The sequence below is a fragment of the Nymphaea colorata genome, chromosome 7 (genome assembly GCF_008831285.2).
Source record: "Nymphaea colorata isolate Beijing-Zhang1983 chromosome 7, ASM883128v2, whole genome shotgun sequence".
In the NCBI taxonomy this organism is placed as follows: Eukaryota; Viridiplantae; Streptophyta; class Magnoliopsida; order Nymphaeales; family Nymphaeaceae; genus Nymphaea; species Nymphaea colorata.
Window position 1 is genome coordinate 24956417 of NC_045144.1, and position 72089 is coordinate 25028505.

The following is a 72089-nucleotide window of genomic DNA, read 5'->3' on the forward strand; positions in this document are numbered from 1 at the left end:
GAGTTCATCCAAATAAGAAAGCAAGATCAACCGTCACCTTTGATTAATGATCCAATTGAGGAAATTAACATTGGCACGAAAGAGAATCCAAAGATTTTGCAAATCAAAACAAGTCTCTCAGCAGAAAAAAGAAAAGAGTTGAAAGACTTCCTCAAAGAGCATCAAGTAGCCTTTGCATGGACTTATGAGGATATGCCAGGACTCAATACAAAATTAGTAAAGCATCGACTACCATTGAAACCAAAATGCAAGCCAATCAAACAAAAATTGACGAAACTAGACCCACGTCTTAAATGACAGGTTAAGGAAGGTCTAAAAGACCTACTAAAGGTAGTCTTCATCCGAACAATTGACTATCATGAATGGTTAGCAAACATTGTGGTCCTAGTTGTTTGAATCACCAATCATCATGAATCACATGACTGGTTTTGCCAAAGTGGTCGATAGAATGCGTATTGACAACTAGATGAAAGACTTTCATGGTTGGTCGACTTATGTTTCTTAAATTTTTTCATTGGTACTAGTTGGGAAGCTGAAAGTCTTACCCTTCCCCATCCCCAATTGCACGTGATTGCTTTCGGTGGTTTGGGATCAGCGTCGAGGCCTGCGCATCGGGCTGGCGCGGCCCGACTCCCGAAAATCGAGTTCAGGCCCGAGTCGAAACCCCACATCCAAGCTAGTGCCCAGTTTGGTTAAAACAAAATGAAAATTAATATAAAATAAAAAATTTTAAATATAAAAATATATTTTTAATAATAAAATATATATCATTATTAAATACAAATTATATTAAAAAATCAATTGGGCCCGATGCACAAGCTTAGTCCTGTTGTGCTTTTCATTGGTACTAGAGATTAAGGCGGAATTTGGTTGACATCCTTCTCTAACCCATTTTTGTAAAAACTAGCTTTTAAGAAAACCAAGTTTTTTAATAAGTTTTAGAAACTTTGTTTTTATGTTTGGTGACACATCCAAAACTTGATTTTGAATAGCTTATGGGGGGATCAGGATTCTCACACTCTTTTACAAACCCAGGTTTTCTTAAAAGTGTGTTTTCTTCAAACCAGTTTTGATGTTCTTTATAGTCCCTTTACCCATTTCAATCTCCACAGCCATCAAATGAGTCTTCTATAACGAAAACAGTTCCAACTTAATTATTCGGGTGTGAGATATTAAGTTTGGAGCACACATCGGACCTATCAAGTTATCATCTCATGGAGATGCAACATGGATGGTCAATGGATCGTGGATAACTCATCAGTGACCCATTTTGAAGACAGAATCTGCAGAAAGAAAAAAAAAAGAAAAAAAGAAAACAGGCCATATGCATGAGTGCCACGAAGGCAAAACGTCAAGAACATGGGGAATGGGGACTAAAATATGGGCTGCTTGCAGCCCGTATATATCGCGTGTCCCATTTTTCCAGGAATGCCATGGCGGAACGTTCTGTCCTCGCTTATTCTCTCCAAGATAGCAGATAGTAGCTCCCAGCTCCGTGGGACCGTGGGTACCATTAGTACGCAACAAAAATAAGAGAAGTAAATGTCAAAATTATATTAAATTTTGTAGAAAATGTGATATTGATAAATAAAATTTATATACGTCGATATGAGATGAAAAAAAAAGTTATTTGTTTGTTCTCAGCTTAGCTCGGTAAAAAGTTTGGCCTCTCTAAATCCTTTAATTTGGATATTTTTAAAAATTCTTTATCATGTATACTTATATTGGATCTATTATGAGCCTGACATTTAGAGAGCAATTTAATTCATTTGGAAACTTTTAATTTTTTTTGAAGCGGTGAAAAATTTTCCTTTAGGTAATTGGCGTTTAGAATTGTTTACAATAAAATAGAAGTTGGCATTAGCAATTTAGATGCTTAACAAATCTTAGATTTCAAACTTTTCCGGTTTTCATTTCCGCTACCTTTTTTTTCCATATAGCTTTATTTCCTTTAACGTTTTTCAGGTCATTTCTAGTAATTATGTGTAATTTGTCGTTATTTCTGGTTATTTCATACTTCCTATATAATTAAATTTACACCCGTAGACGGTAGACAATTTATTTCCACTCACATTTGGGTTTGCGTAACTGTTAAACATTTGCAATGAAGAAACATTGAGTTAATAATGCATATGAACTTGGCGACATAAAAATTTTTCATTAGAGAGGACAAACAAAGTTTAACAAGGGCTACAATTACTTTTAAGATTTTATATAACCTAAATGATTTTTTTTGTTAAATTACATGTATTTTTTTTTTTAAACTGTAGGGACATCATGGCAACCTGAATATGACCTAGCAAACCATATGATGGGAGTATCCAATGGCACATGCTCATGTAGGCTTTGCAGATTTACATATAATCCTTCATTGTATTTATTAGTAATTCATTTATTTATATATTGTGCCCCTCAACTATTAACTTTTTAAAGGTTCTGTGCTTCAATCAGAAATTTCGACCACCACCTTAGATGTAGTAGGGTTCGACTAAGCCTTCTTCCGAGAAGATGCTTGAAGGGAGGCAAGCAACTGGCATATCCTTTCGACCCAACTTCTTCTCAACTGTGAGAAGCGCCGACACCAACACTGTAGACACTGAGGAAAGACATTGGGCGTACTGTTCATAAACCAAACTCCAACTTAGATTCACATTACAAATTACAATGAGAGAAGAGACAAAATGATTGTGAAGAGAAGTCGCAGAGAAATAGGAATGGAAAGGAATGCAAAACGAAATAAACAAACAACAACAAAAGGAGGCATCTTAAAGAGGCAATACAGTATAACGTAAACTAAGTATGCAAGTTGAAACTGAAAAAGAGAGAGAGAGGTGGCACAATGTAGCACCACATTTTAATGCCAATAACATTCAAGGGGAGCAGTGCTTCGTAAACATCACCGCAGCAAGCACTAAGCGTAGCCACACATGCCATATAGGCAGTAGGACCCCTTACGGCACTTGTTCCCGCATCTCCCGCAGTTCTTTCTGTCGAACGCCAGATTCACGCACCTCCCCTTGCAGCACGTCTTCGTGAACCTGCACCTCCTCCCACATTTGCCGCAGTTGAGGCGATCGGTCTTCCGATCCACGCACTTCTTGTGGCAGCAGTCAGGGCCAGGGCTTCCCTTCAGTTTGCAGATCTTCCGTTTTTTGTCGCACCTTTGCGGCTTCCAGGATCTGGCCAGGTACCGGCGCAGTCCGAGCGACGGCAGGTCGCCAGAGTAAGGCTCCTCCTCGGCGGTGGGGTCCTCACTGCCGCCAACTACACCTTCCTCTGGTTCCTCGTGTTCTTCGTTGCGGCTGGGAGTGTCGTGGATGCGACCACCAAAATGAGAGCCCCGATGACTGCTGCTGTTAGGAGTAACCGTGGTGCGGCCATGGTGGTGGCGGCGGAGGCGGAGGTGGTGGTGGTCGTACGGCTATGATGGAGCAAGAGGTGATTGAGAGGGGAAAGAAATGAGATGATGTTGGTTTTATAGAGAATTAGCCATACTGCTTGGGCTCTTAGTTGCCGGCATGACTGGGCTTGAGTTTGCCAGTCAGGCTTAGCTCATAGCGACTTGGTCTATGCAAGATAATTAATGATTGTTATAATGAAATAGACCGAGTCTAAATCGTCATGCGTATCACACACTGAGTCCAACATTCACAATCAATGGAATGTGAAGTCACGTATGATTAGTTGTAAAACAACGTATTAGTTTCAGTAAGTCATTATATAAAACCTATTATTCAGCCTTCATGTTTACCAAACGTACTGGATTAATCACATTAATTAACACAAATTCATTTAAAATATAAATGTAAATGACAATTAAAAAATATTAGTAACGTAGAATGGATTTAATTAAAAATTTTTGTATTAAACCATTGTATTTGCAAATCCAGTAGCGTGTTCTAATATTTCTTTTAACAGAGAACCTATCAATTGAAACCATTGTATGTGGGCACTATAACTTTGTGTCCTAAGTGGTGGAGCATGGCATCATGTTTAAGAATGCATCAGTGACCGCTATGATCCTTATTTCTAGGCATTGGTTGTTAACTTCACCAATAAAGAACCACTACTGAAACAGCCTGTTTAACCATGGGCTTACTACAAGTAATATTGAGAGGAAGGTGGTTACAAGATAATTTTATTCCATAAAAATTACGAGCACACCCCCAAAAGCCTAGTGAATTATGTTTTGCCACAAAAACACAAAAACAGATTATGTCTACATTCTAGGGAGAGAGAGAGAGAGAACAAAGTTACTGGAGAAAATTTACTCTACCTCTTCGTGTGGACATAATAATAAGTCAAGGTTTGTCCACACACAGAGCAAGGAAAAAAGAAAAAGGCATGGAATAAATCACAATTGATTCTTTCAATTAACATTGAACTTTTATTCTTTCTAGTAATTAAATCAATATTGGATGAGAGATGGCGTATCGCTGTTAAATTTTTACTGCCTAAATTTGAAGTTCATTGGACCTGACCAATATATTTGAACTGAAGTTACAAAAACAAAGAACAAAAATTAATGCCAGCAAATGTGAGGGCCATTTACAGAAAAACTTTTAGAAAAAAAAAAAGCAAAGGAGGTTTTTCAGAAGTATGTGACACAAGGTTGGGCATCAAAGCGGAAATTTTCTAAATATATTTGTGTATTTTCTGGATCTAATATATAAGGAAACCATGCACCTTGCCTGAGTCCAGAGTAGAGGCATAGGCAGTTGTGAACACAATGTGGGCAGTAGCCCAAACAAACAAAAAAAAAAGTTTATTTTCTTATTGATAGATTAGGGTAATTTTTTTTTGGATATATTGACGCTCTTTAAAGTTTAAATTTTTTAACTTATGTCTCGTAGCCTGATTTTTTTAGCTCTGTCCCTGTTCGAAAGACTTAGTTGCTACTTGCTAGAGCCCAGAGTTACATAACTATGGCAAGTTAGCTACTCAATCCGGTTACCTTGAGTTCCGTTTATTATTGCATATACATTTATGCTTTGACCTAACATTCTTGCCGTTAATATATGTGTAATATATATATATATATATAAAGCGGGAGAGTAATTGGTATGTTCCAGAATACAAACCAGACTACTTAAATACAATGGTTATGGTGCACTTTGTGTGGTCTAACCTGGCTTTCACGATTTCAAGATTGAACGACCCTTCTAACATTGATATGTTGATGGTTGAGAAATCTCCATCTTTCATAACAACAAACTATAACATGTTTGGTATTAAATTAGTTTTTATATACACATTAGGATGTTTTTATTTTGTTTAAAATATTTTTGGCAAAACAATTGAATGATCTGGTTTTTTTTCTGACCTAACGGTCTGGGATGGTGTGTGTGTGTGTCTATATATATATATATGTGAGAACTCTATATGTTTGACAAGTCATAATTTGTGAAATGTATGTAATATTTAATGATTATGCACAATTTTCTTTAAGAAAATTTCACTCAAAATCCCAACATTTTGATCATAATCCAGGCCTTCCGGGCAATGCCCAGCTTAACTTTGGTGGCGACTGTTTATGAGTTTCAACCTGGCCCCGGCCTCCGCCCCTGGTTGGGGCATACCAGACTCAAGTTTTATTGGGCTCGAAGGTCAAACTTCGACTTAGACTTGGCTCTGCTTGGCTCGGCCTACCTACTTCCGAGCTAGTTATAGGACTGACTGTAATTTGTGGGCTCTACAGTATTTGATGGAACCCCACTACACAATTTTGTATTGATTGAAGGGACGCATAAAGAATATGCTTGGTCTGATTGCTGTAATTTCTCCCACTATCTTTTACACTCTCTATCAGTCTTTAATATATATACTCCTTCCACTCACCCAACTATTCTCGATCATAGGTTATATTCAAATTAAAGTCAATTATGAAAAAAATACTTAATGATCAGCATGTATGAGTGATAAGACTTAATCGAAAGCATATAATGCCCTGATGGTGTAGTCGAATAAGAAAATTGGGATCAAGTCACTACTTGTTTGAATCACCCATCATCACGAAACACATGATTGGTTTTGCCAGAGTGGTCGATAGAATGCGTTGACAACTAGATGAAAGACTTTAATGTTTGGTTTGCTTATGTTTTCTAAACTTTTTCATCGGTACTAGTTGGGATGCTGAAACTCTTACCCTTCCCCATCCCCAATAGCACATGATTGCTTTTGGTGGCTTGGGATCGGCGTCGAGGCCTGGGCATCGGGTTGGCCAGGCCCGACACCCGAAACTTGAGTTCAAGCCCGGCTTGAAACTCCACATCCGAGCATGTGCCCAGCTTGGTTACAACAAAAAAAAATATTAATGTAAAACCAAAATTTTTAAATATAAAATATTTTTTTAGTAATAAAATATGTATCATTATTAAATAAAATTAATATTAAAAAATAAATTGGACCCGATGCCCAGGCTTAGTCTTGTTGTGCTTTTCATTGGAACTAGAGATTAAGGGGGTATTTGGATGACATCCATCTCTAACCCAATTTTGTAAAAACTAGCTTTTATAAAAACCAAGTTTTTTATTAAGTTTTAGAACTTGGCTTTTATGTTTTGGAGACATCCAAAACTTGATTTTGAATAGCTTATTGGGGATCAGGCTTGTCACTTTCTCTTACAAAGCCAGGTTTTCTTAAAATCGGGTTTTCTTCAAACTAGTTTTGTTGGCACCCAAACACTCCAAAAACGTGGTTTTGGAGGGCAAAACTATGTTTTGTTTTGCATTCAAAACCTGGCTTTCAAGTGTCACCCAAGCATCCCCTTAAGCTTTTTGAAAAAAAAAAAAACGTTCTTCATAGTCTTTTTACTTTTTCAATTTCCCCAGCCATCAAACATATTTTGTATAACGAAAAGAGTTCCAACTTATTTATTCAGGTGTGAGGTATCTACGTTTGGAGTACACATCGGACCTATCAAGTTGTCGTCTTGTGGAGAAACCACACGGATGGTCAATGGATCGTGGATAACTCATCAGTTACCCATTTTAAAGACTGGATCTGCGAAAAAAAGGGAAAAGAAAAAAGAAAACGGGCTGTACCGATGAGTGCAACTAGGGCAAAACGATAAGAACATGGGGAATGGGGACGCAAACATGGGCTGCTTGCAGGCCATATACATTGCATGTCCTGTTTTCCCAGGAACGCCAAGCCGGAACGCTCTGTCCTCCCTTATTCTCTCCAACATGGCAGATAAGAACTCCGAGCTCCATGGGTACCACTTGTATGCAACAAAAAATAAAAGAAATAAATGTCAATATTATATTAAATTTTGTAGAAAATGTGGTATTGATAATTAAAATTAATATATGCCAATATAAGATGAAAAAAAAAAACTATTATTTGTTTGTCATCAACTTAGCTCGGTAAAAAGTTTGCGGCTCCCTAAATCCTTTAATTTGGATACTTTTTTTTTTTATTCTTTATGATGTATACGTATATTGGATCTATTATGAGGACCGTTTGATGAATGAAACTCGAGTAAAGGAGAAGTTCCCTCATTCCTGGTTATAGGGATGTCAACGGATCAGATGTAAATTGGATATCCTTTTTTTCGGATATTCACATATTCAGATTTGAAGATATGAATAAAAATACTCATATCAGAATCCAAATCCAAAATCTGATTTCAGGATCCGTATCCGCTTTTTCTGATATTCACATATTCGTAGTCGAAGATGAACAAAGGAAAGTCATATCCAAATTCACAATCTGAATCTGATTTTTATATTCGTACTTGAATGCAAAGCCGAATTTTGAACCGAATGTGGCCAATTTTCAAAATGTAACAGATGTGAATATAGAACATTTATTTAAAACTAAATCCTTTAAATCTGAGTATGGTCATGTATATTGAAACTAGAATGTCCTCGGATGTCATTTCCTAAATCCGAACCAGTGGTTCCCTGAGTAAAACGTGGAAAAAAAAAACGTCAGTTTGAAAATCAATGAGAATACTTGAAAATTATCTGTTAAAAAATAAAAACAGCATTGATTTTAAAAATATTATCAAAATATTCAAAGCAGTAAGTAGTTAAAACAAACATTTTTACTGTTCTACAATCGGCCGTCAAACTGGTTCGGCTGAAGCCAATTCAGGCGCTGATTCTGAACACTGTACCGCTTAGTGTATAAATATACGTAGTGACTTCCCCAAGATACATGTTTTCAAGGCAAGGTGAGTTTTATAAGGAACCAAAATTTTCCCAGTAGAAGATATGGCGTCTGTGAGCATATATGGTCATGAACAACGTATGTTCTGCGTGCACAATCCCGAGGAGAAAATTTTCAAGCATTCTTTTATTGAAAAATAATTATTGAAACAGGTCAAGTGACTACTTATAAAGACAAATGAATAGGTATAGGATTTTTTCATCACTATTCATCACTAAAGCATTCTCCTTCCAACATAGGATTTTTTCTGTCTATTTTTTTTATATTATTGTATGCAAGTAACATAATAATATATTCACCTTATTTGAGATTTAGTTCTTTTGATGCAGGTTAGATATAGTTTCTGCCGATTTGTCTTGCGTGTCCTCTTATGTAGAGTGAAACAATCACGATCTTGTGATCCACTTTTATAAAAATCTAAGAATAGAATAAGAAACAAAGAAAATATCTTCTAATATATAGTTCAGAAATTGTGGATAACCAAGCTTTTGGATCTTCTTAAATTCATAAACATTTTATAAGGTCTTTTATGTCGATTCCATAGAGACAACCTAAAGATCATGACATCTGTGAGGCCAAGCAATTAGCACGTTAATGGCTTAGGGTTGGAAATGACTAAAATAACCTTGTTAGGCATATGGCTTTGACCACCGAAAGAGAAACAATGATTAATAAAATTGAAAATAAGGGTGGGCAATGGGCTGGGAACTGAAAAGGTAATTGGGTACCCGGTTCTAATGGGCCAGGCTTGGGCTGTGGCTATTGGACACTTGACCAGCCTAATTAAAAAATTCACCATACTGGGTTGACCCGAATTGGGTTTAGGAGGCCGACCTGGCCGGATACATATATACATATATACTATTGTAACTTCTCGCCCGGCCTTTCTGTCTTCTTCCTTTCTCAGTGGCTTCATCCTGTGGCAGAGCGCCAGAAAATTTATTAGGTGGCCTTTCTATTCCGAGACTTTTTTCCTCTATAAATGGAGAGACGCTACCGCCCACTCTTACTTGCAACAGCACCATAGACCACCTGATCATCAATCTTTCCTCTTCTCCTCCTGTGATGGAATCTAGAGTGACCATGAATTCCTTGGTTCTTCTTCTCCTGATGCTACTCTTCAGTCATGGTACTGAGATCTCCTATTATTTTTTGTTATCTCACATTATTTGTTCCCCTTGTTTCTACTGTCCTAATCTCGAGTCCTGCCTATAGTTTTATGTGAATATATTTTTCTTTCTTGTTCGCTTCAATCTTCACAAATAACTTCTCATTTTGTTTTCGTGTTCTGACATTTTTTCAGGATCATTCGTGATGGTGGTAAACGGGCAGGTACTTTTCTACAATCTCAAATAAATGAATGCTGAGATTTTTCTTCCTTACCGTTGCTTCTTTCAACAGAATTACTTGATTACAATGCTACATGTATATTAGTTCTTCTACCCTTAAATTGGCATTTCTATTTTTTCTGCTCTATTTTTTCTTGAAATTACAAATTCCATAGGCTGGTTTCTTTTTCCAATAGATCAATACTACTTTATGTATATACCTTCCAATTTAACGTTTCGACTTGTTATTGAAAGAAATGATTGGTGCCCAAAAGTGTTTGAGATTCATGATTAAGTGAACTGGCTTAAAACTTCTAAGTGTCCATCTGTACCATACTCAATTGGATTCTGACCTGATCATCTCTAATGTATTTTGCTGTTACGGATTTGATCCATCTCTTGCACTCAGATCATTTGGTAAATAAGGTTTATAACTAATTAAGGGGAGTGTTTGATGAGCAGAATAGTTTTCGTCATGAAGAAACTCGCTATTCATATTGCCGGTTAGTTTAAACGGAAAAAGAAAATGCGTCCAAAGCCACTTAAAGATAATACACTTGAAAAGGAAAAATATAACACAGCTTGGTTGTGAACACAACCACACCTGGTGCATAGCGAGGCCTTCTACTGAAGAACCTATGCTTCAGAACAACATTGATTTCGCGTGCTCCAATGGCGTCAACTGCAGCGTGCTGGCTTCAGGGCAGGCCTGCTCTCTCCCAAACACCAAAATCAACCATGCCTCTGTTGTCATGAACCTCTACTAGAGTGCCAATGGTAGGCAACCCTACACTTGTAGCTTTGCCAATTATGGCCTCGTCACCACTGTCCACCCAAGTAAGCCTTCTCTCTCTCTCTCTCTCTCTCTCTCTCTCTCTCTCTCTAAAGTGAGCAGACCAACTTGAAATGTCAGGCATGTTAGCATTTGAAGTACCAAATATTTTTGCAATAAGTGAATTCCATGTAATTATTGGGCTAGTGTATTGTAGGCCCATGTTTTCAGGTTGTCGGTGTAAGGATCATTTGGTGAGCCGGCATATGTGAATGAAGAATTTTAGACATTATGGCTATCTTAATGTAAATATCCGATTAAGTGATTGCGTTTTGGGATATCACGTCATTTAATATGGTATGGGGTATTTTATAATATATAGATACCTGCATGCAATTATGAATTCTTTGATGGGTTGAATCTGTAATTGCTCATAATATAAAAGGGTAGTGGTCCTTGGGGTCGTGCAAGGGGTTAAAACATCGCTTTCTAGGGTTGTCTCTTCTTCATCTGAGAAAAACCACACGTGCTCCGCACAGGCCCTGGAAGATCCCACTACGATTTACCCACCAATTGTTCAGATGGATTCAGATACGATTCCGCTACAGTTAAAGTATTGACTCAATGATTTATCATGAATAAGATCCTGTTTTAGGACATATTCTCTGTTTGTGTATGCGTGAGGAAATCTCCCCAACAGTAGAAATTTACTTTAAGCTCCTAATTGACAACTTTTCCATTGAAAGAACACTTCTTATTAGGAAAATCATAAAATTTTATTTCTTTTTTTTTTTTGAATTATAAACAAAAGGTAGGCCTGCAATGGAAATCTCCCTATTCCTTAGGTGGGAGTGAATTAGAAAACCCTTTCCCAGTAGGAGAAATTATCACGAAGAAGCTAATGCAGTTCATGTTTTGTAGGCTATGCCAGTTGTGTCTATCAGTAAATATGCTACAGCAGGAGAGAATGAAGTAGAATCCTCCATCAATAAGGGTTTCATTGTAGTGATGGAGCAGCCGCTGCTGCTATCGGTCCCTCTATTTTTTAGAATTTTGGTTTAGGTCGACATGTGATAGCTTATGATTGGTCAGAGTAACACAAAATGCAGAGAAATAATTTTTTTATTGCTTCTACTTGATGCAGATATTTGAGCAACATTTTTTCTTGCTTTTTTACCGTTGATGTATCAGCATTTCCTTTAATGAAAAATTGCCAGGCAAAGCTTAACCTTACTGATATCAGTAACTGTTCAAGAAACTAAACACCATAAAGAATTTAGAAAAAAAAGTAAGAAGACAAAAAGTAAGGTCGTTCATCCCTGTAGAATATTCCACTCTAGAGGATGACTTCTCAATTCTACATATCAACACTGGAACAACACTAGAAATGAAATGATTCAGATAAACCATTCAAGCCAGATCCTCAAGCAAAATCCTTCTTCATGTCTCTCCTCTCCACCACAATGAACAGTTCTACAAATTTTTTCCACTTCTCATTTGTTAGAGGTCCAGGATACTGTCAGGTCCTTGGGATGAAAATATCCCTACCAACTTTTTAAAACCCACCATACCTAGGAAGATAAAATCAGAAGATTCTTTATATAAAGTCCTCTGCATTAATCTGCAAACTCATCATACTTGACAGGTACATGACAAGCATTTTCAGACCCATTTTTGCAGAATTCAATTTGATGAGTTCTGTTTGGTGCAACAGATCCTTGCTTTTCCACAATTCTCTTGAACAGATTTTTCTGGAGAAGATGCTATTGAATTTGAAGTATCTATCCTTACAAATTAATGTTCATAGAGAACCAGAGCATGTTAATTGCTCAAGGAGAAAGCACCAACAATCATGGTTAAGGGATTGTTTGTCAGCGGAAACACTTTGTGAGTTTTTCATGAATCTGCCTAAAAGTTTGTGGCATATTCATTACACATAACTATTGTTCCGTGAACCTGCTCTAATATTTCGGGTGAAGAATATGTTCACAAAAATGTAAGATTGCTAACTCATGACGGTTGACGACGGTTCCGAGCATTTATTTATAACAAAATAAGGGCATTTTATTTTTTTATGAAAAAGAAAATGTTTGGATCACCTAGTAAAGTGGGTAGGCTCACCAATTAAGTAATATTGTCCATCAAAAGTTACTTGGTTGTTGTTATATATATATAAATATATATATATTAAAATAAACCCATGGCTGTAGGTTTTTCTTTATATTTTGTGATTTTAAAAACTGTTGTAAATAGTGCATTCAGGATGACAGTTCATTGGTCATAACTCTTTACAGATGAAATCCATCATTTGTGATAGTTTTTATCATTGCAAAATATAAAAAAATCATCTAGTATATATATATATATATATATATATAACTTATTTCTTTTTGTCAGATTTTGTGAAGAATAGGTAGTAAATTCAAATTCAGTTTGCGGTTAACTGAATTCAAATATGATTACCATTCAGGTGCACTTAACCAAATTTTAATCCAAGTGTGTAGAAATGTACAACGAGCTCAGATTAAGTCACATATTCCTTGCTCAAGGTTGGGTCGAGCATTACGAGATGTACTCAGCTTGACTCGGTAAAGCTCATGTCACTTGATTCATATTTTGTATGCACAAACAATCTTCTGTATGATCCACACATGTTATAAATTTTGTAATAACAGGCTATCAATTACATAAATTAGCTATTGAAGACGCCATGAACAACAACACTGTAGACACTGAGGCAAGAACATTGGGCATAACGAGCATAAGCCAAACTCCAACTGTAGATACACATTACAAATTACAATGAGAGGGGGACAAAATGATTGTGAAGAGAAGTCACAAAGAAATAAGAATGCAAAGAATGCAAAACAAAATACAAGCAAACAAACAAACAAAAGGAGGCAAAACTAGAGTGGGGAAACTAGTCGCTAGCTGGCCACAGGGATCGACAAATGCGGATGGGGAGAGACCATAACCAAGATACTCTAAGGAAAGTACAATGAAGAATGGCAGGCATCTTAAACGAAGGTCATACAGTGTAACATAAATTAAGTATGCAAGTTGAACTGAAAAAGAGAGAGAGAGGTGGCACAATGTAGCACCAAATTTTAATGCCAATAACATTCTAGGGGAAGACGAGCAGTCTTGTTGTTTTGAGTTTGTAGTTAATAAATGAATAAACGGTTTTTGATGCTTATTTGGAACAAGGAATCGATATTTCTGGATCAAGAAGTTGGTTCTTGCAGCAGTGCTTCGTAAACATCACCGCAGCAAGCACTAAGCGTAGCCACACATGCCATATAGGCAGTAGGACCCCTTACGGCACTTGTTCCCGCATCTCCCGCAGTTCTTTCTGTCGAACGCCAGATTCACGCACCTCCCCTTGCAGCAGGTCTTCGTGAACCTGCACCTCCTCCCACATTTGCCGCAGTTGAGGCGATCGGTCTTCCGATCCACGCACTTCTTGTGGCAGCAGTCAGGGCCAGGGCTTCCCTTCAGTTTGCAGATCTTCCGTTTTTTGTCGCACCTTTGCGGCTTCCAGGATCTGGCCAGGTACCGGCGCAGTCCGAGCGACGGCAGGTCGCCAGAGTAAGGCTCCTCCTCGGCGGTGGGGTCCGCAATGCCGCCAACTACACCTTCCTCCGGTTCCTCGTGTTCTTCGGTTGCGGCTGGGAGTGTCGTGGATGCGACCAGAAAAATGAGAGCCCCGATGACTGCTGCTGTTAGGAGTAACCGTGGTGCGGCCATGGTGGTGGCGGCGGTGGCAGCGGAGGCGGATGTGGTGGTGGTCGTACGGCTATTGATGGAAGCAAGAGGTGGATTGAGAGGGAAAGAAATGAGATGATGTTGGTTTTATAGAGAATTAGCCAGTACTGCTTGGGCTCTTAGTTGCTGGCATGACTGGGCTTGAGTTTGCCAGTAAGGCTTAGCTCATGGCGACTTGGTCTATGCAAGATAATTAATGATTGTTATAATGAAATAGACCGAGTCTAAATCGTCATGCGTAATCACACACTGAGTCCAACATTCACAATCAATGGAATGTGAAGTCACGTATGATTAGTTGTAAAAACAACGTATTAGTTTCAGTAAGTCATTATATAAAACCTACTTATTCAGCCTTCATGTTTACCAAAAGTACTGAATTAATCACAATTAATTCACACAAATTCATTTAAAATATAAATGTAAATAACAACTAAAAAAATATTAGTAACGTGGAATGGAATTTAATTAAAAATTTATGTATTAAACCATTGCATTTGCAAGTCGAGTAACGTGTTCTAACATTGTATGTGGGCACTATAACTTGGTGTCCTAAGTGGTGGAGCTTGGCATCAAGCTTAAGAATGCATCAGTCACCGCTATGATCCTTATTTCTATGCATTGGTTGTTAACTTCACCTATAAAGAACATCTACTGAAACAGCCTGTTTAACCATGGGCTTACTACAAGTAATATTGAGAGGAAGGTGGTTACAAGATATATATATAATATATATAAAGAGCGAGAGAGTAATTGGTATGTCCCAGAATACAAACCAGACTACTTAAAGACAAGGATTATGGTGCACTTTGTGTGGTCTAACCTGGCAGTTACGATTTCAAGATTGAACGACTCTTATAACATTGATATGTTGATGGTGGAGAAATCTCCATGTTTCATAACAACAAACTATAACATGTTTCGTATTAAAATAGTTTTTATATACACATTAGGATGTTTTTATTTTGTTTAAAATATTTTTAGCAAAACAATTGAATGGTCTGGTTTTATCTCTTACCTAATGCTCTGGGATGGTGTGTGTGTGCCTATATATATATATGAGACCGAGAACATTGCGCAGCCATACCTCTATATGTTTGACAAGATATAATTAATAACCTATGTTCTTGTGAGATGTATGTAGGATTTAACGATTATGCACAACTTTCTTTAGGAAAATTTCACTCATAATCCCAACATTTGGATCATAATCCAGGCCTTCCGGGCAATACCCAGCTTAACTTTTCGTGGTGACTGTTCATGAGTTTCAACCTGGCCCCTGCCTCAGACCCTGGTTGGGGCAGACCAGACTCAAGTTTTATTGGGCTCAAGGGTCAAACTTTGACTTAGACCCGCTCAGCCTATCTACTTCCGAGCTAGTCATAGGACTGACTGTAATTTGTGGGCTCTACAGTCTTTGATGGAACCCCACAACACAATTTTGTACTCATTGAAGGGGACGCATAGAGAATATGCTTGGACTGATTGGTGCAATTTCTCCCAATATCTTTTACACTTTCTATCAGGCTCTAATATATATACTCCTTCCACTCACCCAACTATTCTCGATCATAGGATATATTCAAATTAGAGTCAATTATAAAAAAAATACTTAATGATCAGCATGTATGAGTGATAAGACTTAGTCAAAAGCATATAATGCCCTGATGGTGCAGTTAAATAAGAAAATTGGGATCAAGTCACTACTTGTTTGAATCACCCATCATCACCAAACACATGAGTGGTTTTGCGAGAGTGGTCGATAGAATGTATTGACAACTAGATGAAAGACTTTCACGGTTGGGGGACTTACGTTTCCTCAATTTTTTCATTAGTACTAGTTGGGTGAGCAGAAGGAGTATGTTACCAAGAATGCCGAAACTCCTACCCTTCCCTCCATTCCCTATTGCACAGGATTGGCTTGAGATAGGTGTCCTGTTGTGCTTTTCGTAGTGATTAAAGTGGCGTTCGTGTGACATCCTTCTCTAGCCCAGTTTTGTAAAAACTAGCTTTTGTGAAAACCAATTTTTTTAATGAGTTTTAGAAACTTTGTTTTTATGTTTGGGTGACACATCCAAAACTTGATTTTGAAAAGATTATGGGGGATGAGGCTTCTTAGTCACTCTTACAAAACCAGGTTTTCTTCAAACCAGTTTTGATGGCACCCAAATACTCCACAAACGTGGTTTTGGAGGGCAAAACTATGTTTTATTTTTCATTCAAAACCCGACTTTCAAGTGTCACCCAAGCATCTCCTCAAGTTTTTTGGAGGGAGAGTGTGTAGAAAATAAACGATGAATGACAAAAGTTCAAAGCCACTTATGTGGAGAGAAAGTTTGCGTGCAGGTGCGGAACGAGGATTTTTTTCAGGGCCAGACCAAACGGTTCAACGAACTTATCCAGTAGGGCCGAACTAAATCCAAAACCAAGAAATACATTACGCAACTAAAAGTTTTGAATTTTTTTAATGTAATTTTTTTTTAATTAGCCGGGGTGGGGTCACAGGCTAAGCACCCCCTCCCTCCACATCCATCTAACGTGTTTTCTATAATGAAAACAATTCCAACATAATTATTTGGGTGTGAGGTATCAAGTTTGGAGCGCACATCGGACCTATCAAATTATCGTCTCGTGCAGAAACCACACGGATGGTCAATGGATCATGGATAACTCACTCGCCAGTGACCTGTTCTGAAGATTGGATCTGCAACAAAAAGAAAAATGAAAAAAGAAAACAGGATGTACCGATGAGTGCCACGAGGGCGAAACGTCAAGAACATGGGGAATGGGGACGCAAACATGGGCTGCTTGCAGGCCATATACATCACGTGTCCGGTTTTTCCAGGAACACCAGGTCGGAACGTTCTGTCCTCGCTTATTCTCTCAAACATAGCAGATAAGAACTCCCAACTCCATGGGTATCATTAGTATGCAACAAAAATAGAAGAAGTAAATGTCAAAAATATATTAAATTTTCTAGAAAATGTGATATTAATAAATAAAATTTACATATGTCAATATAAGATGAAAAAAAAATTATTTGTTTGTCGTCAGTTTAGCTGGGTAAAAAGTTTGCGCCTCTGAATCCTTTAATTTGGATATTTTTTTGAAATTCTTTATCATGTATACGTATATTGGATATGTGATGAACACTGATATTTAGTGAGGAATTTAATTCATTTGGTAATTAATTTTTTTTGAAGCAGGTAAATAATTTTGCTTTAGGTAATTGGCGTTAAGAAATGTTTACAATAAAAAAAAAAGTTTAGCATTAGCAAATTTTGATGCTTTAACAAATCTTAGATTTCAAAATTTTCCGGTTTTCATTTCCGCCACTGTTTTTCCCAGATTGCCTTTAATTTCCTTTAACTTTAATTTCAGGTCATTTCTTCTTACTCCTTGTTTAATTTCTTCGTTATTTCGGGTTATTTTTATGCTTTTTATATCTAATATTCAATTTACAAAAGTAGACGATAGAAAATTTATTATTATTATTATATTTAATAATAATAATAATAATTCAGTATATACTATAAGTCACAGGAGTCACAATGTAATTAATCGTAATTGGTAAGGAAGTACGCATAGTTCGAACTTGTACCAAATGACTGACTATCTTCTCAAGAAGCATACTAAATCTATTTGTTTTGATGCTTATATATATATATATATATATATATATCAAGCTCTTAACATGCTAATTATGTGGTTGTCCCCTAAGCATAGCCGCACATGCCATATGGTCAATTGGATCCTTGACGGCATTTATTTCCGCAACTCCTGCAGTTTTTTCTGTCTGTGGCGAGATTCACACACTTCCTGTTGCAGCATGCCTCGTTGACCTCGCACTTGTTCCCACACTTACCGCAGTTGAGGCCGTCAGTTTTGAGGTCCGCGCACTTCTTCTCGCAACAGCGATCAGGGCCACCCTTTGTTGATGATCCGCAAATATTTGGGTCCTTATCACATGTCAATTCTTTAGATTTAGAGAGAAACCGGCGAATGGCAAGCACTGGTAGGTGGCCGGAGTCCGGCTTGCCGTTGCCGGCAGCTGAAGCTTTCTCAGCAAGCAGTTGATTGGGTTCATCTGCCTCATGTGGCTGCAGCGACGGCGCCAATGTTGCGATGATGACGATGATGGCTATGATGGAAAATGTTAGTAGTAAAGTTGGTTTTGCCATGGTTGTAGCGGTGGTGGCGCTGGTGGCAGTTGCAGCCATAGTGGTGGCGGTGATGCTGATAAGAGCTTCCAATATATGAGGCGAATTAAGGTCGGCAGGGTGGGGAAGGAATGAGAATGGTGTTGGTTTATATATGCAAATGGAGGGATGAAGTGTTAATGGGGATCGCATTGGACTTACACTGGACTTGGACATGCATTGGTATCAGTGACCTTAAATCACGTAAAAGTAATTTGATTATCTTAAGTCATGTTTCGGTGTGTTAAGTAGCTCATGACAAGACTGTTTCTGTAGCAAAATACATAGCATCATCGGATTTGGGTCTGTTCATGAAAATCTCATACAAAAAGTTCATTATTATTTAACTGCAAAATTATCATCATTTAAATTTCAAATAACAAACATCTACAACATAGCCCATGTATACATTATCCTGCATCTAAATTTCAAACAAATATTTTGGTTCCTTTTTTTTTTTTTTAATTCAGTTAGAGATTTACTTCCATTGAGGCAAATATCACTGTTTTAAGGGAAAAAATGAAAAAAAAAGTGACCACTAGCTACCTCTAAGGAGCATATCATAGTTGATCGGGTAGGTGGTTGAATAGAAAGGTATTATTAATTTGATTCCCGTAGGTTTTACTTTAAAAATGTGATACTCTGGTTGACGTGTGTGCCGAGTAGGTTATAGTGATCTTATGTCATTCTTTTTGTCCATATACTTCAAATTTGCGGGTCAGTGCTGTCGAATTCCATCCCCTTACTACCATACAACCTAAGGGGTTTTAGTTCGATTAAATCCTAGCATGAAGACACTGCTCCTTTTGGTATTTATTTTACGGCTTGCCTGACAATCAATATTGTTCTACCCCAAGCGTAATCTTATGCACATGTTTAAGATTTCATTGAGAAATTAAATAAATGTAGTATATTACGATCTACGCCATTCAGATGTATTGGATCATTTTTATTCTCAATTTCATTTACTTCTTAGTTAAATGGTCTGTTCGTATCATACTCTTTTTATGTCCAAAATACAAGTACGTGCAATTAATGGGGATCCAATTAATTTCATATTTAATGGTTTGGAGCAGAAGAAATGCACGGAAAAGCATTGTTTTGGAGCAAAGCATGCATATCCTTAAGTTGAATGCACTTCCTTGTTCTGAAAATCTTAAGATAAACATTTTAAACTGCTTATATCATGCTTACACATGGCATGGGAGCACATGGATAAGTAAATCATTAGAAGATTTTGTTTGTCAATACGTTTTCAACGATCCTTCTCCTCTTGCCACCTCCACCAAATTGTCTTCTTAAAAAAATATAGATATATTCTTATTGAAAATGTACTTTTGAAGTAATAATATGTGTAAGAAGTGTAATCTATTTGACTAAATGGGTCGATGTAGTCCACGAACTTTATGTTCCAAAGTCTATGTAATATTCTTAGATGCTGAGTTCCATACTTTTAGTTGGATCTATATGGTATAGATTGGAACCTTCTATGAAGATTATTCTACTTTTTCAACTAGTTAAGTTACACATATTTATAGCAATTAAAGTTATACGTGGTTAGCCAATTGGTTAAAGAACTACGTCAACAAAATGAGGGAGGGAGAGAGAGACAACATGATTGTGAAGAGAAGTCACAAAGAAATAAGAATGGAGAGGAATGCAAAACAAAATACAAACAAACAAACAAACAAATGGAGGCAAAACTAGAGAGGGGCTAACGAAGGATAGAGAAGGCCAGAAGCAGAAAAGAAGTTGAAGAGAAAACGAAAGGAGGAAGTAACCAAGAGAGAAAGAAAATAGCCGAGAGACTCTGCTTACAATAGTAATCGTAATGAACAAGATGATAACGACAGTAGCATCAAATTTTAATGCCAATAACATTCAAGGGGAAGGCGAGCAGTCTTTGTCATTTTGAGTTTGTAGTTAAAAAATGGATAAATGGTTTTTGATGCCTATTTGGACAAGGAATCGATATTTCTCGATCAAGAAGCTGGTTCTTGCAGCAGTGCTTCTCATACATCACAGCAGCAAGCACTAAGCATAGCCACACATGCCGTATATACAGTAAGACCCCTTACGGCACTTGTTCCTGCATCTCCCGCAGTTCTTTCTGTCGAACGCCAGATTCACGCACCTCCCCTTGCAGCACGTGTCCGTGAAGCTGCACCTCCTCCACATTTGCCGCAGTTGAGGCGATCGGCCTTCCGATCCTGGCACTTCCTGTTGCAGCAGCCAGGGCCAGGGCTTCCCTTTAGTTTGCAGATCTTCTATTTTTTGTCGCACGTCTGTCGCTTCCAGGATCTGGCCAGATACCGTTGGAGTCCGACCGACCGCAGGTCGCCAGAGTAAGGCTCCTCATCGGCAGTAGGGTCCTCACTGCCGCTAACTTCACCTTCTTCTGGTTCCTCGTGTTCTTCGGTTGCTGCTGGGAGAGGCATAGAGAATAAGCTTGGTCCGATTAGTGTAATTTCGTAGACTATCTTTTACCATCTCTATCAAGCTTTAATATATATACTTCTTCCACTCACCCAACTATTGTCAATTACAGGATATATTCAAATTAGAGTCAATTATGAAAAAAATACATAATAATCAGCATATATGAGTGATAAGACCTAGTCAAAAGTATATAATGCCATGATGATGTAGCCAAATAAGAAAATTGGTTTGAAGTCACTACTTGTTTGAATCACCAATCATCACCAATCACATGACTGGTTTTGCCAAAGTGGTCGATAGAATTCGTATTGACAACTAGATGAAAGACTTTCATGGTTGGTCGACTTATATTTCTTAAATTTTTTCATTGGTACTAGTTGGGAAGCTGAAAGTCTTACCCTTCCCCATCCCCAATTGCACGTGATTGCTTTCGGTGGTTTGGGATCGGCGTCAAGGCCTGGCATAGCTGGCCCGGCCCGACACCCAAAAATCGAGTTCAGGCCCGGATCGAAACCCCACATCCAAGCTAGTGCCCAGTTTGGTTAAAACAAAAAGAAAATTAATATAAAATAAAAAATTTTAAATATAAAAATATATTTTTAATAATAAAATATATATCACTATTAAATACAAATTATATTAAAAAATCAATTGGGCCCGATGCACAAGCTTAGTCCTGTTGTGCTTTTCATTGGTACTAGAGATTAAGGCGGAATTTGGTTGACATCCTTCTCTAACCCATTTTTGTAAAAACTAGCTTTTAAGAAAACCAAGTTTTTTAATAAGTTTTAGAAACTTTGTTTTTATGTTTGGTGACACATCCAAAACTTGATTTTGAATAGCTTATGGGGGGATCAGGATTCTCACACTCTTTTACAAACCCAGGTTTTCTTAAAAGTGTGTTTTCTTCAAACCAGTTTTGATGTTCTTTATAGTCCCTTTACCCATTTCAATCTCCACAGCCATCAAATGAGTCTTCTATAACGAAAACAGTTCCAACTTAATTATTCGGGTGTGAGATATTAAGTTTGGAGCACACATCGGACCTATCAAGTTATCATCTCATGGAGATGCAACATGGATGGTCAATGGATCGTGGATAACTCATCAGTGACCCATTTTGAAGACAGAATCTGCAGAAAGAAAAAAAAAAAGAAAAAAAGAAAACAGGCCATATGCATGAGTGCCACGAAGGCAAAACGTCAAGAACATGGGGAATGGGGACTAAAATATGGGCTGCTTGCAGCCCGTATATATCGCGTGTCCCATTTTTCCAGGAATGCCATGGCGGAACGTTCTGTCCTCGCTTATTCTCTCCAAGATAGCAGATAGTAGCTCCCAGCTCCGTGGGACCGTGGGTACCATTAGTACGCAACAAAAATAAGAGAAGTAAATGTCAAAATTATATTAAATTTTGTAGAAAATGTGATATTGATAAATAAAATTTATATACGTCGATATGAGATGAAAAAAAAAGTTATTTGTTTGTTCTCAGCTTAGCTCGGTAAAAAGTTTGTGCCTCTCTAAATCCTTTAATTTGGATATTTTTTAAAAATTCTTTATCATGTATACTTATATTGGATCTATTATGAAGCCTGACATTTAGAGAGCAATTTAATTCATTTGGAAACTTTTAATTTTTTTTGAAGCTGGTGAAAAATTTTCCTTTAGGTAATTGGCGTTTAGAATTGTTTACAATAAAAATAGAAGTTTGGCATTAGCAAATTTAGATGCTTTAACAAATCTTAGATTTCAAACTTTTCCGGTTTTCATTTCCGCTACCTTTTTTTTCCATATAGCCTTTAATTTCCTTTAACGTTTTTCAGGTCATTTCATAGTAATTATTGTGTAATTTTGTCGTTATTTCTGGTTATTTTCATACTTTCCCTATATAATATTAAATTTACACCGTAGACGGTAGACAATTTATTTCCAACTCACATTTGGGTTTGCGTAACTGTTAAACATTTGCAATGAAGAAACATTTGAGTTAAATATATGCATATGAACTTTGGCGACATAAAAATTTTTCATTAGAGAGGACAAACAAAGTTTTAACAAGGGCTACAATATAACTTTTTAAGATTTTATATAACCTAAATGATTTTTTTTTGTTAAATTACATGTATTTTTTTTTTTTAAACTGTAGGGGACATCATGGCAACCCTGAATATGAACCTAGCCAAACCATATGATGGGAGTATCCAATGGCACATGCTCATGTAGGCTTTGCAGATTTACATACTAATCCTTCATTGTAATTTAATTAGTAATTCATTTATTTATATATTGGTGCCCCTCAACTATTAACTTTTTAAAGGTTCTGTGCTTCAATCAGAAATTTCGACCACCACCTTTAGATGTAGTAGGGTTCGACTAAAGCCTTTCTTCCGAGAAGATGCTTTGAAGGGGAAGGCAAGCAACTGGCATAATCCTTTCGACCCCAACTTCTTCTCACACTGTGAGAAGCGCCGAACACCAACACTGTAGACACTGAGGAAAGAACATTGGGCGTACTGTTCATAAACCAAACTCCAACTGTAGATTCACATTACAAATTACAATGAGAGAAGGAGACAAAATGATTGTGAAGAGAAGTCGCAGAGAAATAGGAATGGAAAGGAATGCAAAACGAAATACAAACAAACAAACAAACAAAAGGAGGCATCTTAAACGAAGGCAATACAGTATAACGTAAACTAAGTATGCAAGTTGAAACTGAAAAAGAGAGAGAGAGGTGGCACAATGTAGCACCACATTTTAATGCCAATAACATTCAAGGGGAGCAGTGCTTCGTAAACATCACCGCAGCAAGCACTAAGCGTAGCCACACATGCCATATAGGCAGTAGGACCCCTTACGGCACTTGTTCCCGCATCTCCCGCAGTTCTTTCTGTCGAACGCCAGATTCACGCACCTCCCCTTGCAGCACGTCTTCGTGAACCTGCACCTCCTCCCACATTTGCCGCAGTTGAGGCGATCGGTCTTCCGATCCACGCACTTCTTGTGGCAGCAGTCAGGGCCAGGGCTTCCCTTCAGTTTGCAGATCTTCCGTTTTTTGTCGCACCTTTGCGGCTTCCAGGATCTGGCCAGGTACCGGCGCAGTCCGAGCGACGGCAGGTCGCCAGAGTAAGGCTCCTCCTCGGCGGTGGGGTCCTCACTGCCGCCAACTACACCTTCCTCTGGTTCCTCGTGTTCTTCGGTTGCGGCTGGGAGTGTCGTGGATGCGACCACCAAAATGAGAGCCCCGATGACTGCTGCTGTTAGGAGTAACCGTGGTGCGGCCATGGTGGTGGCGGCGGAGGCGGAGGTGGTGGTGGTCGTACGGCTAATGATGGAAGCAAGAGGTGGATTGAGAGGGAAAGAAATGAGATGATGTTGGTTTTATAGAGAATTAGCCAGTACTGCTTGGGCTCTTAGTTGCCGGCATGACTGGGCTTGAGTTTGCCAGTCAGGCTTAGCTCATAGCGACTTGGTCTATGCAAGATAATTAATGATTGTTATAATGAAATAGACCGAGTCTAAATCGTCATGCGTAATCACACACTGAGTCCAACATTCACAATCAATGGAATGTGAAGTCACGTATGATTAGTTGTAAAAACAACGTATTAGTTTCAGTAAGTCATTATATAAAACCTACTTATTCAGCCTTCATGTTTACCAAACGTACTGGATTAATCACAATTAATTAACACAAATTCATTTAAAATATAAATGTAAATGACAATTAAAAAAATATTAGTAACGTAGAATGGATTTAATTAAAAATTTTTGTATTAAACCATTGTATTTGCAAATCCAGTAGCGTGTTCTAATATTTCTTTTAACAGAGAACCTATCAATTGAAACCATTGTATGTGGGCACTATAACTTTGTGTCCTAAGTGGTGGAGCATGGCATCATGTTTAAGAATGCATCAGTGACCGCTATGATCCTTATTTCTAGGCATTGGTTGTTAACTTCACCAATAAAGAACCACTACTGAAACAGCCTGTTTAACCATGGGCTTACTACAAGTAATATTGAGAGGAAGGTGGTTACAAGATAATTTTATTCCATAAAAATTACGAGCACACCCCCAAAAGCCTAGTGAATTATGTTTTGCCACAAAAACACAAAAACAGATTATGTCTACATTCTAGGGAGAGAGAGAGAGAGAACAAAGTTACTGGAGAAAATTTACTCTACCTCTTCGTGTGGACATAATAATAAGTCAAGGTTTGTCCACACACAGAGCAAGGAAAAAAGAAAAAGGCATGGAATAAATCACAATTGATTCTTTCAATTAACATTGAACTTTTATTCTTTCTAGTAATTAAATCAATATTGGGATGAGAGATGGCGTATCGCTGTTAAATTTTAACTGCCTAAAATTTGAAGTTCATTGGACCTGACCAATATATTTGAACTGAAGTTACAAAAACAAAGAAAAAAAATTAATGGCAGCAAATGTGAGGGCCATTTACAACTTTTAGAAAAAAAAAAAAAGAGCAAACGAGGTTTTTCAGAAGTATGTGACACAAGGTTGGGCATCCAAGCGGAAATTTTCTAAATATATTTGTGTAGTTTCTGGATCTAATATACAAGGAAACCGTGCACCTTGCCTGAGTCCAGAGTAGAGGCGGAGGCAGTTGTGAACACCATGTGGGCAGTAGCCAGAATTTTTTAGCTCTGTCCCTGGTAGAAAGGCTTAGTTGCTACTTGCTAGATCCCAGAGTTATATAACTATGGCAAGTTAGCTACTCAATCCGGTTACCTTGAGTTCCGTTTAATATTGCATATACATTTATGCTTTGACCTAACATTATTGCCATTAATATATGAGTAATATATATATATATATATATATATATATATATATATATATATATATATATATATATATATAAAGCGGGAGAGTAATTGGTATGTCCCATAATACAAACCAGACTACTTAAATACAATGATTATGGTGCACTTTGTGTGGTCTAACCTGGCATTTACGATTTCAAGATTGAACGACTCTTCTAACATTGATATTTTGATGTTGGAGAAATCTCCATCTTTCATAACAACAAACTATAACATGTTTGGTATTAAATTAGTTTTTATATACACATTAGGATGTTTTTATTTTGTTTAAAATATTTTTGGCAAAACAATTGAATGATCTGTTTTTTTTTTCTGACCTAACGGTCTGGGATGGTGTGTGTGTGTGTCTATATATATATATCAGAACTCTATATGTTTGACAAGTCATAATTAATAACCTATGTTCTTGTGAAATGTATGTAAGATTTAATGATTATGCACAATTTTATTTAGGAAAATTTCACTCAAAATCCCAACATTTTGATCATAATCCAGGCCTTCCGGGCAATACCCAGCTTAACTTTTGTGGCGACTGTTTATGAGTTTCAACCTGGCCCCGGCCTCTGCCCCTGGTTGGGGCATACCAGACTCAAGTTTTATTGGGCTCGAAGGTCAAACTTCGACTTAGACTTGGCTCTGCTCGGCTCAGCCTACCTACTTCCGAGCTAGTCATAGGACTGACTGTAATTTGTGGGCTCTACATTATTTGATGGAACCCCACTACACAATTTTGTACTGATTGAAGGGGACGCATAAAGAATATGCTTGGTCTGATTGGTATAATTTCTCCCACTATCTTTTACACTCTCTATCAGTCTTTAATATATATACTCCTTCCACTTACCCAACTATTCTCGATCATAGGTTATATTCAAATTAAAGTCAATTACGAAAAAAATACTTAATGATCAGCATGTATGAGTAATAAGACTTAATCGAAAGCATATAATGCTCTGATGGTGTAATCGAATAAGAAAATTGGGATCAAGTCACTACTTGTTTGAATCACCCATCATCAGGAAACACATGATTGGTTTTGCCAAAGTGGATAGAATGCGTTGACAACTAGATGAAAGACTTTAATGTTTGGTTGACTTATGTTTTCTAAACTTTTTCATTGGTAGTAGTTGGGATGCTGAAACTGTTACCCTTTCCCATCCCCAATAGCACGTGACTGCTTTTGGTGGGTTGGGATCGGCATCGAGGCCTCGGCATCGGGTTGGCCCGGCCCGACATCCGAAAATTGAGTTCAAGCCCGGCCCGAAACCCCACATCCGAGCATGTGCCCAGCTTGGTTGAAACAAAAAAGAATATTAATGTAAAACCAAAATTTTTAAATATAAAATATTTTTTTAGTAATAAAATATGTATCATTATTAAATAAAATTAATATTAAAACATAAATTGGGCCCGATGCCCAAGCTTAGTCCTGCTGTGCTTTTCATTGGAACTAGAGATTAAGGGGGTATTTGGATGACAACTATCTCTAACTCAATTTTGTAAAAACTAGCTTTTATAAAAACCAAGTTTTTTATTAAGTTTTAGAAACTTGGCTTTTATGTTTCGGAGACATCCAAAACTTGATTTTGAACAGTTTATTGGGAATCAGGCTTCTCACTTTCTCTTACAAAGCCAGGTTTTCTTAAAATTGGGTTTTCTTCAAACCAGTTTTGTTGGCACCCAAACACTCCAAAAACGTGGTTTTGGAGGGCAAAACTATGTTTTGTTTTGCATTCAAAACCTGGCTTTCAAGTGTCACCCAAGCATCCCCTTAAGCTTTTTGGAAAAAAAAACGTTCTTCATAGTCTTTTTACTTTTTCAATTTCCCCAGCCATCAAACATATTTTGTATAACAAAAGAGTTCCAACTTATTTATTCAGGTGTGAGATATCTACGTTTGGAGTACACATCAGACCTATCAAGTTGTCGTCTCGTGGAGAAACCACATGGATGGTCAATGGATTGTGGATAACTCATCAGTTACCCATTTTAAAGATGGATCTGCGAAAAAAATGGAAAAGAAAAAAGAAAACGGGCTGTACCGATGAGTGCAACTAGGGCAAAACGTCAAGAACATGGGGAATGGGGAATGGGGACGCAAACATGGGCTGCTTGCAGGCCGTATACATTTTTACTGTTCTACAATCGGCCGTCAAACTGGTTCGGTTGAAGCCAATTCAGGCGCTGATTCGGAAGACTGTACCGCTTAGTGTATAAATATACGTAGTGACTTCCCCAAGATACATGTTTTCAAGGCAAGGTGAGTTTTATAAGGAACCAAAATTTTCCCAGTAGAAGATATGGCGTCTGTGAGCATATATGGTCATGAACAACGTATGTTCTGCGTGCACAATCCCAAGGAGAAAATTTTCAAGCATTCTTTTATTGAAAAATAATTATTAAAACAGGTCAAGTGGCTACTTATAAAGACAAATGAATAGGTGATCCAGGTACGAGCAAATCTATTAATCACTAAAGCATTCTCCTTCCAACATAGGATTTTTTCTGTCTATTTTTTTTATATTATTGTATGCAAGTAACATAATAATATATTCACCTTATTTGAGATTTAGTCCTTTTGAAGCAGGTTAGATATAGTTTCTGCCGATTTGTCTTGCTTGTCCTCTTATGTACAGTGGAATATTAGGTTCGTGCCTTTAGCTAATAATCACTCCAAACTTTTGAAGCTCAAGATTCTAACTCCAGCATGCATTGGCACTACAGGCCACCCTAAACCAACCAAACTCTTCCTGACTCTACAGGGCAAAAATATGATTTTGGATATTATTCGGTGCTTTGATTTCATTTGAAACAAATAAGCCTGTTTAATTTGATCAGGAATTAGAGCCCAATTAGTCATCAAACTTTAGTCCGTTAATGAACGATCTTCTTACTGGTTCCAATCCTTATCTGATTCCTGGGGTATGTGAAAACTCCAACTCGGCTGTGTATTGTTTATATAGGAACACTAGGAGTAAGAAGTTTCTCAATGATTGGGTGTGAGTAGGAAAAGTATTTTATCCTATTGGTGAAAGAATTGAATCTCATTAGTGGAACCCGGTAATAATAACGTCTAATTCAATTAGGTTGCGTTTGATGGGCTTGATCTGTTTAAAAATGTGTGTTTTGGGAAAGCATGGATTTTAAATCCATGCCAACCATAGATTTAAGGTTGGATGGGGAGAGCTCTGACCTTGAATCCATGAATCTAAGATCATAAAATTTTAGATCACTATAGATCCGTGATGAAACCATGACAACCTTATGATCCACTTTTAAAAATATTTAATAATAGAATAATAGGGTAAGAGACAAAGAGTATATCTTCTTGTGATCCACTTTTATAAATATCTAATAATAGAATAAGGAACAAAAAAAATATTTTCTTATATATAGTTCAGAAATTCTGGATATCCAAGCTTTTGAATCTTCTTAAATTCATAAATATATTTGAAAGTCTTATATGTCGATTCGAGAGAGGTGACGTAAAGATCATGATATGTGTGAAGCTAAGCAATTAATACGTTAATGGCTTGGGGTTGAAAATGACTAAAATAACCTTGCTGCTAAATGGAAGACCGCCTATAAGGGCAAAAGCGAAGTGGGAAAATGCTTTATAAAATGAAAAAAATTGCCCCTCCGCTTATTTTTACGAAAATCTGGAATTACATTTGGCATGAAGCAGTTTGGTTGACAAAATCCACCTTTCTGGCCTTTTCATTTATGTTTGAATCATATTTTCCTCAAGCGACATATACCCTTTGTCCAGATTTGACGATAGCGGAAGTGGAATAATGATTAAAAAACTTAGAAATAAGCAATCAACTGGGTACTCAATGGATAGTTGGGTATCCGGCCAGTGATGGGCCAGGCTTTCGCTGGTTATTAAACACTTGAACTGGTCCGATTAAAATATTTGCCAGATTGGGTTATCCCGAGTTGGGTATTGGGGGCCGACTTGACCGGATACATATATAGTCACATTACTTATTTTGTTTTCTCTCTCCTCCCCCTTTATGTGTGCGTTTGTGTGTGCCATCTTTAGCATATGACACCAGCAATTGTTGAACATGATATTTAAGCGGGCTAAACTTGAGCCGCCGGCAATGACTTCGGGCCAGTTCGAGCACAACTTTGTCGAGCCCATGCCTACCCTTACTTGAAATGAAAGGATATGAATTTGAGAAGTGTCCAAAAAAGGTGGAGACTACCGAAGAAAAGACTCAAAAAATAAACAACAAAAAGGAAAGGGATGTGATCACCGATGAGGCTTCGTTTCCTTCTTTATCCATCTCCTTCATTTTCCATGATTTAAGCGTTTTAGATTTAGGGGAATGAGTAGGTGTTGCTGATTTTTTACGCGTCTTGGTCCATTTAATGTTACATATTGATCGCTTTAATTTGTAATGTCTCGCCGGCCTCTCTGTCTTCTTCCTTTCTCAGTGCCTTCATCCTATGGAAGAACCAGAAAATTTATTAAGCGGCCTTTCTGTTTTGAGATTTTTTTCCTCTATAAATAGAGAGACGCTACCCGCCACTCTTACTTGCAAGAGCATCATAGACCACCTGAACATCAATCCTTCTTCTTCTGCTCCAGTGATGGAATCTAGAGTGACCTTGAATTCCTTGGCTCTTCTTCTCCTGATGTTAATCTTCAGTCATGGTACTGAGATCTCCTATTGTTGCTTTGTTATCTCACATTATTCTTTCCCCTTGTTTCTGCAGTCCTAATCTCGAATCCTGCCTATAGTTTTATGCTGCAGATCTTGAAATTGTGAATATATTTTCTTTCTTGTTAGCTTCAATCTTCACAGGTAACTTCTCATTTTGTTTTCGTGTTTTGACATTTTTTTCAGGATCATTCGTGAAGGTGGTAAACGGGCAGGTACTTTTCTACATTCTGAAATGATTAATGTATTTGTTTTAGAATCAAATGGTTCCGATAAACTACCCGCTTCAGTACTCCATACTTTCTGCCTCGTTCTTCTTTTCTTTTGGTTCCCAATTTGAGCTTCTCAAGTTTGACAGTCCCCTGTTTGTCTCCTTTCCATTGTTTTACTATTGTTAGTGCTAAGCAAATAGTTCCCAATTAACCATGTCTGATCATCAAAATAGTCTATCTCAAATAAATGAATGCTGAGATTTTTCTTCCTTACCATTGCTTCTTTCAACAGAAGTATTTGACTACGATGCTAAATTCGATTCTGACCTGATCATCTGTAATGTATTTTGCTGTTCCGGATTTGATCCATCTCTTGTACTCAGATAATATGGTAAAGAAGGTTTATAACTAATTAAGGGGAGCGTCTGATGAGCAGAATAGTTTTCATCATACAGAAACTCACTCTTCATATTGCCGCTTAGTTTAAAGGGAAAAAGAAAATGCATCAAATGCCACTTAAAGATTTCACACTTGAAAATGAAATCTATAACACAGCTTAGTTGTGAACAGAACCACACCTGGTGCATAGCGTGGCCCTCTAGTGAAGAAACTATGCTTCGGAACAACATTGATTTTGCGTGCTCCAATGGCGTCGACTGCAGCGTGCTGGCTTCAGGGCAGGCCTGCTCTCTCCCAGACACCATAATCAACCATGCCTCCGTTGTCATGAACCTCTACTACAGTGCCAATGGCAGGCAGCCCCACACTTGTAGCTTTGGCAATTCTGGCCTCATCACCACTGTCGACCCAAGTAAGCCTTCCCTCTCTCTCTCTCTCTCTCTCTCTCTATATATATATATATATATATATATAGCAAAAATGAGCAGACCAACTTGAAATGTCAGGTGTGATAGCATTTGAAGTGCCAAATGTTTTTGCAGTAAGTGAATTCTATGTAATTACTGGGCTAGTGTATTGTAGGCCCATGTTTTCAGGTTATGGGAATTTACTTTAAGCTCTTAGTTGACAACTTTTCCATTGAAAGATCAGTTCTTATTAGGAAAATCATAAATTTTATTCCCTTTGTTTTTAGAATTGTAAACAAAAGGTAAGCCTGAAATGAAAATCTCCCTATTCCTTAGGTGGGAGTGAACTTGAAATGCCAAGCAGAAACTAATGCAGTTCCTGTTTTGCAGGCTATGGCAGCTGTGTCTATCGGTAAAGATGCTACAGCAGGAGAAAATGAAGTAGAATCTTCCATCAATAAAGGTTTCATTGTAGTAATGCGGCAGCCGCTGCTGATATTGGTCCCTCTATTTTGTAGAATTTTGGTTTACGTCCAGATGTGATAGTTTTGCCAGTCGAGTGGATTTGTCTCTGGGTAGTTCAAGTCCTGCTGTAGTTTATCATGTTGCTCACTCTTGCTTATGATTGGTCGGAGTAAGACAAAACGCAGAGAAATAATTTTTTGATCGCTTCTACTTGTTGCAGATATTTGAGCACATAGTTTTTCTTGCTTTTTTTTGTTTTTACTCTCAAAATATCAGCATTTCCTTTAATAAAGAATTGCCAGGCAGAGCATAACCTTACTGATATCAGCAACTGTTCAAGAAACTAAACACCATAAAGAATTAAAAAAAGACAAAAAGCAAGGTTGTTCATCCCTGCAGAATATTCCGTTCTGGAGGATGACTTCCCAATTCTACATATCAACATTGGAACACAAGACATGAAATGATTCAGATAAACCTTTCAAGCCACGGCCTCAATCAAAATCCTTCTTGATGTCTCTCCTCTCCTCCACAATGAACATTTCTGCAAATTTTTCGACTTCTCATTTCTTAGAGGTCCAAGATACTCTCAGGTCCTTGCGATGAAAATATCCCTACCAACTTTTTAAAACCCGCCATATCTAGAAAGATAAAATATGAAGATTCTTTATAAAGTCCTCTGCATTAATCTGCATCCTCATCATATTTGATCGGGTACATGGCAAGCCTTTTCTGGCCCATTTTTGCAGAATTTAGTTTGATGAGTTCTGTTTGGAGGAACAGATCCTTGCTTTGGGCCAAATAAGCAAACTTCTCTTTTCCCTTTGTTTTTAGAATTGTATATATATAAAATACAGCATAAATTTTATTCCCTTTGTTTTTAGAATTGTAAACAAAAGGTAAGCGTGAAATGGAAATCTCCCTATTCCTTAGGTGGGAGTGAACTTGATATGCCAAGCAGAAACTAATGCAGTTCCTGTTTTGCAGGCTATGGCAGCTGTGTCTATCCGTAAACATGCTACAGCAGGAGAGAATGAAGTAGAATCTTCCATCAATAAAGGTTTCATTGTAGTAATGCAGCAGCCGCTGCTGCTATTGGTGCCTCCATTTTGTAGAATTTTGGTTTAGGTCGAGATGTGATAGCTTTGCCAGTCGAGTGGATTTGTCTGTGGGTAGTTGTTCAAGTCCTGCTGTAGTTTATCATGTTGCTCAGTCTTGCTTATGATTGGTCGGAGTAAGACAAAATGCAGATAAATAATTTTTTGATTGCTTCTACTTGTTCCAGATATTTGAGCACACATTTTTTCTTGCTTTTGCTTGTTTTACTGTCAAAGTATCAGCATTTCCTTTAATGAAAAATTTCCAGGGAAAGCATAACCTTACTGATATCAGCAACTGTCAAGAAACAAAACACCATAAAGAAGTAAAAAAAGAAAGAAAGCAAGATTGTTCATCCCTGTAGAATATTCCATTCTGGAGGATGACTTCTCAATTCTACATATCAACACTGGAACAACACAAGACATGAAATGATTCAGATAAACCTTTCAAGCCACGGCCTCAATCAAAATCCTTCTTGATGTCTCTCCTCTCCTCCACAATGAACAGTTCTGCATATTTTTTCCCCTTCTCATTTGTTAGAGGTCCATGATACTGTCAAGTCCTTGCGATGAAAATATCCCTACCAACTTATTAAAACCCACCATAATGAAGAATATAAAATCAGAAGATTCTCTATAAAGTCCTCTGCATTAATCTGCATCCTCATCATACTTGATCGGATACATGACAAGCCTTTTCTGACCCATTTTTGCAGAATTTAATTTGATGAGTTCTGTTTGGAGGAACATATCCTTGCTTTTCCACAATTCTCTTGTAACAGTTTTTTCTTGATAAGATGCTATTGAATTTGAAGTATCTATCCTCACAAATTAATATGTTCATAAAGAAACAGAGCACTTTAATTGCTCAAGGAAAAAGCACCAACAGGGATTGTTTGTCAGCAGAAACATTTGTAATTTTTCATGAATCTGCTTAAAAGTTTGTGGCAGATTCATTGGACATGTAACTATTATTCCGTGAACCTGCTCTAATCATTCAAGTGGAGAATATGTTCACAAAAATATTTAATATTTAAGACTAAACCTAATCGGAGTTTATATGCCATCAGGCATTCATTTAAATGTAATTCTGATTTGAGTCCAATCGGAATGCACGTCAGGTCACATGTCATTCCTTAAACCAGAACCTGGTCTGATTTTTTAATTGAATTAAAAAATTTTAAGCAGTTTGTCCATATTTATGGGATCCAAATCTAATTTATTAATATCACCATTAGGCATCCGACCATTGATCAGTTGAACGGACGTGCCCCAGCATTAATAAATTTCTCTTTCCCCTTAACCCGCCCACCCTTGTCCCTCCCTTATTTTGTCCCCAATTTTTTGCATCGGTTAGCAAAGCGGGTGATTATTGTCCATTAAAAGTTAATCAGTCGTTGTTATATATATATATATATATATAATATAATTGTTGTAAATAGTGGATTCACGATGACAGTTCATTGGTGATAACTCTTTAGCCATGAAATCCATCATTTGTGATAGTTTTTAGCATTGTAAAATATATAAAAAAAAAATCATCTAGTATTTTTGCTATTTTCGTTGTTTAATATTTGTTTAACATTTTGCTTTTTATTTTTCTCTCCACCATCTATTTATTTTGGATGAATGGTGCAATTATTAATTGATTACTTAACCAAGTTAAAGCAAAAAAATCATGTTCATTTATGTCAATTTTTGTAAAACATGTGTTGATTTCCAAAGAGTTTTGAACCTTATACCCAGTACATGTTTGTAGGGTCAAAAGCAAAAACTTTCTAGTAAGGGTACTAGTTATAAACTTTTAAATTTTTTTGAAAAATATTAATATAAAAATATAAAAATTACTCAAAAAATATCAATATAAAAATAAACATTTTTTTTTATTAGTGTAGGCAATAGCAGACAGCCTAGCTCCGCCTCCCCCTACGCTTGTCTCGCTACGCAGCCGGCCAGCGGCGTGTGGGTCCAAGGAGCAGCATACCAATAACATGGTCAAACCCGAATAAAAGAAAAGATTGCCTACGCAGTTCGTGACCTCGAACCTGACAGCTGCCTTCTTTAGATTATTTTACGTTCTGACTTCTTCACAAGTTGACAAAGGAGCCACCAAAACTTGTTGACATTATATCCTGTTCGTCCTGCAAGATCGAGACAGAAAGCACGGTCTGTGCGCAATTAAAAACTAAAAAAATCCTTTGCAGCAGGCACGCACGAAGTTCAACGCCAGTGAGCAGATCGACACAGATATGGAAGGTCGAGTTGAATTCAAAAAAGATACAATATGGTGGATCTAGCTATGACGACGGACCACTATTGGCAGGCGAAGTAAACTGAAAGTCTAACTCAATGTAGTCATACAATATTGGAGGTGTGGCGGCCATTAATGAGCACATTCAACGTCAAATTGTTGCATGCCAACATAACTTCTAGTCAGGAATGTCGGTTCAGAATCCTTCTGTTTCTGTATGCACAATCAATCTTCTGTATGACCCACACGTTATAAATTTTGTAATATCAGGCTACCAATTACATAAATTAGCTATTAGGGACGCCATGAAAATGTTTCACATTTCACACTTGAGACGCGCGGAACACCAACACTGTAGTCACTGAGATAACGATCATGAACCAAACTCCAACTATGGATACACATTACAATGAGAGAGGGTGAGAGAGAGAGAGAGAGAGAGAGAAAATGATTGTGAAGAGAAGTCACAAAGAAATAAGAATGGAAAGGAATGCAAAACAAAATACAAACAAACAAAGGGAAGTTGAATGAAGATGAGGAATAGCTGTGTCCTTAGACATCTAATTATTCTGTTCCTTAAAAAGATGAGGGTGTGGAGGAAAGAGGGTAGAGAGAATGAAGGATAAAGGAGGCAAGAAGAGGAAAAGAGAGAAGTCGTAATCAGAATGAACAAGATGATAACGACAGTTACCAAGATAAACGAAAGTCACACAATGACAAGTAGAAGTGGAAATGAATGCACTGAGGGAGAGGGAGAGAGACCATAACCAAGATACTCTAGGGAAAATACAATGAACAACGCATCTTAAACGAAGGTCATACAGTATAACACAAATTAAGTATGCAAGTTGAACTGAGAGAGACAGAGGGGGAGAGAGAGGTGGCACAATGTAGCACGAAATTTTAACGCCAATAACATTCAAGGGGAAGACTAGCAGCCTTGTTGTTTTGAGTTTGTAGTTAACAAATGGATAAATGATTTTTTATGCTTATTTGAAACAAGGAATCGATATTTCTCGATCAAGAAGTTGGTTCTTGCAGCAGTGCATCTTTAAGCATCACAGCAGCAAGCACTAAGCGTAGCCACACATGCCGTATATACAGTAGGACCCCTTACGGCACTTGTTCCCGCATCTCCCGCAGTTCTTGCCGTCCAACGCCAGATTCACGCACCTCCCCTTGCAGCACATCTCCGTGAACCTGCACCTCCTCCCGCAGTTGCCGCAGTTGAGGCGATCGGTCTTCCGATCCACGCACTTCTTTTTGCAGCAGTCAGGGCCAGGGCTCCCCTTCAGTTTGCAGATCTTCCGGTTTTTGTCGCACGTCTGCGGCTTCCAGGATCTGGCCAGGTACCGGCGGAGTCCGAGCGACGGCAGGTCGCCAGAGTAAGGCTCCTCCTCGACCGTAGGGTCCTCACTGCCACCAACTTCACCTTCTTCTGGTTTCTCGTGTTCTTCGGTTGCTGCTGGGAGTGTCGTGGATGGGACCAGCCAAATGAGAGCGCCGATGACTGCTGCTGTTAGGAGTAACCGTGGTGCGGCCATGGTGGTGGTGGTGGGGGACGGCGGAGGCGGAGGTGGTAGATTTAATGGTGGAAGCAAGACCGGATTGAGAAGGAAAGAAATGAGAATGATGTTGGTTTTATAGAGAATTAGGCTTGAAAAGTTTGGTGGTCTAAAGAGTTGACGAGCGGAATGTGAGCGATAAAAGGCAGAGCAGAAGGAACAGGTTTAGGATTGTTGTGATCTTGCCACTTGGTTGTTGTTTTTTCCTCTTTTTCTTCATTAATAATTAAATAAGAAAAGCAATAAATTAGCGGCTTTATGTCATATTTTTCGAAATTAGGATTACTACACACCGCCAAAAAGAAAATCAAAGATTAATGGCACATAAGAACTTGGTTTTTAGCCTCTAATCTGTTTTGGAGTTCAAATTAAAGAAATCAGCAATGTAGTTTTTTAAGTAGCTGGTCAGAAGTCTTTAGTTTGGTTCATATGGGCACTATAACTTTGTAGCTTAAGCGGTGGAGCATGTCATCTAAGTTTAAGAATGCACGAGTCGCCGCTACTGTCAGCGTCTAGGATCTTGAAAGCATGAGGAATGGAGAGGCTTCGAGCGGTATTTCTAGGCAGTGGGCTGTTAACTTCACCTAGAAATGGGCTCTACTTAAACAGCCTGTTTAACCATTGGCGTACTACAAGTAATATTGAGACGAGGACACACCCCCAAAAGCCTAGTGCATAAAACAATACAATGACTTCTGCGGTTTCTATATTGCTGAAGTGCCGCAAATCTTTTTGGTAATGAATCAAATTTGCCAAAGTCACAAATTTTATCACACTTTCTGTCAGCTAGGCAAATATTATATATGTTTTTCCACTAAAACACAAAAACAGGAATTATGTCAAAATTCTAGAGAGAGAGAGCCAAGTTACTGGTACTCTTGGCCTAATTGTGTCACCTTTATTTAGTTAGCCAGTACTGCTTGGGCTCTTAGTTGCTGCCATGACTGGGCTTGAGTTTTCCAGTCGGGCTGAGCTCATATCTACTTGGTCAGATAATTAATGATTATTATAATGAAATGGACCGAGTCTGAATCCAACATTCACAATTCATGGAATGTAAAGTCAAGAATGTATAGTTGTAAATACAATGTATTAGTTTATTTTCTAATTGATAGATTAGGGTAATCTTTTTCTGACTAAATTTTATGTCTCTTAGCCAGAATTTTCTAGCTCTGCCCATGGTCGAAAGACTTAGTTGCAACTTGCTAGAGCCCAGAGTTATATAACTATGGCAATTTAGCTACTTAATAAGATCATGGCGTCCAACTAAATTGTCCTAAATCAATGCAAAATTTCGTCAGACTGATCAGACCAACTCGGTTTCAGTGTAAAAGACGAGGCGCAATTCAACTTGTTTCCTTCAACCTCAGGAAAAGAAAGGAAGAAACGACGAAGGAGGAGACCCAAAATTTGGCATCTTTATCATTTGATGGCACTTCTTTTCTTACATTCACATTTCTGGAATTATTCACGGCACGCCTTTTTTTTTACCTTGAGAAATTCCTCTCTCTTTCCAGCTAGCTGCTTACCACATTCTCTTTCTAAATTGCACCGGACAAAGTTTGGCACACTACGTGGGAAGAAAGTCTCACTACAAAATGAGGCTACATAACTGGCTTTCGTTTGCATATCAGCCTGACGTTTGACAATATATATATATATATATATATATATATATATATATATATAATAGGTATGTCCCAGAATACAAACCACTGCTTAAATACAATGTGATTATAATGTGATTATGGTCTACTTTTTGTGACGGTTACGATTTCAAGAACAAGATGATGGAAAATATATATTAAGTTAATAATGGTTCAAATTTAATGGTATTTTATAATAAGTAAAATTGAATGACTCTTACAATTTGATAAGGGTGGGCAAGGGGCCGGTGAGCCTGGCTCGGGCCCGGCTCGATAGCCCGGGCTCGGCCCAGTTCGGCTCATTTGAAATTAAAAAATATTTTTTTAAATACAAAATAAATTTTTAAAATATAAAATATATTTAATAACAATAAATATAAATTTTAAAAAAAATTAAAAATAAAATTTTAATCTAAACGGGTAGGGCCGGCCTATCGGGCCCGGGCCAGGAAATTCCCATCTTTCAAAAAAAACAAACTATCACATGTCTTGTATTAAACTAGTTTTTATATACATATTATTTTAGGATGTTTTTATTTTGTTTAAAATATTTTTTAGCAAAAATTGAATGGTTTGGTTTTATCTCATATATATATATATATATATATATATATATATATATATATATAAAAGACCGAGCACGTTGCGCAGCCATATCTACATATATTTGACAAGACATAATTAATAAACTATGTTGTTTTTTCACTATGAATAATTAATAATTTTAGTGGCGATTGCCCTCTGCCTCCGCCCCTGTTGGGCCAGACCAGACTCAAGTTTTAATGGGCTCAGGGTCGAACTTAGACTTAGCCTTGGCTCAGCTCGGCTCAGCTCGAGCTACCCACTTCCAAGCTAGTCATAGTACTCTCATGCGAAAGACTGTAATTTGTGGGCTCTACAGTATTCGATGGAACCCCACTACACAATTTTGTACTGATTAAAGGGGACCCATGGAGAATATGCTTGGTCCGATTAGTGTAATTTCTCCCACTATCTTCTACCTTCTCTATAAGCTGTAAAATATATATACTCTTCCCACTCACCAAACTATTATTCTTCTACTTTCTCTATAAGCGGTAAAATATATATACTCATCTTACTCACCAGTAACCAAACTATTATCCATCATAAAATATATTCAAATTAATAAAAAAATACTTAATAGTCAGCATTTATGAGTGATAAGACTTAGTCGAAAGCATATAATGATATAATGCCTGACGATGTAGTCAAACAAGAAACGGGGGATCCAACCACTACTTTGTTTGAATCACCTAGCATCACCAACCACATAACTGGTTTTGCCAGAGCGGTCGATACAACCACATGAAAGACTTTCATGGTTGGGCGAATTATGTTTCTTAAATTTTTTCATTGATGCTAGTAGCGTGAGCAGAATGAGTATATTATCTTATCAATATTGCCGAAACTCCTACCCTTCTCCCCATTCTTATTGCACCGGATTGCTTTCAATGGCTTGGGATACACGTCCTATTGTGCTTTTCATTGCTGTTAGAGACTAAGGTGGCGTTTGAATGCTGAATGTACATATAAGCTGGGGCAACTATGGGCAGTTGCCCATGCAAGCAACAAAATTTTTATTTAATTTTACATGTTTTTACATAAATTTTTTATAATTATTTACTTATTTATTTATGTATGTTGTACTTCTTCAAAATTATTTACTTTTTAAATTTTTTTAATGTATTTTTTTTTTCTAACTAGAGTGGGGTCACGGCACAGGCGTTCCTCCCTTCCCTCCGCCGCTATTTGCGTGGGCTGTAAAGTAGCAATCAGTATTTGGTAATTTTTGAAAAAAAAAAAAATTCTTTGTAGTCCTTTTACTTTTTTCAATTTCCACAGCCATCAAACGTGTTTTAAGTTCCAACTTAATTATTCGGGTGTGAGTTATCAAGTTTGGAGCGCACATCGGACCCATCATGTTATCATCTCATGGAGAAGCCACACAGATGGTCAATGGATTGTGGATAACTCATCATGACCCGTTTTGAAGACTGGGTCTGCAAGAAATTGAAAAAAAATGGCCGTACGATGAGTGCCACGAGGAGGGCAAGACGTCAAGAACATGGGGGAATAGGGACGCAAACATTCCCGCTTTTCTAGGAACGCCAGGTCGGAACGTTCTGTCCTCGCTTATTCTCTCCAACATAGCGGATAGGAACTCCCAGCTCCGTGGGTATCATTAGTACACAACAAAAATAAAATAAGTAAATGTCAAAATTATATTAAATTTTGTATAAAATGTGATATTAATAAATAAAATTTATATATGTCGACATAATATATATATATATATATATATATATATATATATATATATATATATATATATATATATATAGTCGTGAGATTAGCTCGGTAAAAGTTTGCGCCTCTCTAAATCCTTTAATTTGGATTTTTTTTTTGAAATTCTTCATCATGTATACGTATATTGGGTCAATTATGAAGACTGATATTTAGTGAGGAATTCAATTAATTTGGTAACTTTTAATTTTTTTTGAAGCAGGTGAATAATTTTGCTTTAGGTAATTGTCCTTTAGAAATGTTTACAATAAAAATAGAAGTTTAACATTAGCAAATTTTGATGATTTAACAAATGTTAGATTTCAAAATTTTCCGGTTTTCATTTCCGCTACTTTTTTTTCCTGCTTGCCTTTAATTTCCTTTAACTTTAATTTCAGGTCATTTTTTAATACTTCTTGTTTAATTTCCTCGTCGTTTCACGTTGTTTTCATACTTTTCCTAGATAATATTAAATTTACATCGTAGACGATAGACAACTTATTTCCAACTAACGTTTGAGTTTGCATCACTGTTAAACATTTGCACCGAAGAACCATTTGAGTTAAATACATGCGTATGAACGTTGGCCTGGTAGGAATTTTTCAATAAAGAGGCCAAACAAAACTTTAACATGAGCTGCAATATAACTTTTCAAGTTTTTTATATAGCCTTCTAAATGATTTTTTTTTTAAAAGTACATGCAATCTTTTTTTTTTTTTCTGAAAATTGTAGGGGGCACCATGGCAACCCCTGCATATGAACGTAGCCAAACCATACGATGGGAGTATCCAATGGCACATGCTCATGTAGGCTTTGCTGATTTACATACTAATGCTTCATAGTTATTTACTTAGTCATTCATTTATTTATACATTGGAGCCCCTTAACTATTAGCTTTTTGAAGGTTTTGCGCCTCAATCAGAATGCAGGGATGGAGTTACAAAGTCGCAGAGGTCAAACTATAGTTTTAAAATTTTAATGGCGGTTGAAATAGGAATCTTTAAAATTATATATATATACTAAACTAAATTTTTTTTAATTTATGTATAAATTTTTAAAGTTTTTAAAATTTGAGAGGGGCCAAGGCCCATACTGCCCCTCTCCCCCTCCCTCAGCACCTGACTATATGCATACTTGGATTGCTAATTGGTGGCACGATTCGTTTGCATATGCATGTAGAAGTTCGTTCCATGTTATACTAATAAGAGAGGTTAGCATGGAAGCCGCCCTCCCCCAGTGGCGAAGCCGAGACAAATTTTTTGAAGGGGCACTGACTCACATGTTATTATACATGAAGGGGCACTTACATGTATAATAAAGTAAATATTAACAATCTTGATGTAAAAGTAAAAGAAAATTGAGAATCTGGTGGGGGCAAGTGCCCACACGAGCGTATTTGTGTCTCCGCCACTGCCCTCCCCGATAGTGAGCCTATTGTACTGCATGAAGGATGTGGTAGGGGGCGCCGCGCCTCAGCAAGCCATAACATATAACCTTCTTTAAAAGGTACAACGTCATAATAATAATAATAATAATAATAATAATAATAATAATAATGCAATATATAATATAAGTCACAAGACTCACAAAGTAATTAATTGTAATTGGTAAGGGAGTACATATAGTTAAAACTTGTACCAAATGACTGACTATCTTCTCAAGAAGCATACTAAACAACAATCTATTTGTTTTGATGCTTTTATATATATATATATATCAAGCTCTTAACGTGCATAGCCGCACATGCCATATGAGCAATTGGATCCTCGACGGCATTTATTTCCGCAACTCCCGCAGTTCTTTCGGTCCGTGGCGAGATTCACGCACTTCCCGTTGCAGCATGCCTCGTTGACCTCGCACTTGTTCCCACACTTACCGCAGTTGAGGCCGTCAGTTTTGAGGTCCACGCACTTCTTCTCGCAACAGTGATCAGGGCCACCCTTTGTTGATGATCCGCAGATACTTGGGTCCTTATCACACGTCAATTCTTTAGATTTAGCGAGAAACCGACGAATGGTAGGCACCGGTAGGCGGCCGGAGTACGGCTTGCCGTCGCCGGCAGCTGAAGCTTCCTGAGCAGGCAGTTGATTGGGTTCATCTGCCTCATTTGGCAGCGGCGACGGCGCCAATGTTGTGATGATGATGAGGATGACTATGATGGAAAATGTTAGTAGTAACCTTGGTGTTGGTGTTGCCATGGTTGTAGCGGTGGCGGCGCCGGTGGCAGTTTCAGCCAAAGTGGTGGCGGTGATGCTGATAAGAGCTTCCAATGTATGAAGCAAATTAAGGTTGGCAGAGTGGGGAGGGAATGAGAACGGTGTTGGTTTATATAGGCAAGTTGGGGGATGTAGTGTTAATAAGGATCGCATTGGACTTACACTGGACTTGGACATGCATTGGTATCAGTGACCTGAAATCACGTAAAAGTAATTTGATGATCTTAAGTCATGTTTTGATGTGTTAAGTAGCTCATGACAAGACTGTTTCTGCAGCAAAATACATAGCATCATCGGATTTGGGTCTAGTGCATGAAAATCTCATCTAGTGCATGAAAATCTCATACCAAAAGTTCATTAATATTTAACTGCAAAATAGCCTTCCTATTATCATCATTTAAATTTCAAACAACAAACATCTACAAAATATCCCTTGTATGCATTATCCTTCATCTAAATTTCAAACTACAAATATTGTGGTTCTTTCTTTTTTTGAATTCAGTTAGAGATTTAATTCCATTGACGCAAATGTCACTGTTTTAAGGGAAAAAATGAAAAAAAAAGGTGAGCACTAACTAGCCCAATTATGTGTTTTTCATACGGAATGTTGCTATAGGTGTTACTGTTCAACTCTCAAATTCACCGTTAGCTAGCCCTAAAGGGCATAACATAGTTGATCGGGTAGGTGGTTGCATAAAAAGGTATTTTCAATTTGATTCTTGTACGTGTTACTTTAAACAATGGAAATGTGATATTCTCTTTGACGAGTGTGCCGTACCTTATCTAAGTTCCGAAACAGCACAGAACCCAGCAGGGGAAAAAAGACAACCTTTGAAGTTCTTTTCCTGACTAAGCTCACTTGAAAGGGCAGGTACGGCTATATATATATATATATATATATATATATATATATATATATATATATATATATATATATATATATATATATATATATATATATATATATATATATATATATATATAGGGGGGAAGAAAGAGAGATTATGTGACTGATGATGCAAATGTGAGCAGGTTATAGTGATCATATGTTATTCTTTTTGTCTATATACTCTAAATTTGCCGGTCAGTGCTGTCGAGTTCGATCCCCTTAACATAGCACATAACACAAGCGCACACCCCCCTACTACCACACAACGTAAGGGGTTTTAATTGGATTAAATGCTAGCATGAGGACACTGCATCTTTTGGGATATATTTTACAGCTTGCCTTACAATCAATATTGCTCTACCCCAAGCGTAATCTTATACACATGTTTAAGATTTCATTGAGAAATTAAATAAATGTAGTATATTACGATCTACGCCATTCAGATGTATTCGATCATTTTTATTCTCAATCTCATTTACTTCTTAGTTTAATGGTTTATTCGTATCATACTCTTTCTTATGTCCAAAGTATACGTACGTGCAATTAATGGCGATCCAATTAATTTCATATTTAATGGTTTGATGCAGAAGAAAAAGCGTTCTTTTTGGAGCAAAGCATGAAGATCCTTAAGTGGAATGCACTTTATTGTTCTGAGACTCTTAAAGATAAACATTTTAAACTCCTCATATCATGCTTACACATGGCACGGGAGCACATGGATAAGTAAATTATTAGAAGATTTTGCTTGTCAATACGTTTTCAATGATCCTTCTCCTCTTGCCACCTCCACCAAATTATCTTCTTTAAAAAAAGAAAATCTTATTGAAAATGTACTTTTGAAGTAATAATATGTGTAAGAAGTGTAATCTATTCGACTAAATGGGTCGATGTAGTTCATGAACTTTATGTTCCAAAATCTATGTAATACTCTTAGATGCTGAGTTCCATACTTTTAATTGGATCTATATATTACAAATTGGTTACTTATATAAAGATTATTCTAATTTTAAAACTAGTTAAGTTACACATAATTATATCAATGAAAGTTATACAAGGTTAGCCAATTGGGTAAAGAAGTTATATGTTGCAATTATATTAAAATTATGGAGGATGTACTGCAATAGTCCTTGTTCTGTTACCTTCTAGTTTTATGCTTTCATTCTTCTGTTTACCAAATTAATTCATCATTTCATTTCTTTCAGTAGATGAAGAAGTTCATCCGCGTCAATCTACTACCGTTCTACATACCTTGTCATTTGAGCTTAACCACATCTGATGAAAGGACAAAGCATTTTGTCAAGAACTAATTAATGAGATAGACGTAATTTTGAATATGCCCGACAACCTTACGATAATAATGTTTTTTTATGAAATTCATGTCATGGACGTAATTTAATGGATCTCCAAGCAATCTTAACAATATATTTATGAAGTTAAATTTATTTAGTTTTCCTTTACTCCTTTTCTATGAATCTTCGATTTTCTAGATTCATAGAAAAGGAGTAGGCCTCAGGAGCGGAGGCAGGAGGCAGCACGTTTATGTAAGGAGATTGTTCATGTTTTCAAATTCGAAGTAGCCCATAGGGACCCATTTAAAAATTCATGTACATGTTTATTTATTGTTAAAATCTAAAGGAGGTTCGCACAAGTAGCTAGAATTTAATGCCTGGAATCACTAGTGAATTGCTTTCGACTTTTTAAAAACATTGTGCTTTGTGTGGTTGTAGAACACTTGCTTAGATGCACGCACATACAATTATTTAGTACCATGGTTGCACTCAAGTTGTGCTACCTCAAACCTCTTTTTCCTCCAGCCCAAGCCAAGACTTTGAAGGATGTAAATCCAAACATCTGTTGGAGTTCATATAAAACTTGGAAGGCCAACTAGCTAAGGTGATTGTATTCTCAAAGTTGACATAGATAGGCCTCCTTCTAACCTGACCTACACTCCATAAATACAACACATCTTGTGCTGTTTCATATCACATTGAGCACTCCAATTTAGCCATTATTAGGAGGAGCATCTTCTTTTAGATAAGAAGCATGGTTTGAGCCTGATGGATGGAGAAATGGAATATGGGTCTGCATGGGCTAGCCTTCTACTTGGTGACCCAATTGCTTTACATAAGCTAGAGAAAACTCTCCTAATAGGCAACCACCTCAAGCACCTTGGGTTCAGCATGTATGGTTTCCCACTGTTGCCTCTGCAGTATGGAAGGATAGTCGCCTATTTTTCGGCTGCGTCATTTCCAAAAGCATTTGGAAGAGGATGACTAATTGATTCAGGATAGTTGTTGGGTTCCTATGTGATCACATAACTCAAGTACTGGTAGTAGGGACGGAGCCAAGGGGGGCCCGCATGGGCCCTGGCCCCACCTCAGATATTTTTTTAAAGAAATTTACATGTAAAATTTACTTGTTTTATATAAAATTTTTGAAAAATGATATTTCGGCCCTTGTCAAAATTTAGAAATTTTAATTCAGCCCCCTCATAAATTTTTTTTTGGCTCTGCTCTTGCTGGTAGTTTAGCTAAAAATTCATAAAAACAGGTGCCTACCAACTGTTGGGACAATTGCTTTCATGTCGCCATTTGGTTCATCGAAAACTTACATACAAAATAAGCTTGACTCAAGCTTGATTCATTTAACTAAACGAGCTGAGTTTGAATTTAAAAATGAATTCGATCACATAAATGAGTCGAGCTCGAGTTAATTGGTCTTGCCTCAGTTAAGCTCGAAAAAAAAATATATAAAATAAGTCTTATAATGTTTGTACAAATGATAGATGGTTTAAATGGATGTGCAAGTGACTAGCAAGCGTGAGATTCAATGTTTTCGTCTTCATGCCACCTCTTTCTTTAAAAATGAAATGCTTGGTTCGGCTCAGGCATATCCTTAGCTTAAGCTTAATTGAGCCGAGTTTGAATTTTTAGAGCTCAAGCTAATCAAGTTGATCTCAGCTTGAGCTCGAATTTTGTCTCAAGATACTCGAGCAGAGTTTGAGCTCGCTTAGCTCGGCTCGTGAACAGGCCCTAATGACACCTTCCAAAACCCGATTTTTTAAAAACTTGGTTTCGTAAAAGCCACAGTTTTTAAGTAGTTTTTAAAAAATGTTTTTTAGGTAATGCAAGGAAAACATAGTTTTTGTGAATAACCTAGAGGAGGGCCAGGTTATTCACTACTCCTTTTGTAATTGTGAAAGATGGCTTTTGGTCAAACCCATTTCAAACACACCCAAAACCTGATTTTGGAGGCAAACCCGGGTTTTGCCTCAAAAACATAGTTTTATATATAGCCTTAGAAGGACCAAGATCAGTTTTTTTTTTTTTCTACTAGTGCTGTTGCAATATCTTTTATTTTCATTAATTACCCTTTTCATGAATTTCTTTCCAGCAACCCTTATCATCATCTAGGCTTTTTTTTTTCATACTACATGTGAATATCTTTTTCGTTTTAATTACCTGCTTTCAACTATTTTTCTCATTTAATATTATATCTTTCAAAATGTCATAACTGTTCAGAAAAGGAAATTTGACATTCAGAAGCTAGCGTTCACATCGGTTGCCAATGTCCTATTAGCCCTTCACAATGAAGAAGTTGCCGACATATGTATCTTCTGTTTTCTTAAATATCGTATAAGAATGTTTACTAATTAAGGATAATAAAAAACGAAAAGTAGAATAATAGCAGCAACTATAAGCCAATGATATCAGCTAGGTTGCTGATTTAGAGAATAGCTAAACAAGTTACCAATCAGCAAAAAAAGATATATTTATTTTCTAAAATGCTAATTAAGTAGAATCATTAGCATCTGAGCAACCACTAACTCAAAATAATTTAGACCCTTCAAATACATATTAATTGAAATGATCGAGAGGCACCAGATATAAATAACTAAATGATTCAGGACAACCAATATACAAATATGCAAATGGGTCGATCCTAACAAATGTGAAAATACATAGGTTTTTGGGATTTTTTTGAGGGGGGCAACTGCCCACACATGCCCATGATATGGCTCCACCCCATGTGTCCTTGCTATCAAAATGCTTTGTATTGATATTGACAATTCAAAGCGAAAGACAGATGGTTGGAATAAGAGTATACTGCCATGAAGAACAAACTCACTTTAATTAGATTACACACTCGAAGCAAGATAACAAACAAAGTATATATATGCACGAAAGTTTAACATTCACAACAATTCCAAGACCAATTGCGGTCACAATCACACATCTCATATAAGCATCAGTCATGCAGCATCTTTCACACCAGTTAATATTTCCAAGAGATCCAAGAAACACCATCTTCGACAACTTCACATCCATGCTTGCTGCACCAACTTCACATTCCTCCCTCCCTCTAAATAAATAAATCAAGCAAATGAAACATCTGAGATCGATTTTCCCATCACTACGCGTAGCCGCACATGCCGAGGATACAGTTGACTCCCTTCTTGCACTTGTGCCCGCAACTCCCGCAGTTCTTCTCATCGGAACTGACATCCACGCACTTCTTCTTGCAGCAGAGCTCCGAGAACATGCACTTGTTCCCGCATCCGCCGCAGTTGAGAGCATCGCTCTTGGTGACGACGCACCTCCCGTTGCAGCACTCGTCCTTGCACTTGTTCCCGCATCCCGCGCAGTTCTTCTTGTCCGTAACGGGGTTCACGCACTTCCCTTTACAGCACAGCTCATTGGACTGGCACCTGTTCCCGCACCCGCCGCAGTTGAAGTGATCGGTCTTGAGGTCGACGCACTTCTTGTTGCAGCAGCCGCTGGGGCACTTGTTCCCGCATGTCCCGCAGTTGTGCTTGTTCGAGACGACGTTCACGCACGTCCCCTTGCAGCAGAGCTCATCGAGGGAGTTGCATCTGCTCCCGCACTTGCCGCAGTTGAAGAGATCGGTCTTGAGGTCGACGCACTTCCGGTTGCAGCAGCCGCTCGGGCACTTGTTCCCGCATGTCCCGCAGTTGTGCTCGTCGGAAACTACGTTCGCGCACTTCCCCTTGCAGCAGAGCTCATTGGGCAGCTTGCACTTGTTCCCGCATGTCCCGCAGTTGAGACTCGCAGTCTTGAGGTCGACGCAGCTCTTGTTGCAGCAGCCGCTCGTGCACTTGTTCCCGCATGTCCCGCAGTTTTGCTTGTCCGAGACGATGTTCACGCACTTCCCCTTGCAGCAGAGCTCACTGAACAGGTTGCACCGGTGCCCGCACTTGCCGCAGTTGAGAAAATCAGTCTTGACGTCGACGCAGCTCTTGTTGCAGCAGTCCGGGTGGGTGCTTCCGGGCAGTTTACAGACTTTGGGGTTCTTGTCGCACGTCTGCGGGCTCTGAGGGAAGAGGAGGGATGCCAGCTCTCGAGAAACTCGTTCTTGTGGTTCGTTTGGTGGCGGTACTGGTTCGGGGGCGGCTGATATGATGAGCAGGGCGATGGTGGCAGCCGCTAGCAGTAGGCCCGGTGGAGCCATAATGGTGGCGGCGGCGTTGGTGGCGGCGATGGTGGAGATCCGCTGAATCTAGGCAGGGCAAGGCTGAGTTCTGAGAGTGGGATGAATGAGATATAGGCGTTGGCTTTTGTAGGCAAGCTTTCTCTCCTCGGGAGCTGTGGAGAGTTGAGCGAGATACAGCTCGTTAGAGTAATTGACTTTTGGAGAGATGGGGCCTTTCCCCTGAAATTTCTGCAGCTTTTTGATCTCTCAAGCTGTTGCTTACTTGAAGGTTGAGAAAACTGATTCCTTTTGCAGGGAATTTACGAAACTCGTTCAAAATTTTCGTGTATAGAAATTAGAACTCAACATATAGATAGGTTTTAATTTCTTTTTGAAAAGTTGCAGGTTTTTCCTTGCAATTAAGGTCAGCTCCAACCATTGAAGAAGCTCGCATTCGAGGATAAAAAATTTGAGATTTCATGCTTGATTCCGAGTTTTCAGTTTGGTAGCTTTAGACTTGATTCAAGATTTTCAAACTTGAGACTTTTTTCGTTTTCAATTACTTCACTAACTCTAATAGTAGAACCTACGAAACTAAGGTCAAATAAATTGAGTTTGAATGTCGAAACCGCCCATTATAGCTACTGCTGGGATTGAGCGGCTGTTTTCGGATCTGAAAGTGAAATACCCAGAAGGAAGAGGGTAAGGGTCATGCTCCCTTCAAGTTTTGCAATTTTAAAATATTATTGATTAAACTTTCAAAAAATTTACATAGGCCCCTATAAATCTTTCAAAAAAATGAGGATTGCTTACCATTAAAAATTTTCAAAAAAATTTAATGGTTGCAGTTCGGCCACCCAAAAAAGATGCAATCCTGGCTATGCCCCTAGCATACGCGGCTCTCCTCTTGTCATACAACGGTCAACTAACGATGCAATCCTGGCTCTCCTCCTGTCGTACAACTGTCAACTAAGGTGTGACACATCCATTGTTTGTAGTATAGAAGACTGTCACCCATGAAAAATAAACTAACAACTAAACTTTCACCGGCTTGTCAGCTGCACTACGTGGCTTGGGGCTTGTGTTATACTTCATGGACAAATCAAAGTAAACCCTTACATAAAAAGGAGAATTCTAAAAAATTAAGAGGAGATCAAAAGTTATCAATGTAGTTGCCAAACTACTCATTGGCATTTCCTCAGGCAAAATAAACAGTGGTAAACATTATCACAACTATTTTAGCGAGGTTTTTCTCTAGTATAATATGAAAAACTTAAAAAAAAAAGAGAGAGAGAGAAAGACAGAAAAAATATGGTACGTTTAAAAAATAAATAAAATAAAAAATATGAAAAATTAAAATAAGTAAGAAACTAATAACACAAACATCAAAAAATAAGTAAATTTGAAACAAACAAAAATTAACATTAAAAAACATGAAAAACACGAAAAAAGTGTTTTTTCATTTTGGCGTTTTAGAAAAACGGACTTTTTTTTAAGTTTTAAATGACCGACTTATTTATCACATTTTTTGTGTTTTTTCAAACAAAAAAAACACTTTTTTGTGACTATGGTGGTAAATAATGGTCGCCGTTCTATTAGATGCATGTATTTAGAAAGTTCCTATTATTCCAAGCAAGAAAACAGGACACACACGTGTTGGATCCTGCATGGTAGTTTTGCAAGGTCCTATTTACATCCAATTGCTCATCTAATTGGTTAACTATCTTTATTTATTTGTTAATGCTATTGATAATGGAATCCCGGGAGTTCATATGTCAATCTTATTGGCAGGAATCTTGAAGAATTCCAACTTGGAAAAAGATTTTGGTAGTTTCCTTCTTAAAATATCGACCCACTAGTAGCCGGACCAGATTCAAATAGATGGATCTAGAGAGAGAAACATGCTCAATGATAGTTGCTTGTGCATTCTTTTTCTTAATGATGGGGAGCTCACAAAGACAGGAAACCTCATGTGAACTTAGCTTACAAGAAAAACTGCAGTGAAAAACTCAAGACGCATAGCGTCAATTTTTTTTTTTTCTTATAAGACCTTAATTGGTAGTCAATGCCAAAGCTGAAGAGGATGTTCGTCACTCGATTAGGTGCACAATCCCTAACGTATTCTTCAAATTTCTCAACAAATTTAGCATAGCACTATCGGGTCACTTTTGCTTTTAACTTTTTTTTTTCTCTTCAAGTGTATTCGTTATTGTTATTTTTTTACTAATTTGTTATTTTTTTTAATTTTTGTTTAGTTTTTAAGGTTAAACCCCCGATCAAATCGGATACACAAACTATTTCAATCCCATTCGATTCACCGAGACATTGAGCATTTCGAATCAATTTAAAAACCATTCGAATGTCTTTTTAAGATATATATTTTATATTTAAAAAGTAATTTTTTATTTTAACCGGGTTGGGCTGAGCCAGACTCGGGCTCGATCTCAGGTTTCGAGTGTCGGGCCGGCTGAACTCTTACCAGGCTGGGCCGGATGCCGAGGCCTACCTGTAAGGTGCCAATCCCTAATGTACCCCTAATGGTGTTCCATTTATTCTACCAACTACTAAGAATTTTTGGATAGACATGCTTGAGTGGTTTACCAATTTGATTTTTGTGAGTGCTATTTCTTTAAATTTAAATATAAATGTCTTAAGGAACGGTAAATATGTAATACTCTAGTTTATTAATGTACCACTCCCAAACGACCACCGACATGAAAGCATAGAAGAAAAAACTGGCGTTCCATTTGACGAATATTTAATTGTTTTTAATAGTAGTTAGAAAGTGGCTTATATTAATCATTCCAGGTACCTTGTGTTTGATCTAATAGTACAGATACATTTATTACCACCTGGCCTCGGTCTGCGTTCGGTCTTGGTCACATGACATGCAACCAGAAAAAGAAAACTCAGTATTACAGTTGTCGGTAAAATGGAAGGATGCGAGAAGCAATGGAGATCGACAAAGCTCATCGACGCCATGAACAATTACTTATTAACACAACCGACGAGCTCCCGGAATGTGGTGTCAAGAAGGAAGTGAATCGAACGCGTGGATGCAAATTTTAAAAGAAGGAAGTATGTTTCTTTGTGTGTCGTTCCTTTGGAAGAATTATAATATCAGATTTGTAATGTTGAAACTTAATCGGGTCTATTCGATGGCAAACTTAATGTGCAGACGGTTTAGGAATGCCATGTCTCAGATTCGGTAAATTTTTAATATATTTACATTTTTTAGTTTTATTTTTATATTCTTTTTCTGTATTACAATGATTTCATACATGTAATACTTAAGACCCGATTGGAAAATGAACTAATTCCATTTAGATGGAGATGAGACGTAGTGTCTAATGTTTAAGTAACTTTTCCTATGAACACGAGGAGCATTTATTTGTTCTTGTAGGCATTTTTAACCTTTTTTACAATGGGCCAAGAAGGGTCAGTATATCCAAGTTAAGTTGGATATCCGACCAAACGGTTTCGAGAAACTTGAATGTTGAAAAAAAAATTAATACCCAATTAAGAAATCAGATCGGATTTTAATTTAAAAAACTACATCAGATCATATTCTTATACACATAAATATCTAATCGAATACTTAATTCTAATTGAGACCGGATTTAGTTTTAAAGTGATATCCTATATCAAATGCTTTTGTATTTTAAAAATTAGTTCAAAATTCAGATTAGATATGAATGTGAAAATCAGGTTCTGATCAAATTTGGATTGTGAAATCAGATTCCAAATTCAGATTCAGATACAACTTTTTTCATTCTTATTTGAATATGAATTTGAACCAAGTATATGAATATCCAAAAAAGCATATGCGGTCAAGAGTCTACATGAAACCTCAAGTCCACCTTTGTCATATAAAAATATGTCTATCTTTCTTATTTTAGAAGTGGACATTTATATTAATATCTTTATCTTTTGTGGAGGGATGATTTACAAGCAAGGAATTGCAAATAAGCGGTTTATATATATGGAGTAAAGTAGGCCAAGGCTTGACCGGCACTCCAGTAGTCTAGGACTCTCTTACAAATGCAATGTCAACTCTTTATATTACTAACGCGCAGTTGCGCCTTCTTGGTGCACCCATACGTCCACGAAGAAATAAATTAGCTTAAGATCTTATTCGTCAACACGGTTTTAATAGATATGCCATGTGGTGTACTCAACTTTTCAATTAATGGTTTCTTGTGTTCTAAAGAAAGATGCAGCTTAGGGTTGGAAAGATGCTAACGCAATTAACTAATTTGGTTTAATAGAACTGACAAAGTTAATGTGAGAATTCTCAACCTTCGAATATATGCCACATTTTTTTTTTATTTATCTTGCTTTCTTAGCGAAGCAAGGTGCACGATTCGGTCCAGCTTTGATTGTAACTAAGCAATAAAACCTCCTCCTAAGCGCATTTTATTTGATTGATAATTACTCCAAAGTCGAGCGAGAACACAGTTTTATGATTTGCAATGTTGCTTAATTTCCGATTAAGATCTCTGGTTCTGGCTAGCGAGGCAGGGTTGAGCATTGATTTTCACAAAAAACTTGAACTCTCCGGTCAATTGGTTGAGGCTATGTGTTTGCCTTGCAATGTCTGCTTGTCGCCCGATCAGCAATGTCTCGCCCGACCAGCAAATGCCAGGGGAGGAGCCACAGGGTTTCCCCTTGCAAGAACATGAGAGAGAGAGAGGTTAATGGGGAGAGAGCCAAGATCTAGGCCGTCTGATCTAGGGTTGAACATCCCAGATTTGGTGCTCCAGATGTCAAGTTATACACACACACATATATTATATATAAAAGCCCTAGGGGTGCTCGTCTTGTGAACGAGTTCGAGCTCGAGTTCATGAGTCGACTCGTTCAAATAATCGAGTTGAGTTCTAACTCAACACGTAACTGCCGAGTCGAGCTCGAGCCTTAATCCAGTCTGTCGAGCCTTAATCGAGTCGAGCTCAAGCTCAACAGGTAACGATGAATATCAATTGAGTCGAACTTGAGCTCAACATGTAACGATGAATATTAATTCTATTCAAACGAGTTTTTCAAGCCTTAATCCAGTCGAGCTGCTTCCGTCAAGCTATTCTCGAGCTCGAGGTTTCATTAGTTGAACTGAGCTCGAACTGACTGAACTTGGGCTCGACTCGGCTCGTGTTCACCCTTATAAGTCCCTGAATGATGACTATAACTTTATTTGACACACACACACACATATATATATATATATATATATATATATATATATATATATATATATATATATATATATATATATATATATATATGTATATAGTGGGACCAATTGTGTTATCTCAATATAATGAATGGTGTCTCCTAACATCTTCGTGCAATTTTAATAAATCTAATATATATATATATATATATATATATATATATATAGTGGGACCAATTGTGTTATCTCAATATAATGAATGGTGTCTCCTAACATCTTCGTGCAATTTTAATAAATCTAATTATATATGTGGACTAATATCGCACATATGTAAAAGTACAGAAAAAAAATAATGGTATTTCATAAGGTAGATTAGATTTTATAAACAAAGAAAGCTATACGATTTGTTTAAAACACAGATATGATTTGCAAAATCGAGCAATCAAATTATCAGATCTGTCCGGACAGACCTTTGGACTGTGGATTCCAAGTTAATTCCGATACTTATTTTGGTCTTTTCAGCCAACGTAATGGTAAAATGGAGTGGATTCAGGAACCACATCCCGTGGAGGAAGCCAAATGACTCACAGCGGATCGTAGTGATCCTTTAGATTTGACATCAACTGTGCGCCTACCTCCAACCTCCGATTATGCCAATGGATAATGGTAGTACCAGAAACAGCCAGTGAAATGGCTTGATAAGGAGGACGGAGTTATGGATATGTTACAATAACAGTATACATTACCTTATTTTATGCATTTCAAGGGAAAATATTTTTAAAGTTTCTTATTTAGTTTCTCTCTGTAAGAAAGTAATGAACTCTCTCGATAAATATGCTGTTAAAATAATCAACCCTTTAGGTCCAAATCATTTTCTGTGGTTTCATATCATTGTCACAGAAAACGCATTTTATTAGAAAAAAAATACGTATAATATGCCAAAACACAATCAGCTGTGTAAAGGTGAAAAAAAATGTGTATAATACGCCGAAACACAGTCAGCTGTATAAAACATGAAAAAAACATGACTTTTAAAGAAAACACCAAAAAAAAAACATGAAAAAACACATATTATACACGTATTACACATGTTTTTCATGTTTTTTCGTATTTTTTATGATTTTTTATTTTTTATAATTTTCAAGATTTATTAAATGTTTTAATTTTATAAAAAAATTACCGATTTTTTTTCAAGATATTCCCGAGATATACAACTTTGTCGTATTATACACGAGAAATTTCTCGCCATATAATACCTGTACACGTTTTTTGTGACAATGGTACAGATATAACACAATAAATCCTACATTTGACAGTCACTATTTTTGTCAAATGACATGATTATGAGTCGACGGATTCACAAATATATGATTTTATTCACTAAAATGATCAATAAATTGCCTTGATTTAAGCTGCCTATGTATGGCTTGGCTCTACCCACAAACTATCAACCCAATGGAGTTAGTGGATATGAATGAAAAGTAAAATGAAGGAAGAACTTGAACAGGTACCTTCATTTAAGTTTTATGCATAATTGCACATCCCATATGAGCAAGAAGCGTGCTTCTTGCACTTGTTGTGGCAATGACCACAATGTATTCGGTCATGCAAGAGGTTAACACATTGGCCTCCACAGGACGTCTCCATTGAAAGATTAACACATGAGTTTTGACCAACAATTAGGCCTAGCACTGCCTCGAAGATGGCACACATGATGGTTACCCTTACATTCTGTGGTTTTGTATGCAGAATGGGAAAGAAGCTGACTCTTGCTGTGGTCTCTGCTTGCATGATGATCTGTATGACAAGGTCACCAAGCGAAAAGCTTCGTGTAGCTATAAGAACTATGAATAAGTAAATGATCGGAATAATAGAAGGCATCATATTTGGAAACGAACATGAAGAATCATAAAGATTTTGAAATCTTAGACAGCATGAAGAATCTGTCAAATACATGGAGGGAATTTATAGGGTTGCTGGATGGACATAATCCATGTCTTAACTAGCATAATGTGTACAAGTCGATAATTAAAGCCTTCTTATTTTGACTACAATATGGTGCCGATGAACTCTAGTTGTGCAAATGCATTTACAAGTCTCTATTACTAGAAATTTGATTAAATTTACTGCAAAAGTTGACCTTACACCTGTTGGTACTTAGATATCTTGGTTAACATTTGGTATGACTGCTTGATATATTTATGAAAGTCAAGAAGTTCATGAAATTTTATATGCAATGCGATGAAGAAGGAATGCTACTGGACAATTTATGGTGTCTGTCATGCATAAACCATGACTTGGTAGAAGAAACAAACCTGCCTTGAAGGGAACTCGGTTTCTAGTATGATATATGAGACCATAAGACAACTTATTCCCTGGTATTCACTAAAGCACATGGCGCAATTTATTTTGGGTATGTTCATTGCACTGCTTTTGATCATCTGGCCAAGGCAAGGAACAAGTATTACCTTGTTGATTGGATGTCACAAATTCAAAGGCCAGCATCTATCATATTTCTTCAAAATCATTGTAATGTGTGTGATCTCAATGGTTATACCAACTGGTCGCCAAATTAATGAACTCTCTTGTTAGGCACACATGGTTTTGAGAACGGGAGGAATTGATGGTGGTTTTCAATTAGTCTAGCAAAAGAAAAGTACACATAAGGATACAAGAGAGTTCATACAAACTACAAACTCGCTCTAGTGATCTGCAACTGAAATCTCATATTACATATATATACACTTATAGAGAAGTAATTGATGCAAGACTGTTAAATTATGGTATGATAATATTAGAAAGAAGAATATGAGATAATACAAGGATACAAGAGAAATCTCTCGCTCATCTATTAGCCTGAGAGGACAGCAAATATATATAGAAAATCAGCACGTTACAAGATTTGGTTAGGTTCCTTGATTTTAGGAACCGATTACAAGGATTTGGAAACGGTAGCATTTCCCTTTGATGGGAATCTCTTTTAACGTTCGATGTCTTTAATTTAGGATATAGGATCAGATCCTGTTTAGTGACCATTTATTTTGATGGTTCGTCATCTGATCTTCTTCACTAATAAAGACAAAGAAAAATATAGACATAACATCCCACTAATTAGTCTGGCCGAAACTAATGTACGTTTTCCTTCATACAGACCAGGAAATCAGATTATATAAATACAAGAAGGTTGTTAACAATGGAGTCAAGAAACAAATATCTAGCCCTAATAAAGCTCATTCAGAAGAGGTCATAGAAATAACAGAGACCACCAAATAAATCAGGGAATTTGAATTAACATTATTCAGTAGAAGACGCTTAAATGCTCTGCAATGTCATATTCTTGCATTTTCATATAGCATTCACCTTGTTGATTATTTTGCCGGTCCCGATTTCCCATTAAACTTGCTGATGATGGTACTGCCTTTTTACCATCAATCTGAAATTAAGATGCATAAATGACATCCAATTTTTTTCTTTTTCCTTTTAAGAAACAAGGTGGAGTTAGCTAGATATAAGTCTGCGCACCGGGCGGGGCCCAGGCTTTATTTTTCGGGCCCAGCCTGACCCAGTAATTAACGGGCCGGGCTTGGGCCTCCGACTGTGATTATTGGGGGCCCGAAAAGCGCAACAACAATTTTTTTTTTTTTAATAAATGAAGTTAGGGAGTTAGGGTTTTCTTCATCTTCTTTTCGCTGATTTGCTGAAGACCGAAGTAAGTGTTTGAGGTTATAAACTTGCAGGGACTCAAGGAGGGCGGGCAAAGAACGGCAGTGCCGGCGAGGAAGGGGCTCGCCGGAGGAGGAGGCATTGGGCTCACCAAAAGAGGAGGCGTTGGGAGAATGCGGAGGAGGAGGCGTTAGGCTTATCGGAGGAGGAGACATTGGGCTTATCGGAGGAGGAGGCATTGTGCTTATCAGAGGAGGAGGTGTTGGGCGAAGGTGATAGAGAAAGAAGGCCATGGAGAGTCCGTTGTAGCCGGCAGAGGTTGGTGGTGGGAAGTGGATGGCGGCAGCTGACTTCCATTGCCCAGTTCCATATTGACTCTTTTCGATATTGGGGTTAGGTTTGGGAAGTGTTAGGGTTTTCAGTAACTTGAGAAGGGAGAAAAAATGAAGAAAAGGAAAGCCCGGCCCGATTCGGACCCGACCCACCCAAAAGCCCAGTCCAACCAGCCCGACCCGTTAATAATTGGGCCGGGTTGGGCCTCAGGCATAAATCAAAGCCCGAGGCCCAATATTGCATGGGCAGGCTTCTGTTTTTATAATTTTATCGGGGATGCCCAGCCTTAGCTAGATAGACTTCCAAAAAAACGAGAAAATGCAGTCGAGAGAAAGTAACTGAACTCACTCAAGTCAGACAAAGAGGCCACTCTAATGTGATCGAGCAATATTTCCTATGCCTAGTAAATTTTGTATCTGCTTTTCTCTCTTTAATCTTACGGACAGATCTTCTCCTTATTTTATCAAAAAGCGTATGGTGTTATATTGGAAATTTAATCTTGTTCAGACAAGGAAAGTTTATCTTCCATTTCGGTGCCTTTTCAAATCCTGCAAGCTCAAATGTCTTTTGCTCTGACCTGCCGCTTCTGCAACAAATTCTGCTTATATCTTCTCTTGCTTCTGTTTTTTCATTGTAGGATCCGATCCTGCAATCATATCCTTTCTCTCCTACCTTACCAGGCTTCTGAGACTTGCCTTAAGCATATTGATTTACTGAAACGACCAGAGATTGAATGCTCGATCAGCTTTTCATGGCCGATCAGCAACCAAGATCCTTATCTCTGTCATTATATCCTGTACACCGACCACCTCGATTACTTGATCTACGCACTCTGTCGCGTGATTACACGAATTCAAATCATGGAAACCGTCAAACCGATGCATTTTGGCGTCTATCCTACCAAATTTACTTCGTTAACACAACATAAAACAACATGAAATTGATTCCTTTCACTGCAAGAAGCATTGCAGCGGCTTGATTTCCAAATCACACTAATAACAGCAAATTAAAAGAACCCAAAGATGAAGCTAGTTCATGCGTAACCTTACATCCATGCTAGCAGGAGGCTTCTTTCTTGCACTTCTTGTTGCGCTTTCCACTGTGAATCCGGTTGTTCTGGAGATCCACACACTTTTCTCCACAACACGCCTGTGGATGCTTGCACTGGTGCCCACGTCCGTTGTTGTGCCCATCCTTCAAGATGTTGATGCCGGCGTTTCCGCAGCAGTCCGGCCTGTGGCTGTCATAAGTGCGGCAGGGTTCCGAGTTGGCTTCACTGCCACTGGTTCCGCCGGGTGACCGTGAACCAAATCGGTTCTTGGAACGACGAGTTCTTCTAATTTCAAGTACTACGCAGACATGCACATAGATTTCAGGGGCAAGATAGGCTAAGAACAGAGATATGACCACAATCGAAGTAGGCTCCATCTTCGCTTACAAAAGTACAAGTCTGCGCTAGAAGAGGGAGGGGTCTGTAAGGATTATATATATATATATATATATATATATAATTCTTACCAGTTAGGCTATCATCAACTCAGCAATCTTTATAGATGCTGTAGTAATGAGAAGGGGGATTATAATTAAAAATATCAGATTTTTCCATAACAATATTCCTTGCCAATGTTAACAGCAGTCGGATTTGATCAGGTATGGAATCCTCCAGAGCCACCAATGCGTGCCGGCGAAGGAATTAAACCGGAGGGAAAGATTCTTCCCTTTTGGTATATCTATGAATTTTGTAATACTAGCTATTTCCGGCATTCCTCCTTTCTCTTCGGTTTTCCAAATCTATTGGTATCTTGGTTTTTTTTAACGGTATTTGGATACATGTATTTATGCTCAAAGATCAGGGAAAAATGCACACAAAATTCTTTTAGCATGTATAAGCAGGATGTTAAGTTCTCATAAGGTTCTGTCACCATGACCGGAAAATATAGTTTCTGAAGTTGAAATTTATGTTTTCAACATAGAGATCAAATATACGCAGTCAATCTACTAGAAAAATAGCTTATTTGTCTTTTTATGTTTGATATATATATATATATATATATACATATAGTCATTCTTTAATTATATGAAAAGCTGCCATTTTGGTAAAATTTCACACTTTCTGTTACCCAATTTAGTGGATCCTCAATCATACGGATGGGTTATCCTTTTTTTTTCTTTCTAAAATATAGATTTGTAACACTTGAAAGTCAAGGTCGAACCTAGAGAAGACAGGGACTTTTATAAAGAGACCTGTATTAAATATGCATATCTTAGGGGACGCACGCATGCAGTTTCACATCTTCATGGCTTGTTCATATGTGCATTTACAGGTTACGTGACTAATGCAACCAAATGTTTACAAACATATTATGACAGAGTTTGGGTATGTTCCAAACAGATATTGGACCAAGGGGACTTGAATTTGAATCTTATTTCTGACTGAATCATTTTGAAAAAAAATAATATCCAATTTAAAAATAAGATCAGTTTTGGATTTAAAAAATGAGATCCGATCAAATTTAGATATACATAAATATATGATCAGATATTGATTTAGGTACAGATCGGATTTAGTAAATCCTACATTCAATGCTCTTACATGTTGAAAATCGATCGAATTTGGTTCAAAATTAAGGTTTGGATTTAGATTAGATCTGGATTGTGAAACCAGATATTGGATTCGGATTCGGACGACTTTTCTTTGTTCATACCGAATCCAAATCTAAATTCAAATGAATGGTTAAGGATTATCCAATTCAAATCCGATTGATTGGCATCCCTAATCTTACCTAGTTAGATTTATTAATAAATTTTATTGTGTTCTACGTCCAAGTACAAATGAATCAACAACATAGTTTTTTTTTTTCATTCTTCATTTTTCTTTATGTTTATATGCAGATATAAATGAGAACCACCATCTTGCCTGAAACAAATCCCAACAAATTCATGGACATGCTTGAATTGGCCCGAATTATGGATCCATCGATTGATCGAAGGCTGTTGACGCCATGGCATGTGCCCACAAGGACACAAAAACGGCCCAAAAAGGACGAATGGCGATTGCCTTGGATTTGTTCATAATAAACCAATCAAAAGACAGAATTATTAACGAGTATTAGGTTCCATAGCTAGCTAGCAATGCAACTTAAATATATATGCTCTCCACACATTGTGATTGTTCAGTTATCAAGTACAAATGATAGACTTTAATATCAGCCATCTAACCTTAATCTTTTCTATTAGGGCTGCACTACGAGCTTGATTCGACTCATTCTTCTATACTTGACTTGAACTTGATTTGTTTATAAACAAGTCGACCTTGAGTTCAAGTAGTACATAATCTAAGTCGAGTTCGAGTTACAAGAACTCGACTCAGCTTGACTAATACATGTTAAATTATAATAAAAAATAATTAAAGGAATAGCAACTAAATGAGTTAAACAAGTTAATAAATTAAAAAAAAAAACGAGACATCCTCAACAAAAACCAGTCAAACTAGCAGAATTCGAGCTCGACGTTGTATTGTCAAATCGAACCACCGGATTTCTCAGGTGTAGCGGATGGGATAAAGTGAGAACTACTGGGAGTCGACCTACCCACCAGGAACATTTCCCATAATGGATTTGCTAGGCTGAGAGGTTATCTCCCGCCAGTGGCGGAGCCACATTGTGGCTGGAGTGGGCAATTGCCCACACCAGACCAATAAGCTTACATTATTTATGTATAAAAACCTCATTAATTTTTCATTTTTTACATGTGAATGCCCCTTCAAGTTTGAAATTTATACTCAGAGCGCCCCTTAACAAGAAATTTCTAACTCCACTGTCTCCCGCTTCATGATGCACTCAAGCCGGAGATTGAGATTTTTGTTAAAGGCGAGCGCATCCTTCAACTGGTCATCTATGAAGGCGGAACGTCATTCTGTCGCCTGTGTGGGGTTAACTCTCATGGTTTTGCCTCTTGCTCTTCAGTCTTCACATCTGGCGTATGAGCAGAGAGTTCAGAAAATTCGCGAGGAGCAGGTCCCTGAGCACCTTGAGAAGGACTAGAAACAGAGAGGCAGAAGGCAGAGTGATCAATGGTCACACTAAAAGTTCCTTGGATTCCTCGAGTGGGCTGATCTCCTTTCTTTGTTGCCTTTGCTGATGACGTCCTCCTCCTCAGCAGGGGCAGATGAAAGAACTGTGCATAACATCAAAGAGCTTCTTTGCCAGATAGAGGAGTGCTCAGGGCTATCCATCAATGGCGCCAAATCTGCAGTGGTTGTTTTCAATATTGACAGTATAAGAGCGAATCGTATTGCCTCCATTGTCAACTGGGAATTAAAGCAGCTTCCCCTCAGACATATTAGCCTTCCCTTATTTGATGGGCAACATGACATGTCCTTTACCAACTTGTTGGTTTTTTGCCAGTTTGCTTTCGTCTCCCGTCAGAGATGTTTAACAAACTTAATACTTCCATAGAAAATTTTCATTGGAAAATAGTGAACCGCAAACCAAAATGTCATCTCGTTTCTTGGAAGACACTTTGTCATCGCATTCAAGAAGGTGGAGTTGGCCCCTTTTCTTCCCTTGACAGGTGCAAGGTCTCTTTAGCAAAGCTGGGATAGAATATTTATGGCCAACTGGAAAGAGAGTGTGCTTTGATTCAGAAAATAATATTTTAGCACTCCAAGCATTTGGTGAGAAGTTTTGGTTCTTGAAAGGTTTGCTTTGAAGTATTAAGCATATTCTACCTAATGTCAGTTGGCAAGTGGGTAAGGGAAAGATAAAGTTATGGAAAGACAAGTGAAGTGATTCCTGTCTTTATAAGAAGGCCTCCAGCAAGGTCTTAGTAAGCTTCATCAAAGCTTTAACTTGTCTATATCTGAGTTCTTAAACTCAGATTTCATTGCCTTCGGAGTTTAAAAACTTTCTTTTCCAGCTCAAGATTGACAAACCTACGCTGTCTAGGGATAACTATCAGTTGCTCCTTGACCTCAGGTCAATTGATGACCTTACTCTAACTGATTACTGGCGCTGTACAAATAGAAGAACACCAGGGTGCCAGTGGCATGAATGGATTTGGTTACAAGGAATGCATCTGAGACCAAGATGGTTTATTTTCATTGCACTCAAAGGCAGATTACCAACAATGGATATGTGGGAAACAAGGGGCCTAGCGCTGGCTAACAGATGTTGTCTATGTCATTCTGAAGAAGAATCAACATCCCATGTCCTCCTCTCTTGCAGGAAGGTCAGAGAAGTTTGGGCAGATGTGTAAAAGAAACACTATGGCTGAAGATATTAATGCAACCTTTCAAAGATGGTTGAGCTGCAGATGTAGGACCCTATGGTTGCAACGGTTTTGGAGAACTTGATTCCACCAGGCGGTGATATGGAGAGACCGTAACAAATGCTTGCATGAGGGAGGGCCGCTCCAGCTTCCCAATTTTGTTACATCAGTATGGAGTCAATACACACAAGCTTTTTAGTTCAGCAATCAATGAAATCAGAATGAGCTGTCCGCCTCTAAAGTTTGGCTTAGGCTGGGTATTGTTACAGGTGAATGGCCAATTTTGCAAAACAAGGACGTCTACATACAAATTGTATCCATTTGCATGAAGCAGAAGACATTGATCCGCTGCAGTAGTTGGTTGGTTGCGGGGATAGTAGGCAATGCTTCCTTCCAGTTCAGGAAAATACATTGGAAAAGCAGGTGTTAGATCATATTCTTGAAGCCTTCGTGTCTAACCTGAGGGGCAATATTCTTCTTATGGGCATCCATGGCCGATGAAAAAGTACACTTAGGGCTGGCTTAGAAGGTAGAGGACACCTGAGAGATGATCTTTTGTGGATCAAACGTCTAGCAGACAAAATTACTCTGTCCTCTATCCTCCAGCTTGGGAAGGTGCTGCAAAGATGGTTGCTGATCTTTGATTTTGTATGTTCTTCCCTATACAGTTTGTTTCATTCTAACAACAATACAGAGGCCGACCCTCTAGCAGATCCGTTTCCGGATTGTTTGTATGTATAAGCGTCCCTAAAAGGATTGAAGTTGTTGAATTAGTGACCCTCTAACCAAAATTGGGAACTCCCCAGGTGCTGCATTAATCAATTTTATATAAACACAAAATAATACTTTGTCATTCCCTAATGCTTGCTTTCATTCTTGCATAACGCAAGTATCTTTTTTGGTTTACTATGTATTTGTTCATTAGCCAGAAATCTCCAGCCGTGAACCACGTCTTTCCTTATTGAAATCATCCATGTTTATGTATCCGAAACTGAATAAAAAAAAAAAACATGTCCAACCAATTTTTAGAATTTTTGGAAATATTGTTCACTTCTTATAAAATTTTACTAATTGTCCAACCAATCAAAAGGTTTTAATTTGAGTTTTGAACCATCTATTCCCATCAAACGCATTTACGCAGAAATGGGTTTCTAAGAAACTCAATTCCATTCAAGGAAACATGATTTTGATATCAAGCATCAAGATTCCCATTTCACCTTGGAATGCTCCTTCCAAAATCTTGATTCCAGTTTCCAAGGGAGGATGTGATTGCCATGGATCCCAATGTTGAAATGGAATCCGAACCCATTTCTTAAAAAAAAAAAAAAAATTACCCCTTAGGTTTTAGGGTTTATTTGGTAAATAAGACACTTTGTGAGTGTTTGTGTTTTATTTATCTGTCTTGATGGCTGTTTGGGAAACTTTTAAAACTAAATCGTGTTTTCGAAAACTTTACAAATTTAAGGGTCGATCTTGAAAGTTGAGTGAGAGAAGAGGGCATATCGAGCCCTACCGCCGGTTTCTCTCTTCTTTTCAAACCGGGAGGGTTTGAGAGAGTGAGGGAGAGAGAGCGGGAGAGGGACAAAGAGAGACAACGAGCGGGAAGAGACGAGGGAGGAAGGGAACAGACGAGGGATAGAGAGATAGAGGAGAAGAGGGACGGGAGTGGAGGTAAGTCATCCGAATTTCAGTTTCTTCTTCAATTTTTAAAACTCCTTTCTAGATTAGAAGCTTGAATCTCTACCTTGTTAATTTGTGATAGAGAAATCTGGTTTTTATCAGTCATAGCATGGAATTCTTGATAGAAATGATATTTTCTTGTTCATAGAGGGCTGAATGGCATATACGATTGAGGTTTTGACGGATGTTTCTCTGAGTTCGGGTCTTGATGGCTAAGGAAGAAGAATTGAGCACACATTGTGGGATGTGAGAAAAATTTTCAGTTCTGCATTATTTCAGATGGAGCTGAAGCTGTACGGTTCATTTTGGGGTCTTTATTAGGGTTAATTTTAAAATATAAAGGGGGCTTTTATATGAGCTGGCGTAAAAGGAAGTGAATTTAGGGAGACTTGACAGCGTAGTTGAAAGGTTCATCGTTGGTTAGGCAGATGGACACATTAGAGATGGCAAGCTGCCTTCTAACGGTTGGCGAGCTCCCTTTTTGCGTCTTTGTTTTTCTCATGTGATGCTCGTTTTCTCCCATTTATGCTCTTAAGATTTGATTTTATTGGGTTTCTGTTTGTTATTGGGATTTCTCTCATTTGCTGCCTCTTTGTTTCTAACCGAGTCTTATTAATTTTTAGTATCTATTGCAGTGTTGTTGCATATTTTTTCGTATGAGCATGCTGTCTATTGCATATATTTGCATTATTGAGCTCGTATGTTATGCTGCTTCATTATATTATGTTGTCTCTTGTATATATTTACAATTTTGATGTTCAAATATTATACTGTCTTATATATTATTTCTGCTTACATATATGGTGTTGAGTTCGTTCCTTGTTAACTTTTTTTTTTAATTGACAAATTTGTTGTTTGCTGTTATCCACACATGCGTCTGCACCTGTGTGACTTAGGATACATGGATCCATGAAAGAAAAGATTTGCTTTATCCACACATGCGTCTGCACCTGTGTGACTTAGGATACATGTATCCATGAAAGAAAATCAGACCTATCCAAGGGATGCTGATGTTGACTCTGAATCACAATTTTCATTTTTTTTTATGTTTGTTGGTGTCTATTGTGTTCCTGTCTTCAAGAGCCACGTGCAAAGTGAGAGTCATGTATGCCTCAACACCTGATATCTCCGATGGCTTAGAATGAAGGTGCCTATCGATAGCCACTTGATATATAAACTTCAGAACAGATTATGCCAGAACAAGCATAGGAAAGGCAGTATAGTTACTTGGGTATCCTTAGAAGCAAGGAGATCCTTTATGTGCCAAGCTGTAGATGATGCAAGGGCAAAAACTTGGGCAATTTCATGAGATCTTGATTGCAGTTTCACTTTAACAGAACTCTAGTTGAATGGGACTTTTCTGGACGTTTCACTCTCTGTCTTTGTATGAGTCTCATAACTTTTTGTGGCATTAAGATCATAATTAGAAAAGCTTGCTTGCATCAAGAAATTTTTGTTATCTATGATGCTGATGGTTAAGGGCCAAAGTTGATGCATTTTTAAAGTTGTTTGGATCTTTTTTTCTTTAATGGAAGATGCAACATTTGTTACTTCAGTTAACCTGTTTCGACATTTTTTCTTATTTCCGCTTGTCAGAAGAGTTTCTTACTTGATGCTCCTACTGTCCCAGTTCACTTTTTTCCTTCTTTTACTTTTTTTTCTTAATTTGAACATTATATTTTTTGGTCTTTTATATTTCACTATTTTGATTCTGGCTCAATGTGCCTCATGTCACACTCAACGGCTCACTTTGCCTCATGGCCTTTAACAACATTGATTTTCCCTTCTTTGAGCTTCTGCGAGATCTTTAACGAATCTAGACCTCTCTTGTGGCTTGTGTCTTTCTCACACGACCTATGTCTTGCTCCCTTGGGTTGCAGCTGCTGGCACCATCAATTTGATACTCCCTCTGTCTCTCTCTCATCTCTCGTCAAAACGACTAGCCGAACCACTTTCTTTACAGATGGTCTCTTGCTCTGTAGAGCATTCCCTAAAAGGATATCCAATGTGAACCTTGCCACTTGCCTTCTAAACCTGCTGTGCTGGGAGGTTCTGGAAGATGTGGAGTAGGTGTTTGACCAAACATCTTTTTGGTAATCTAGCTGTGTGAAAGGGCTTCTGGGGATTTTGGCTCTACTAATAGGGGAATATGTTGGGTTTGGGACTTTAGATTGTGGTCTTTGTTTGGTCCATACTCCATAGTTGTCCTCTGTTTTCCAATTGGTCCTGCCTTTTAACTTTTTTGACCTGTCAATGTTTAATTGGCTTCAGCTGAACCTTTTTCTAATCCTCAAACATAATTCCATTGAGGCCCATTCTGTAATAAGATTCACTGAAATATAAACTCAAGAGTCATTATAATATAATTTTCATTTCACATGTGACATCATTAGCCTCTGGACATAGAACGAATGATATCGGTCATGGTGCATTCCGCCACTCATACAATATTGGGCAAGATGGATGTGGTGGTCGACTTTGATAATGGGTGGGTGGCTCAGAAACATGGTTTCATGAATCAGATATTCTCAATTTTTAAACTTTAAACTTAGCATCATAGATGTCCTGGGCCTTCGATTGTTTGACAATTTGTATGTCTACTGAGCTAGTTCAGGTCTCCCATAAAAAGGTGCTTGTTTTCCAATAACCATTTTAGTCGTCGTCTTTTTTTAGGATCGTTCAAACAGAGTTGCTGGTTATTCCTTATTTCCATCTCTTTTGCATTGTTTTAGTCTTTTCTATTCCTACCTGTTTCTTCTATTATAATGTTAAACTGTTTTCATGTGTCAGTGTGCTCAGGGAAGATGTCAATGTTGGAGGCAAAATTCTTCAAGTTCCTTAAGATTGTTGGAGTGGGATTCAAGGCAAGAGCTGAAGCCGAAGGCCGTCTACTATATCTTAAATTAGGCTACAGTCATGAGGTGGAATTGACAGTGCCACCAGCTGTACGTGTCTTCTGTTTCAAACCTAATGTAATCTGCTGTACTGGGATTCATAAGCAGAGGGTATCTCAGTTTGCTGCTTCTGTTCGCAGTTGTAAGCCCCCAGAAGTATACAAAGGCAAGGGAATCATGTATGTCGATGAGGTCATAAAGAAAAAGCCTGGGAAGAAATCCAAGTAATACTGAAATCTATCTCTCTATCTGAACATTTCTAGGTTGTTCAGAGAGGTAGTTATCATTCGCTAAGGCAGCAGTCTTTGGGGGCTCCTTTCTTCTTTGCTTATTTATCGTGGACATGTCACTTGGGCCTCATCTAAAGAACGCTCCTTCATTTGGACACTCTTCTGATTAGTTGGTGCCTTCATCCGCAAATAATTTTTAACATAAGCCTGTTGCTAGCTGCCTATTTTCTATCCGGTTTCCCTGCCCTATGCTGATGCCTACTCACTCACATAACATCGTCCTTGTTTTTAGATTACAGTTTTCACTTTTCAGGACTTCTCTTTTGTTCATTTTAAGACGCACTGGTGTTGCACTTGTGGGTTTAAGCATGTGGCTGTCCAAAATGGTTGCCTGGTAGTCTGGTCTCTCTTTCCCTGCTCTGCTCTCATATTTATGCTAAGGTGGATGATCCCAACATTGCTGACATGAGAATGAGAAGGTGTTTTCCTGCTCTTTTGCAGAAGTAGACACTTTTATGGGCAATGCTTTGAAAAATTGCACTAAATTGCTAGTAATTGGGCCTAAGGAAGGCCGATTAAAACAGGCAGCGATGGATTAAGGATCTCAACAAGTTCTGTACTTGACGGACATACCCAATTATTGTGGGAAATTTAGTTTCGCAGATGCAAAAGAAAATTCCTTTCACTATTTCATGCAGTTTAGTTTGCATGGTCTATTGTACATCACAGTAAATTGTGGGGGTTTGCCATCATGTTAGTGATAGACGCCATGAGAACAGCCTGTTAGTGGTCCTTTACCGCCGTAAGCGTAATTGAGGATAGGACATGGGGCAATCCTTTCACAATCTGGTACTATAGTTACTTGCAAGTGGTTTTGACCTAGTTTGAAGATTTTGTCAAATTTTAAGTGTATTTATTCAGTCGAACAAATGAACACATGGGTTTCAACTTCAGTCTCCCAATGCCAGAAATACAGTAAGATGAAGACTGTAAAAGCTAGTTCATTTTAATAAATTTACACTGGCGAATTATATTGGACCAACCAGGCAACCACTCAGAAATTAAGCGCTCCCTTTGGACTGGGCTTATTATATATATAATGACACCAATCATTTGAAACTCTTAGTAATGAACACTTTTGGCTTTTGATTATATATATATATATATATATATATATATATATATATATATATATATAATGACACCAATCATTTGGAACCATTAGTAAATAAAACTTTTGGCTTTGATCTAGTGTGTCAGACAGTATATTTAATCACATGCAATACAACAAATAGCTGTGATTAGACAAAACTCAAGATGATTGGATCATCTTAAGGTAACAGTAAGTATAGTAGATATTATCCGGTCATCTTGAGTTCTGTTTAATCACAGCTACCTGTTGTATCACCTCTGGTTCGTGTGATTAAATATACTGTCCGATACACTGGATTAGAGCTGAAGAATTTCTCTACCAAACCTAAACAGTCTACATGTCCTTATAGTAATAAAAAAATGAACAACTTTTATGACATCAAATTTTTTATGGTAGAAAAATAAGTGTTTTTCTAGTTTGGGCTTTGAATGCAGTCGGCGTGCTGACTACTGTGAAGAGGAGAATGCCTAGGATTTTGCAGAATGACTTAAGACTTGTATGTTGTTCATGTAACAAAAAACATCATACATGTCTAAGTTACTTTGCAAAATCCTAGGCATTCTCCTGTTCATAATAGCTAACATGTCGACTGCATTTGAAGCTAAGAGATTTCTCAAGCAATCATCTTCAATTCTAACACAATTAGAATGTTGTACCTTCAGTCCTTTTCATATAGTTGCCTGTTACTTATTCAAAAGATCGGTTGTGAAACTAGGAAATTCTCATTGTTGCAAGACAATTTATGTATAAGTGAGAGAAAAATTGTAGAGGGAAAAAATAGAAACTTGGGGGTTTACTTGGATTGTAGAGGGGCAGAGCTAGAAATTTTTCATGAAGGAGGTCAAATATAAGTTTTTAAATTTTGACACGAGCCGAAATATCATTTTTCAAGATTTTTATATAGGACAAGTAAAATTTTCTAAAATTTACATGTAAATTTAAAAAAAAAAAAATTTGAGGTGGGGCCAGAGCCCATGCGAACCCCTCCTTGGCTCCACCCTTGCCGACACATAAGGATCTTGGAGTTATCAGCAGACCTAACCTGTTATTGCAAATTCTAACTTTGACGAAGAAAAACTGTCCTCATTGTACAAGCAGGTTTACACATGATCATACATATCATGCAGTATATAATGACAGAAATAAATCTTGTTACTGTGTATAATTGGCTTATAAATGTGTGCTTATTGTCGAGGAAGTGACAAAGTCTTTTACTGTAATCCGAAATTTTCACCAAGATGTTAACTGAGACGCTCTGAATGAAGAAGCATTTGGACTGATATAACAACATCTGGGCACATTTCTTCTTCAGCAACTGGTTCAAAATACAGCTTATTTTGCAAAGATGATGACTGTTACTGCCAAGTTTTGACCAAAATTCACGTGTCTAAGATCTCCATTTTTGTCAGCAGTATCAAAATTGCAAGCTATACCTTTTTTTATATTTCTTCTTGTTGACAGATGAGTCTTGCACAGCTTTGAACTTGTTGAAGTCTGTGCATCATCAAACAGAAGAAAGTCTACTCTCCTAGTGCTAAATACTATGCGTTCATTGTGAAGTACCGAGAATATGAACCAGGCAAAGTTCATCCTAGGAGAGGCACATGGAGAATCTTAGACCCTCAAATTTTGACATTCAAAAGTAATATGAATCCAAAAGTTCCAAGTTTGAAGAAGAAGTTGGCCAGAAATATGCACATCTAATCTTTCTCCACATTTTCTCTCTGAGCTAAATGATTTCTTTGGAATTGGGCATTAGAAACAAGGAATAAGCTTAAAGTCATATGTGGATTCCAGCAGCCATGCCAAACTTAGGTCTTTGAATTTATTGGCCATGTTTGGTAGAGGGTACTTGGGGAATCTCTGACCCGTAAGACTCGTTCTCTATATAGGGAACATACTGCTTGCTTCTTGTAATACGGGTCTTTGGTGTGCTTAATAGTCTTGGATCTCATATCTCATATCTGGGACATGTGAGGCCTACAGAAGAACAAACGTTTGATTTCATTACTTTGTAAAAATGAAGATTTGAGATCCTCATTGTGTGTCTCCGGTTTGATCAGCTCGATCGGGAGGAGGGAGATCTGACCTTAAATCCGTGGTTTTAGGTCACTGAGGATATACAAACACCCCCTAACATGACCAGTCCACATTTTGGCCTGCAAGAAAGACTATTGCAACGGTATGCCCATGAAAGGGTCGATCTGGTTTTTTACCATGAAATGAAACCTATGTGCAGCAACGTCAATGGATCAGCAGACAAATGAAACCTATATCCATCTTTAGGCTTCTCTGAATCTGTTTCACAATAAAAGACTTCCCTTGTGGAACTAGGTACAGGATGCCAGTGGATCAGATTTGGATCAAATATACCTTTTAATCATCTGTTTTTTGGATATTCATATATACAGATTCAAATACCAATAAAAAAATGATATCTGAATCCGAATCTAAAATCCAATTCTACGATCCGAATCTGATTTTTATATTTATATCCGAATCCGAATCTTGACCGAATTTTCCCAATTTCAGCATTCTGTTTTTTTGGATGTTCACATATACAGATTCAAATACCAATAAAGAAAAATCACATCTGAATCCGAATCTAAAGT

The 72089-nt window shown here is 37.6% G+C and overlaps 6 protein-coding genes across 7 annotated transcripts; 2 read left to right on the forward strand and 4 right to left on the reverse strand.

Moving 5' to 3' along the window:
• Positions 1 to 23479: 23479 nt before the first annotated feature.
• On the reverse strand, positions 23480 to 23995 carry LOC126410266 (stigma-specific STIG1-like protein 3). The gene has a single exon (XM_050078909.1). The coding sequence runs from the start codon at positions 23964 to 23966 to the stop codon at positions 23496 to 23498; it is 471 nt and encodes a 156-aa protein (XP_049934866.1). The 5' UTR covers positions 23967 to 23995; the 3' UTR covers positions 23480 to 23495.
• Positions 23996 to 29757: 5762 nt separating this feature from the next.
• Positions 29758 to 32960, forward strand: LOC116257820 (glucan endo-1,3-beta-glucosidase-like). 2 transcript variants are annotated; one of them, XM_050078844.1, is made up of 5 exons: positions 29758 to 29870; positions 30389 to 30417; positions 30985 to 31225; positions 31611 to 31683; positions 32673 to 32960. In XM_050078844.1, the coding sequence occupies exons 1-4, from the start codon at positions 29867 to 29869 to the stop codon at positions 31634 to 31636; spliced, it is 300 nt and encodes a 99-aa protein (XP_049934801.1). In that variant the 5' UTR covers positions 29758 to 29866; the 3' UTR covers positions 31637 to 31683; positions 32673 to 32960. The 2 variants fall into 2 exon arrangements, with proteins under 2 accessions (XP_049934801.1, XP_031490675.1); XM_031634815.2 differs by lacking the exon at positions 29758 to 29870 and adding an exon at positions 29878 to 30195.
• A 3149-nt stretch (positions 32961 to 36109) lies between these two features.
• LOC116257248 (stigma-specific STIG1-like protein 3) lies at positions 36110 to 36580 on the reverse strand. Its single transcript, XM_031633853.1, has one exon. The coding sequence runs from the start codon at positions 36578 to 36580 to the stop codon at positions 36110 to 36112; it is 471 nt and encodes a 156-aa protein (XP_031489713.1).
• Positions 36581 to 42275: 5695 nt separating this feature from the next.
• LOC116257249 (stigma-specific STIG1-like protein 3) lies at positions 42276 to 42920 on the reverse strand. The gene has a single exon (XM_031633855.1). The coding sequence runs from the start codon at positions 42918 to 42920 to the stop codon at positions 42276 to 42278; it is 645 nt and encodes a 214-aa protein (XP_031489715.1).
• A 5149-nt stretch (positions 42921 to 48069) lies between these two features.
• On the reverse strand, positions 48070 to 49125 carry LOC116257250 (uncharacterized). Its single transcript, XM_031633856.1, has one exon. The coding sequence runs from the start codon at positions 49123 to 49125 to the stop codon at positions 48070 to 48072; it is 1056 nt and encodes a 351-aa protein (XP_031489716.1).
• A 15909-nt stretch (positions 49126 to 65034) lies between these two features.
• LOC116257299 (60S ribosomal protein L6, mitochondrial) lies at positions 65035 to 68555 on the forward strand. Its single transcript, XM_031633915.2, has 2 exons — positions 65035 to 65191; positions 67991 to 68555. Exon 2 carries the CDS (start codon positions 68005 to 68007, stop codon positions 68320 to 68322), a length of 318 nt encoding a protein of 105 aa, XP_031489775.1. The 5' UTR covers positions 65035 to 65191; positions 67991 to 68004; the 3' UTR covers positions 68323 to 68555.
• Positions 68556 to 72089: the final 3534 nt, after the last annotated feature.

Coding starts and splice junctions, on each gene's coding strand:
- LOC116257820 (XM_031634815.2), top strand. CDS start 29,988: ATGGAAGAACCAGAAAATTTATTAAGCGGCCTTTCTGTTTTGAGATTT. Junction 30,196..30,388: donor GATGTTAATCTTCAGTCATG/GTACTGAGATCT, acceptor CATTTTTTTCAG/GATCATTCGTGAAGGTGGTA. Junction 30,418..30,984: donor TGAAGGTGGTAAACGGGCAG/GTACTTTTCTAC, acceptor AGTTGTGAACAG/AACCACACCTGGTGCATAGC.
- LOC116257249 (XM_031633855.1), bottom strand. CDS start 42,920: ATGCGATCCTTATTAACACTACATCCCCCAACTTGCCTATATAAACCA.
- LOC116257250 (XM_031633856.1), bottom strand. CDS start 49,125: ATGGCTCCACCGGGCCTACTGCTAGCGGCTGCCACCATCGCCCTGCTC.
- LOC116257299 (XM_031633915.2), top strand. CDS start 68,005: ATGTCAATGTTGGAGGCAAAATTCTTCAAGTTCCTTAAGATTGTTGGA.
- LOC126410266 (XM_050078909.1), bottom strand. CDS start 23,966: ATGGCCGCACCACGGTTACTCCTAACAGCAGCAGTCATCGGGGCTCTC.
- LOC116257248 (XM_031633853.1), bottom strand. CDS start 36,580: ATGGCCGCACCACGGTTACTCCTAACAGCAGCAGTCATCGGCGCTCTC.